This window comes from Nicotiana tomentosiformis, chromosome 9 (genome assembly GCF_000390325.3).
Source record: "Nicotiana tomentosiformis chromosome 9, ASM39032v3, whole genome shotgun sequence".
Taxonomy (NCBI): Eukaryota; Viridiplantae; Streptophyta; class Magnoliopsida; order Solanales; family Solanaceae; genus Nicotiana; species Nicotiana tomentosiformis.
The window spans coordinates 93,156,717-93,228,805 of NC_090820.1; the positions used below are offsets into that span (position 1 = coordinate 93,156,717).

The 72,089-nt window shown below is 36.7% G+C and overlaps 2 protein-coding genes, 1 long non-coding RNA gene and 1 other non-coding gene across 10 annotated transcripts; 3 read left to right on the forward strand and 1 right to left on the reverse strand.

Annotated features, from left to right (window-relative positions):
* The first annotated feature begins 4,928 nt into the window (after window positions 1-4,928).
* On the forward strand, window positions 4,929-10,899 carry LOC104087696 (calcium-dependent protein kinase 18-like). Its single transcript, XM_009592273.4, has 12 exons — window positions 4,929-5,635; window positions 6,618-6,748; window positions 6,862-6,903; window positions 6,997-7,108; window positions 7,194-7,272; window positions 7,421-7,590; window positions 8,076-8,202; window positions 8,527-8,642; window positions 8,747-8,854; window positions 9,026-9,088; window positions 9,904-10,077; window positions 10,312-10,899. The coding sequence occupies exons 1-12, from the start codon at window positions 5,210-5,212 to the stop codon at window positions 10,465-10,467; spliced, it is 1,704 nt and encodes a 567-aa protein (XP_009590568.1). The 5' UTR covers window positions 4,929-5,209; the 3' UTR covers window positions 10,468-10,899.
* Window positions 9,462-9,736, forward strand: LOC138899421 (uncharacterized). The gene is made up of 2 exons (XR_011411014.1): window positions 9,462-9,604; window positions 9,695-9,736. It is a non-coding gene; the product is annotated as an uncharacterized lncRNA (long non-coding RNA).
* Window positions 10,900-11,651: 752 nt separating the features above from the next.
* LOC104087768 (DNA-(apurinic or apyrimidinic site) endonuclease 2) lies at window positions 11,652-43,218 on the forward strand. Of its 7 annotated transcripts, XR_011411016.1 has the most exons (13): window positions 11,652-12,061; window positions 13,666-13,893; window positions 14,126-14,211; window positions 15,587-15,702; window positions 15,815-15,895; window positions 16,224-16,424; window positions 26,105-26,256; window positions 27,024-27,619; window positions 29,450-29,594; window positions 30,830-30,941; window positions 34,923-34,984; window positions 35,516-37,126; window positions 42,973-43,218. XR_011411016.1 is itself a non-coding variant. In XM_009592385.4 (9 exons), exons 1-9 carry the CDS (start codon window positions 11,839-11,841, stop codon window positions 29,528-29,530), a joined length of 1,764 nt encoding a protein of 587 aa, XP_009590680.1. In that variant the 5' UTR covers window positions 11,652-11,838; the 3' UTR covers window positions 29,531-29,905. The 7 variants fall into 7 exon arrangements, 1 of the variants encoding a protein (XP_009590680.1); XR_011411019.1 differs by lacking the exon at window positions 30,830-30,941; XR_011411017.1 differs by lacking the exons at window positions 34,923-34,984; window positions 35,516-37,126.
* A 2,679-nt stretch (window positions 43,219-45,897) lies between these two features.
* On the reverse strand, window positions 45,898-45,970 carry TRNAR-ACG (transfer RNA arginine (anticodon ACG)). The gene has a single exon. It is a non-coding gene; the product is annotated as a tRNA-Arg (tRNA).
* Window positions 45,971-72,089: the final 26,119 nt, after the last annotated feature.

The window sequence follows — 72,089 nt, forward strand, 5'->3', positions numbered from 1 at the left end:
CGTTACTCTCTGCACCTTGTGTGCAGATCCAGGTGTGGCTGGATACGGTAGCGATTAATGAGTGTTCTGGTTGCAGATTTTCTTGGAGATAGCAAGGTAGCTGTTTGGCGATCGCAGCCCCTGCTCTTCTCCCTCTTATCTTCCTCTAGTAGTATTTAGCTATTTTTCAGGCTGAGTTAGCCTTGATATTGTTAGACAGATTATAGTAGATGCTCATGACTAGTGACATCCCGATGTCGGGCTTTTCTTTTCCACACTTCTATTTTTCTTTGATTTGAACTCTTTAAATGGAGGTTTTATGTTAAATAGCCTTGAAATTTTCTTTGAAATAAAAATATCGTTTTGTTTTGGAAATGAGTCGGCTTGCCTAGTTCCACGATAGGCGCCATCACAACAGGGGTTAGTTTTGGGTCGTGACACTCTGATACCATATTGTCACGTCATTAGTCTTTAACTAAGCGCATGTGTGTCACTTGACAACTCTCTCACGTTCTTGCACAACTTGCTCATAATCTTGCTATGCCAAATCAACCTAAGATACTATGAATCGCTAAGGTAATGATAAAAAGAACACAAGAGAATTTTCAAGGAAAATTTGTATTAGAGAGAATTTGAATAATTTGTTAGGTGAGTTACAAAGAAATAGACCCTTTTGTATACTAGTCTCCTAGGGGCTAGTGAGTACGTAGTAATTATTATACAAGTCCCTTGTTATTTACAAGTAAGTCCCCTCTTGAGAATTATCTATATAACTAGAACTTTCAAGGACTTTCCAAGCAAATCTGTAGGGTTCTAGGGTCTTCTAAGGAAAATCTTCATCTTTCTCTAGAACCTTCCCACACGTGCTAGCCTCTTTCCTCTATAAGCTTTTCACATGGAAAAAATATATGCCAAATGGAACCTATGTGATATGATGATATGTCGGGTCATGACATGATAGGCTAAATGTATGTCGGGTTACATGTTATAGCCATTGTCATATATTATTTAGGCCAAATACATAGACAACCCTTTAACTTGGCACCAATTTTTATTTTGGCACTCCATCTTAGTCCTGTTCCATTTTGGCACTCGAACCCCCATTCCTTATATGTCATTTTAACATAAAAGGTTGACTTGTCACATTAGTTGAGTTTTATTGCTTGGTAGGCGCGCGAAACTTTATTTTAACAGTAATAAAAGGCCATAAAGTTACAGTTAACAACATTTAAATGCCCAACCTCCTCTCCCATTAATTCTTCCATCTCCTTTCCAAAATAATCCTTATTTTCTAGTCTGTTTCGATCTTTATCTCCATAAATGCTTCAAAGTCTGGGTTTTTCTAGTTTATTAATTTATTCTTTATTTAGTAATATCCCTAAGCCAAATTCATATCTTCATCCGAAGCTTGAATTTTTTAAGTGAACACATGTCTCTAATTCCCAAAACACTAGAAAAATAAAAAGAAAAAACTTTAATGTATGGCTAAATGAACACTTATCAGTACAAGAACCACGACAATAAACAATGGTCACTCTCAAAAACATCCTTAACTATCAAATGCACATCGAAATATGAATAATTAGTTTATGAGAATATTATTCTCGTTCTTAAATGAAGAAGAATCTACCAATAATTAATAGTTTTATCTCCTAACGCTAGGGATTTGGGGAATAAGATTAGGGCAGATGACTGTGAGAGTCAGAAAAAATAATTGAAACTTTTGTTTTAGGGTAACCCATCTGGATAAATAATGGAACCGAGTATTTGGATTAAATCCGGTTAACAAGGATAAAAACAAGTGTTGGGATCTAATTGGATGGTTGTTTTATACTAGAAGCGATTATAACACGCGCTGTATTTTTTTATCGGATAAAATATTTTGTGTTAAAATGACACATAAGGAATAGGGTTGGAGTGCCAAAATAGAACAGGTCTAGATGGGGTACCATAATGTAAACTAGTGCCAAGTTAGAGAGGTTATCTATGTATTTGGCCTATTATATATATATATATATATATATATATATATATATATATATATATATATATATATATATAGAGTATTTTTTATACATATGAATACACCATGCATAATTATCCCTCTTGTATATATATACATTGCATCACGCATGTCAATATTTTCATGTACATATGTGCGGATTCATGATTGATTGTGAAGCTATTATGCTCGGATAAGGCGCATGAATTGGGTCCATCCATTTAGAGTCACGTGATTATCCATATTATCTTAGGCCTTGTGTGTGCAGGTTGTGAGAAATTAACGGGTTTCTAGTTTAACACGAGATACGTGTGCTCATGTATTTTAACATATAACATTCACATGCATATCATCCTCATATGCTAATCGGTGTATTTTACATATACGTGAGACTTATTAACAGGTTGTTGGATACTTGGAGTGTATCGGTTGATGTAAAGTTTGAGTCTTTATCATGCATAGACAGTCTATACCCATGTAGAATCATTCGAAGACTTGATACATATCTCCTTTATATATACATTCGGTGCATTGATATATGCTTTTGATCATGATAACTAAGAAAACATGCTTCCTATCTTGTACTTCAATTGGGTACCTTATTTTTCAGACTTGTTGCTCCTTGTTATTTTTCTATTTCTGTATATGTTTAAGAATTGCACAACTTATATAAAATGAGTAGTTGTTGACTAAACTTTGCTACCATTTTGTTGAGGTTAGTCTTGATACTTACTGAGTACATGAGGTCAGTTGTACTCATACTATACTTTTGCATATTCCGTTCAGACTTTGGAGCTAAGCTGTTGTAGAGTTAGAGGGTGACATTGAAGATATTAGTATTCGAGTTATTAGCTGCCATTTTGTTCATGGTAGTTTAGAACTTATGTATATTCAAATAGATAATGTATTTTTTTTTTACCAGCACTGTATTTCATTTCTTAGTTTCTCATGACTTGTGACACCAGTTCGTAGGGGAGTTTGTATAAAGTTTCGTATTCTTATTTCATTATTTATTTGATGAACTTCAGTTTAGGTTTTCTTTCATGTTGATTGGTTCACCTAGCGAGTTAGGTTATTGATAAGTGTGGATTTCGACCAATTATTAGCACCTTTTTGCTTCTGTTTTAGTCCGAAAGTATTAATTTTTATTCCCAACACTAATGAAAGTGTACAATTTGCAGGAATGATGGAAATTTTAGCTCTCATGAAGAAATCCGACTCAAAAAGGAGTGTTCCGACTCAAAAGGCAAGAAGGGACGCAACACACAAGAAGTGCGGTCCACAGAGGTATTTCTGCTGCCGCAGAAGAAAGTGCGGATCACAGAATTCCCTCTGCGTCCGTATAATTGGTGAAGAAGCCCATCATACTTTGAGTAGAAGTGCAGACCGCATATGAATTGTGCGGCCGCAGAATAGGGTCCGCACTGGCAGGAATTCTAAAGTTCAGAGAGTGTGCAAATGACCGAGCCTTGAAGCCTTGCTTGAAGTGCGGACCGCACAAGAATTGTGTGGCCGTAGAAGCTGCATTACAGTCGCATACCAAATTGTGCGGCTGTAGATTCCAAGTCCCTCCAAGCTAAAGTAATGTGCGGACCGCACATGGAACTGTGCGGCCGCAGAACCTCCTGAGAGGTATTTTTGTTAGCGAATTTTGAGCCACTATAAATAAACGGGAATCACATTTTTATGTCAAGTTTTGACGTTCAAGCAACTGTAGCCGTTGTAATTTTCCATTTTAGGAAATTTGTGGTCATTTTGGGATTTAAACATTATAGTTTATCATTTTAATCTTAGATTATGAGTTTAATTAGTATTTCTTCTTGTTTTCTTCATTTTCCACTGTGAGTAGCTAGATTCTTACTAGGGTTGTAACCCAACCCTAGTGTGTAAACCTTATGAGTATTTAATTTAATGCGAGTTTATGATTGAATGTTGATTATTTAGCCTTGTTTATGCTTTAATTTTAGAATTAATGGTTGCAAACATTGATTCATGCCTTTTTGACTTGATCTTTATTTGAGAAAGAGGGACCTAGTCTAGGATAACTTGGCTAACAAGAAATTGGGTTAATTAAAGCTTTGATTAGCCTAATTAAAGGGTTTGAACTAGAGATAGGAAAAATTCGACTTGAGCTCTTATCAACTGTTTTGCTTGATACCCATTTGGGCTTGAGAAAATCAAATTGGGCAAAATTACTCTATGATCGAGAGGTATTGAGTGAGTAACTTAGAGTTGAGAGCTATAATACATCTCGATCAATAAAACAAGTGTTAACATACTTAACCCATTAGGCCAACACCTAGATGGAGGTTACATCCCTAAGCTTTTTAACCATCTGGTAAAAACAACAAAAACAATCATTCACTTTCTAGTTTCTTCTCATTAAGTTATAATTGTTAGTGATAATTTAGAATTAGAAAACAACATCCTTTGTTTGGAAGCACAATTTAGTTATTTCATTTGCTCTCATCAAGTGTATACTCTAACACCCATATTAAATTTTATGTGGAAATTAACCCCGACTCCCAACGACCGTTTTCACTCACTATTGAGTGCGGATCGGACGTGGATCAGTTATGTGCCACCATAACTTGGTGGGATTTGGATCGTGATAAAGTATAAAACTAGATGGAATTTTAACTTAAATTATTTTAATAATGATCAAATATCGGTTTAACAGTGGAATATACACCATATTTTTTGAGTTTTTCAAACATGAAAATAATTAATCCCTAATTTTTTTAATTAAAAATGGTCCATAGAAGAGGTTTTCCTAGGACGTGTGAAAGACGCTTCTAAGGAGTGGACTCGTTTCTACTCCCCTCGGCAAAAACACAAAAAATCTTTTCATCTGCAAAATGCCAAAACAACCATAGATAAGTAAATAAATATCTTAATTGTAAAATAATGCAGTTTTCACCATCCAAACTGGAAAATTAGGGGGAGTTCCTTCCCCCCTTCTCTCTCTCTCTCTCTCTCTCTTCCAAAAAGTCTCTTTGACCACCACCATCACCACCCTTTCTTTCTTCCCTTCTTCCTCCTATCTACTTCAACCTTTCCTCTCTTAAATCTCCATTATTGTTTTCACATTCCCCAACCCCCCATAATATATAAACATATTTTCTTGACCTTCTCTTTTCTTGAAATTATATGTATATTGATCTATGTTCAATTGTGTTATGATCTGAAAAGGCAAAAGTTTGCATTTTTTTCATCATTTTCACCAATATGGGCAGCTGTTTTTCTAGCTCCAAAGTTAGTGGCTCAAATAGCAATACCCCTTCTACGACTACTACAAATGTAAATGTTCATCACAACCGTCCTTCAACAACAACAACAACAACTGTTACATCAAGAAAACAAGAGGGGTCAAATTATAATAGAGATAAAGGTAATATTAATACAAAAAACAGCCACCAAAAACAACAACCTAGGAGTTCTCAGCAGAATGTTGTTGTTAAGCCAAGTTCAAGAAGACAAAGTGGAGGGGTTATTCCTTGTGGGAAAAGAACAGATTTTGGGTATGATAAAGATTTTGATAAGAGGTATACTATTGGTAAATTGTTGGGTCATGGCCAATTTGGGTATACATATGTTGCTACAGATAAATCTTCTGGAGATCGTGTTGCTGTTAAGAAAATTGAGAAAAACAAGGTATTACCATATTAAAAACCAGATTTTTAACTTCATTTGTTGATTTTTTTGGTTCTAACATTCATTTTACATGTATGTCTTGATTGTGGAATGTTTGTTTAATTAATTCCTAGGGATTGTTTGTATTCTTTTTTTTTTTTAAATCTTGGATTGACTGGTAAATAGAGTTTCAATGGCTAATTATTGCCAATTATCATCATCTGTAGGCAGATGTAAAGTATGTCTTATGATAGCTTTGGCTCCGATGCTGTATATGTGTTAAAAAATCCACTAAAGAAGTACAAATAGTAATAGATTTCGAACCTAGTAAATCAAATGAGCTGTGGTAGAATTCCGAGCTTGAACCCATAACTGGATCTGCCTCTGTCAGGGGTGGCTAGAGGGTCAACTGCCAAGCAATTAAAGCAATAGCTTTAGGCCCCAAAATTTTGGGGGCCCTAATTTTTATTTTTGTTTTTTACTCGTGTCCGATATTCTCATTGAGGCCTCGACTAATTTGAATTCGCACCATGTAAGGCCTAGCAAAAGGGAACTCGCACTCTAACAGGATATCATCCATAGGGCTCAAACCCCATCTTGGCTTTAGGCCTCCAATGTTGTTGAGCCGCCCCTGGATCTGGTTGTACTTGAAATAAATGCTCTGTAGGCATATATTGTTGATTGGGGTCTTTACGTTCCTAGAAAAGAATATCCATCAGCCAATGTAATGCTGGCTTTGTTAGTAGAAGTCTATGTTTATCTAGTGCAATCACTGTCCATTTTGCTTGATTTGTCTTTTGGTGTTTGTAGACTTGTCGTCAGTTGTGGAGTTGTCATCCCTATAGGATGACGGGCTTATGAATGTTTGCAAATAAGAGTACTTTCATTGTGTTTTTCTTTTTCCTTTCTTCTATCGTCCAAGCTTGTTAACTTTTACTTTAATTGTATGATTATCCAGTCTGTTACAGTAGCAATATACCGTACTAATTCTTTTTTGCTGTAGATGGTTCTTCCAATTGCGGTTGAGGATGTGAAACGAGAAGTCAAGATATTGAAGGCCTTAGCTGGTCACGAGAATGTGGTTCAATTCTATAATTCATTTGAGGATGATAATTATGTCTACATCGTAATGGAGTAAGTTTGGTTTTTTGTTTTTTGATCTCTAACGTCCTAGTTTATTTCCCTACAACTGCTCCTTCCACTTGAATCACAAGTTAACGTTTTTCAATTTTTTTGTTTTTCTTTAGGTTATGTGAGGGTGGAGAACTATTGGACCGAATCTTGTCCAAGTAAGTATTCTGAAATTACCAGTTTCAGTTGATTATTCAAATTTCTGATTATGAAGTTTACTTATATGGGTTAAACATAATTTCTATAACCAGAAAAGATAGTCGATATACTGAGAAAGATGCGGCGATAGTTGTACGCCAGATGCTAAAAGTGGCTGCTGAGTGTCATTTACATGGTCTGGTGCATCGAGATATGAAACCTGAGGTGTGCAAACAGTTCAATATTACTTTTGGCTTGGTAATGCTGCTTGATATTGTTTTCTTTAAACAAACTTCTGTTTCTTTTGTAGAATTTTCTCTTTAAGTCTTCAAAGGTGGATTCGCCATTAAAAGCCACAGATTTTGGTCTTTCAGACTTCATAAGACCAGGTAATTGGATTCTCCAGAAATCTAATGAGTTGTAAATTTTTATATAAATACATCTTTTTGAAGTATTGATTGTCAACGATCTAGGGGCTATTGTTATGGTTTTCTATCTTAAAGTTAAAAACTAATCGGAGGAAAATCATAAATGCAGGGAAAAAGTTCCAAGACATTGTTGGCAGTGCATATTATGTAGCCCCAGAGGTGTTAAAGCGTAGATCAGGACCTGAATCAGATGTATGGAGTATAGGTGTAATTACATACATTTTGCTATGCGGCCGTCGGCCCTTCTGGGACAAAACTGAGGATGGTATATTCAAGGAGGTGAGAATATTTTGCGTGTAGTTTAGAAACGTTTCAAATTGTGTTTTAAATTGGGAAACCTAGGGAAAGGAAATCATAGTTTTAGGGCTCTAATAGGGAATTAACATTCTGTATAAAAATTACATGCTTACCTTTTTTCCTTGCAATAGGATGTTTCAAGTTTCTTTTTAACTTTAAGAGGTAGTTTGAAGTTCCCACTTCCTCCTTAATAAATCTCCCATTCGTTTGGAATTTCCGAATTACCATTCACCTTTTTGATATCATCTTATAAACATCCTCAGTGTTGGACCATCGATGTTTTTTCCTTTGTAGAGAAGCTGCTGCTATTTATTTGGTTAATTTTTTGCTTTTGACGTATGCTTTCTTGGAGAGGCCCTTATCTAGAGCGTTTTTCTTCCTTTAAGATGTTTAATATTTTGTTAATGCTCTGCACTTTGCCTCTTTTTTTTTTTTTTCTTTTCTAATTTTGTTCCCGATATGATAAGGTCCTACGAAACAAGCCTGATTTTCGTCGCAAGCCATGGCCAAACATAAGCAACAGTGCTAAAGATTTTGTAAAGAAATTACTGGTGAAGGATCCGCGCGCTAGACTTACTGCCGCTCAGGCCCTATGTAAGTAATATATGATCCTGAATTATTACTATTAAGTTATATTAAGTCTCATATCAGAAGGGGAGCCTTGGAGCAACGGATAGGTCACGTGTTCGAGCCGTGGAAGCAGCCACTAATGCTTGCATTAGGTTAGGCTGTCTACATCACACCCCTTGGAGTACGGCCCTTCCCCGGACCTTGCGTAAACGCGGGATGTCTTGTGCACTGGCCTGCTCTTTTTAAAGTCTCATATCAACTTGCAAAAAGATGTTACTGATGTCGTTCCTTTAATTTTTTTGATATGATGAACAATTGTTTTGAATCTATCTGGTTGAACATTTTCAGCGCATCCATGGGTCCGAGAAGGAGGTGATGCATCTGAGATCCCACTCGACATTTCTGTTTTATCCAACATGCGGCAATTTGTCAGATATAGTCGCCTAAAACAGTTCGCTTTACGGGTAAATAATTCACTGCTTTCTGCTTTCGTAGACCTTTCTGTTTGATAAGGTTACTTCAGATATACGAAACCTAAATTTCTGGATGCTGTTTCACCATCGGGCAGGCGTTAGCTAGCACGCTTGATGAGGAGGAGCTCTCTGATCTGAAGGATCAATTTTCTGCAATTGATGTGGATAAGAATGGTGTCATCAGTCTCGAAGAAATGAGACAGGTATTGCTCATCTTTCATGTTGGAGCTTGTTTTTGTCCTTACAACTCTCATTGGCTATCGGCAAACATCTGAGGCACCGACATTTTGTGTCATTTTGATGCAAAACAATGTATAATGCATATATATCTCATCATCTGTTTTAGTGGCTTATCATATTCATTTCTAATGCAGGCCCTTGCCAAGGATCTCCCATGGAAAATGAAAGAGTCACGAGTTCTTGAGATTCTTCAAGCGGTAAACTTGTTTATCTAAGTATGAAGTATCAGGAGCAAAACATGACATTTGATAAATAATTAGAGAATTATCACAAAAAGGACCTTTTGTCGCCTTAAGCTGTTGCATGTTTGGAACTGCTTTAATATTCACATTCTCCCCTAAGGGGAAAAGAAGAAAACAAGAATCATGTGCCTACAACTCTCTGTTCCCCCCTCCCCCCAAAAACAAAAGAAAAAAGAAAGAAAGAAAGAGAAAAAGAAAGTAAGAAGATAATAGCAAGAAATAGGTGCAAATTCTTGAAACCAAGGGCGTGACCTAGAGGACAATTAAGTGAGATGAAAACCACTGAGAACCAGGGTTCAAATCCACCAGAGGTAAAACACGCTAGGTGTTTTCTTCCAATCTCCCTGAGCTTTGGTGGGGCGGAGACTTATCCGTTACCTGCACTGGTGGGAGGTGGCATGTACTCAATAAAATAGTCGAGGTTGCTCTAAAAAAGAAATAAGTGACCAAATACCTGGGGGTTGCTTTAAGGCTTTGATGAATCAAGGTTCATATTAGGGAAAGGAGAGCGAGGGGACCAAGCACTCCCGCCCCCAAAAGCAGAGACCGAAGAACCGCCAGGTTGTCGAGGACACATCTGAATGTCGGATTACATATTCCAAATAGTTTCTGCACTATAACCCTGTTATGATATGAAAATTACTCAACTGTCAATGCTAATATTGCTGTTAAATCTCAGTAGCTTTCATCATACACAATTTCATCACTTTCTACTATATGGTCTCTTGTGCAGTTCAGAGACCTAAAGTATTTTATTCATTGGTTGGCAGATTGATAGTAACACAGACGGGCTTGTTGATTTCCCGGAGTTTGTGGCCGCCACTCTACATGTCCATCAGTTGGAGGAGCATAATTCTACAAAATGGCAGCAAAGATCGCAAGCTGCTTTTGAGAAATTTGATGTTGATAGAGATGGATTCATAACCCCGGAAGAACTTAAAATGGTTAGTATTGGATTTTTTCTGCTCAAGTGAAGTGAGTGCTATTTACAGAATTCTTCCAAGAGCAAGGGAACCATGTCGTTGACCAACCCTACTAAAACTACATGCTTCATCACTCTTAAGAATGTGTAGCATTCATGTAGGGTCAGTTCTCCATTCTGCATGATAGATGTGATCCCAGATAATATAATGACGTTCTTATTTGGCTCTTACTTACGTGATACTATTGTTTTGCAGCACACGGGTTTGAAAGGATCGATAGACCCACTTTTAGAGGAAGCGGACATTGACAAAGACGGGAAGATAAGCCTGTCAGAATTCCGTAGGCTTTTAAGAACTGCTAGTATGAGTTCACCAACGGTGAGAGATTCACGGAGAAATGTAGCTTTGTAAAGATGTATAAACGGAGAGGTGGACTTCATCAGAAAATCTTGTGGGAAGACGACAATGCTCGTAGACATGTTCTCTTGTGCTTGCGCGCGCTGCATGTCTCAGAAGGGAAGGCTCCCGAGATGATGGTATTTAGAGGCACGTAGCCACGTGGCACTTTGTAGCTAGTGGTCCTTGCGCCAAGTGTGTTTTGTTGAGTTTCCTTTTGCCCTTCACAAAAGAATTTTGGCATGAAGTTTCTTTTTTCCCTAAACAACCAGTTGCAAATGTCTGTAATCTGGTAGTTGTAGTGTATATTCTGTGTCTCTGTTTGTGAGTCTCCAGGTTCTTCCTCCCTTTGAAATTCTAATGTTATGTCATTATAAATATGCCATCAATGTAAATTGTCTGTATCAAAAGGTTTGTTCTGTATGATTTATGGCACTTGTTCAGAAACTTGGTTGATAAAGGTTAGGTTTTAGCACTCAAGGGTGTGGCCTGGTGGTTCACGAGGAAGAAGAACTTATGAGGTTTCTGGTTCAAATTTCAGCGGAGGTAAAAATTAGATATTAGATAATTTCTTCCCTTTCGATACCACCTAATGGAATAGTCGAGGTGGTTGTGGTGCCCACGAATGAAGTAGATAATGTCATAGTAGGCTTAAAATTTTGGAACTTCATCATCTAAGCCATCCGAAAGCTAAACTTAACAAGGCAAGGAGAATTGGAAGAAACAATAAACTTCAAATATTGCATGTATAAAATTCTAAAGAGATAAAGGGAGACATGAAATAGTTTAACTATAATGAATTAGTACTCTGCCCATTTGCAGCTTGTTTGGATGGTTGTTACGTGTCATATTATATTGTTTTGATAAATACAATATTATATCACGCACCGACAACATGAATAAACTTGTAATATAGCAAAAAAAAAAAATGGGCACATGGAAGAATTATTATATTAAAAGATAGGGGAAGGGAAAAAATATAGTAATTATTTAATAATAAAGAAGATAAGATGAGGAAAAAGTATAAGGTATCGACACGATGAATTTAAGATACAATACAATAAAATTTAAGTAACAATTAATATAAATAATATATTAATGTGACTATAAAAAATTCTCATATATAAAATATAAAACTATATCATTCTTTAGTTAAAAGGACCACTAAGAAACAATGCCAATGTGGCAATTGGCATATCTCAAAACGACCTCGTTTGTCCCCTCCTCCCCAATGTAGTCCTGTACGAAGAACAGCAATGAGGCTTAAAACTGTGGGGAATGCACTACTCGGCACTTGCTTTCGTTGTCGGAGCAGTGAATTTTTGAGGCTCAAATGCTGACGGAAAAAAATCAAACAGTGATGATTATCGGTTCTGCAATTTCTGAATGAAGATAGTGACGTACAATGTGAACGGCTTAAGGCCACGCATACAACAATACGGTTCACTCCCGAAACTTTTAGATTCACTCAACGCTGATATCATCTGTTTTCAGGAGACTAAATTGTCCAAACATGATTTACGAGCCGATTTGGTTCGTGCTGAGGGTTACGAGTCTTTCTTCTCTTGCACCCGTACTTCTGATCGTGGCCGCTCCGCTGGCTATTCCGGTAATTTTTAATGTTTTAGCTCTACTTTTTACATTTTTATTTATGTTAGGTTACGTAGTGGTATGGGCTCACAGTGTAAAAATCAGGTAATTTAAAACGCAATTGCAAGTAACTTTTGGAATGCTACCTCAGTTCCAATTTTGAAACTTGTGTTCTTAAATCATCAGTACATCCTTACTTATCCACGTTTACGTTTGACTTGGCACCCCCTTATGAAGTAATTAATAAAATAATAATTTTACTATATGAACCCTTGTTATAATATGTTGGGAACTGAATTGGAAACATTAGTAATACTTAATAATAAGGGTAAAATGGTAAATTATATCTTGGTTTTTCAAACTGGACAAGTAAAAGTGGACGTCTTTTTTTGTATAGTAGACAACTAAAAGTGGATGGAGGGAGTATATTATAATATCTGTGTAGTAATATAAGCTCCTCATTAAGGATAAAATAGAAAGTTTAAAGGAGGTCATTTTTTTGAAAACAGACTAAAAAGAAATAGGCTTACATAAATTGAAACAAAGGGAGTAACATCGATGGGTAATTTTAAATAAATGTTAAGTAACTTGATACAAAAGGGTAAGTTACACTGATGGTGTAAACATTTGTTAATGTATATAATTTCTGGTTAGGTATTGCGTGTCAGTGTAAGAGTAATTGTGAGTTTTGGATAGGCTTTAAAATTCCTAATTTACTGTTTATTTAGTATTTTGGAATGAAATATGCCCGAATAGAGGGAATTTATTGAGTATTGGAATGAAATATGCTCGAATAGATAGATGATTAGTTGGCTGATTGATATGTAGGTGTAAATTTTCATTAGCTCATTTTGTGTCAATCTCAGCAGCTGAGTACTTTTTTCAATGAAATATTAGCTGAATTGATCGGGAAAGTTTGGCTAGCTCAATTGCAGGGTGTGTATGGTGTGGAAAGAGCAATTCGTCGAAATTCCTTGACTTTGGATATCATGGTTAGATCATTTTTGAGTGTTTGGCTTGTAAAAAAATAGGCCGAGTATACTAATAGTACAAGGTGGTGAATAGGGTATGCCTATAGTGTTTTTGTCATATTCATGAGTATTAAAGGTTGACAACAATGTCTAACTTTTGGTTGAAGCAAGCGACACAAAGTAAAAGCTAGAAATTTTGTAAAGGAAAAATGACTTTTTGCCTCTAAGGGACAGAAATGGTTTCCTCATTTTTGATATTTCTTCCAGCAATTGGAAGTAACCTAACACTGTAAAGTGATACCATCTAAGATAACATTTTCATCATAGCAACAACAACCTACATCTCTCTTTATCTTCATAATCTTGAAGTTGATGAACATAGAGAGTAGTCTTGTGGATTGCTAATAATAAAGTCTTGCAGGCTAAGCTATTCTTGGTGGAGCTTGTTTAGGAATTTGTTTTTGTATATAAGTTTGAACGTTTCTTTTAAGACTTGGTATATCTGAAGTAGGACAGTGCTAACTAATGCAAAAAGTTTCTGTAGGAGTGGAATGGCCTTAGTAAATTCTTATTTTATTTTTTCATGTATGCATATAGGCATGCATTACGGAGACAAATAGAAAAGTAATTGAATTTATGTCTACTTGTCCAGGTGTTGCAACGTTTTGCCGCGTAAAATCTGCATTCTTGAGCAATGAGGTAGCTCTGCCAATTGCTGCAGAAGAGGGCTTCACTGGTCTCCTTGGGACATCTAACGGATATGAATCTAGAAAGGATGAGTGTCCTTCAATAGCAGAAGGCCTTGAGTGCTTTTCTAGAGATGAGCTCCTTAAAGTTGATAGTGAGGGACGTTGTCTGATTACTGATCATGGTCATTTTGGTGAGTACATGCTATCCCCGGAAACAATAGCGATGGATAATTTCTAATCGGAAGAACAAATCATAGTCTAAACATTTGTTGAAAGCCATGTCCTTTTCTTTTTCTGGCTCACTATGTGATATAACTCTTCAATATATTTTGTTTTTATTTTTTATTTTTTGATATTTTATTGCACATTCGAGTCTCTTACTCCCACCATAGCTTGGTGATTGACCAGTGTTTCTTCTTGCAGTTCTATTCAATATATATGGGCCCAGAGCTGTTCAGGATGACTCTGACAGAATCCAATTTAAGCTGACATTTTTCAAGATGTTAGAGGTAATCAATTCCCAATTTGGTTGTCAGATTATGAGAACCTGAGAAATGACTTTTTCTTTTTTCCTATTTTCAATTACTAAATTAGCTTTTGCTTTATTGATGAGGAAATCTTGCACCAAATATGTCAATAACCCCTGTAATCTTAGCATTAAGTTTGCCTTTTTTTTTTCTTGGTGATATGTCCACTACAGAGGTTCATTTTGACATTTTAATCGCACCAAATCTTAGCACAAATTATTGAAATGAAAGGGATCTAAGTAGAGCAGAATGGATATAGAGGATTCATATAGCCACCCCCAACTAATTTGGGATCAAGGAGTAGGTGATCTAAATGTTAACATAAATTTCTATCAGTGTGTAGTGGGTGGAAAGGTTTAGAAAATGGATCTGAGAAATTTCTGATTTCTATTTGGAAAATGTTGTGAGAATTCCATGTTACTTTCCTCATTGTTGTCATTTATCTAAGGCTCCAAGTCTCGATCAGGTCCTGACTGCGACTTTATAAAACAACTCTGATATGTGGGATGCGAATTTACAATTCTTTAGCTGGGAGAAGGTTGTTCTTAAACCCTTGGAATTAAGTTTTTGTGGGTTGTAATGGCAAGGATGTTAGGAATCTGAGGAGCTGGTATCATGCTTCAATTTCTTGCTTGCCACAAGGTGCATTAGTTTTGTGTACTGGTCCAATAAATTACGGAACAGGAGGTGATTATAGCAGAAATTAGGAAGATTGCCACTAGGATTGTGGTATGGCTAACTCTTCAAGGACGAGTTGGTCATTCTTCTAGAGATTTTATCATTTTTGTAGCATATTGAGCCTTGTTTGGTGATAGAAAGGTGACTATGATTGGTGTCGTCCCTTGGTGTGTTTATTTACTTAAAGTTTCTCCTTTTCTTATTAAAGATAAGGAAATAAAAAAATCAAAGTTACCTATTTAAAAAGAAAAGGGACAAGGAAGTGAAAGCATCAATTTTATTGATGTTTTAACTAATCGTATTACATACTTTACGTCCAATTATTTATGGTTGTTTAATGCTATCTTGGTATCCTGCAATTCTCTATCTATTAGGTTAGCTAATTATTTTTGTCTCCATGTGACCTATAGGTCACGGGTTCGATCCGTGAATATGCCGTGACGCTTGCGTCAGAGTAGGCTGCCTACAGTACACCCCCTTAGGGTGCAGCCCTTCCCCGGTCCCAACGTGAGATGCTTCGCGCACCGGGCTGCCCTTTATATATCTCTGCTATCTTTTCCAGGATATTATGTCTATTAGCATATTTCTTCATTGACTGCAGAAATAGCCTGTACTTATAGTGTAAACATGCATTTCTGAACTTCACACTCTTTGCTTCATACTAGTCATTTTTATGTAGAGAAGATGGGAGTGTCTCCTGCATCAAGGAAGGAGGATTATCATCGTAGGGGATCTCAATATTGCTCCTGCTGCCATAGATCGTTGTGACGCAGAACCTGATTTTGAGAAGAACGAGTAAGTTGCTTCCTGAAATATTGTATATGCAGGATATAGATTAATTCTTTGGTCTCGTTTTATTAAGATAGCAATTCTACTTGGTAACTGGTGAATTTCCACTGCGTTGCAGGTTCAGGAAATGGTTTAGATCGTTATTATTGCAGAATGGAGGGCGTCTCCTTGATGTTTTCAGAGCAAAACATCCTGATAGGTTTCTCTCTTTCTACTTATGTTTACTTTTGTAATTTTCTAATTCTCTCTACACAGCTAAGGGGAAAAGGGAGGAAATCATGTTCATTGTTAGTTTCTCATGACATGCAAACATTTAGTGCTTCTAAAGGTCATTTTTTTTAGTCCTTCTCCGTACGTTTTTCCACAAAAGCACATACTGGATGAAACTTTCATTGTTTTTCAAAGTCAAATAAGAAATGAGATAGAGTAGTCATCCTCATCTCCCTTAACTCTTGTATTTCTTGTCATCTTGTTATATGAACCTTTTGTCATCTCACTTCATCTTGTATTTTGCATTTTTGCTACAGAAAAGGAGCCTATACTTGCTGGTCACAGAGTACAGGAGCCGAGGAATTTAATTTTGGTTCTAGGATTGACCATATACTTAGTGCAGGATCATGCTTGCATGGTGAGGAAAATCAAGAAGGGCACGACTTTGGTACTTGCCATGTTGCAGAGTGTGACATATTGATGCAATTTCAAAGGTGGAAACCTGGAAATACGCCAAGGTAAACTTTAGCTATTTGTAGTAAGGAAAATTACATGATCGCATTATGGATGAATGACCTTCGAAGCATGAACTCTCATAAACAAGTGAGGATAGTTCCGAAAGTGATAATAATGTAACTTAGCTGCTCGATATCAGTAGACATTAGTTTGGTCTGATTACCTGTATGCTTTGCGGCGATGGAAAGATTTGTTTTACTATTTCATAAATCTGTCATGTTACAGTTTCTGTTAATCTGTTACAAGGATATACAACAACAAAAAACCTAGAAGTAAAAATTTATAAGGATATAGCAAGTAAAAATTCCAACTTGTATTCTTAGTTGTGAGAAAGCACGGGAGAAAAATATATTATTGATATTCTATTCAATTATAATACAATGGGCCATATTTATACAATGCATATCCTACTCTACTATATGGACTAGGACTAAGTCACGTTATTTACATAACTATCTAACACTCCCCCTCAAGCCTGTGCCTACAAATCATATTTACCGAGCTTGTACATATGTAACTAATATGAGGACCTGTGAGGGACTTGGTGAAAATATCTGCAAGCTGATCGTTCGACTTCACAAACTTTGTAGTAATATCTCCCGAGAGTATCTTTTCTCTAAAGAAGTGACAGTCAATCTCAATGTGTTTAGTTCTCTCACGGAACACCGGATTTGATGCAATATGAAGGGCATCTTGCTTATCACACACAAGTTCCATCTTGTTGATCTCACCAAATTTCAACTCCTTGAGCAACCGTTTGATCCAGACTAGCTCACATGTTGCCATAGCCATTGCTCGATACTCTGCTTCTACACTAGACTGAACAACCACATTCTGTTTTTTGCTCTTCCAAGATACCAAATTACCTCCTACTAAAACACAATATCCAGACATAAAACATCTATCAGAAGGTGATCCTGCCCAATCAGTATCTGAGTATCCAACGATCTGCTCATGGCCTCGATCCTCAAACAATATCCTTTGCCCGGAGCTGATTTTGTATAACGAAGAATGCGGACAACTGCATCCCAATGACTAGCACATGGAGAATCCATAAACTGACTCACAACACTCACAGGAAAGGAAATGTCAGGTCTGGTGACTGTGAGGTAATTTAGTTTACCAACTAGCCGCCTATATCTTGCAGGATTACTAAGCGGATCCCCCTGTCCTGGCAGAAGTTTAGAATTCGGATCCATAGGAGTGTTAACAGGTCTACAACTTGTTATTCCTGTTTTCTCAAGAATGTCCAAGACATACTTCCGTTGTGAGATCACAGTACCTAAGCTAGACTGAGCGACCTCAATACCTAGAAAACTTTAATCTGCCCAGATCTTTAGTTTGAAAGTGCTAAAAGAGATGGTTTCTCAACCTAGTAATACCATCCTGATCATTGCCAGTAATAACAATATCGTCAACATAAATCACCTGATAAATACAGAGATTTGAAGCAGAATGCCGATAAAATACAGAGTGATCAACTTTACTACGAGTCATGCTCAACTCCTGAATTACTGTGCTGAACTTACCAGACCAGGCTCGAGAAGACTGCTTTAGACCATAGAGGGACCGACCCAATCGATATACACGGCCACTAGACTCCCCCTAACAACAAAACCAGGTGTTTGCTCCATATAAACCTCATCCTCAAGATCATCGTGAAGAAAAACATTCTTAATGTCCAACTAATAGAGAGGCCAATGGCGAACGACAATCATGGATAGAAAAAGGCGGACTGATGCTATTTTAGCCACGGGAGAGAAAGTGTCACTATAATCGAGCCCAAATAAATGAGTATACCCTTTGGCAACAAGACGAGCCTTAAGTCGATCAACCTGGTCATCTGGACCAACTTTGACTTCATACACCCAACGACAACCAACAGTTGATTTGCGTGAAGGAAGAGGAACAAGCTCTCAAGTACCACTCGTATGTAAAGCATTCATCTCGTCAATCATAAGCTTGCTGCCATCCTAGATGAGACAATGCTTCAACTGTAGACTTAAGGGTGGAAACTTAGGACAAAGATGATACAAGCGCATAGTGGGGTGATGACAGACTAAGTTACTCGGACTCGGGTGCGGGTGTCCGACACGGGTGCGGATCCAAAGGTCGGATCCTTCATGGTCTAAATTTTAGGATTCGAGGATACGGATCTAGGTACATGTACGGGTGCGGAGATTCAACAAAAATAAATTAAAAATCTAGAAATATAGCTATAGAGATATGCATAATTATGAGAGATTATATGGAAAACTTACGTGTAACTTGTGCCTTGTAGAGTGTAGTAACTGAGTCATTTAGTTTTCAAGTTGTAGGCAGGCATGTAGACACTCTCCAAAATGGCATGATTCATTAATTTTCCTACAACTCGCACAACAAAGTATTAAAATAAGTTATTATAAGCTTGTTGAAATATAACAAATAAAAGTTATAAAGAGATTTAGAGATACAAAAGAAATGAAACATACCTTTGGAAGTTAGAACTTAGAACTAAATAGACTAACATATATTCAAGAGTCACTAGTCAAAAGTTTTAAATAATTAGTTATTCAAATTAAGTTACTCAAATGACCACTAAAAAGTCTTACAGAAATTGTAAGTTCACAAGTTCATAGACAAAAAATAAGTACATAGCATACACATTTAAACTACGCTAGACTTGTCACTTGAAACATTGTGCATGAGTACATTCTATTCAAAGGCCATCTTCCTCAATCTCTTCAATGTCAACTTCTTGCAAATCTTGAACTTCCTTTTCAAAGAAGACTCCTTCTAGTTGAGGTTCGTCTCTTGACAATTCAACTAGATCATTGATACTTTCATCAATATTAAAATAATCTCCACCTAAAACAACACCAAAATAAATTTAGAAGATTGTGAAAGGAACTTATCATGCTAAAAAGATTACTCAAGAAATATCAAATCATGGATATGTATGTATTACGGATATACCTAAATCCCAATATTTGCTTGGACTACTTGTATACTTTTCCTTTCTTCGAGAGAGCAAGCGAAGGTTATAATGGATAAAAACTAAATCTTCGGCTTTAGGAGTAGCTAGCTTGTTTCTCTTGATGCTATGAATCAATGAAAAAGTACTCCAATTTCTCTCGCAACAAGATGAAGAAGCTGGCTGGGAAAGCAATTTGTAAGCCAAACTTTGTAAAAGTGGAGCATTTACATCATGGTTAGCCCACCAAGATAAAGGCTCCTCATACCCCATAGCATCAATCACATGAGGCTCACCAAAGTAACCATTCCCACAACAAAATGCCCCATACTCCAAAGAAGCTTTCTTTAAATCATTCGGATCCTTGAAATATCTTTGAAAGCATTTGAGCCTATTTTGTGAAATCTCTATATCTTCATTAGGAGCAAGTCTTCTTAACCCGTTGCTTTCACCTTTAAGCCACGACTCATGATAATATTTCAGAACCAATGAATGTGCCATGCAATGCAATGGAGTTTTACTCTTATTCCACCTTGCCACAAGAATTCCTTGAATTGTAGCAAAAAAATTCGATTGGTCGGTAATAAGATCTTTCCCCTCATGCTCAAATACAGTCACCTTCACCTTTTCAATCATTGTATCCCGCATGTCGTAAATAAGGTGCAATTTTGGACAATCAAGGTCGGCACTTCTAAGCATGGATACAATTGGCTCTGTACACCTCAACAAGTATTCAATAGTATCCCACCATTCATCATCCATCACAAGAGATTTTATTTCGTGCGCTTTAGCTTCAATTACTTTATCTCCTTTATAATTCTTCCATTCGTCATCCATCACCATTTTTTCCAATGACGATTTAACTCTATGAATACGAGAAGTCATAATAATATGGGAAGCAAATCTTGTTTCCGCAACTTTCAACAAAGATAACTCCGAATACTTTTAGAAAATGGCAAGCCCCATGTCGTGATTCACCACAAATTCTTTAAGCTACTCACTTGACCAATCAACTTTAATATCCATTCGCAATTTTTAAAGTGAGTTGATTTTTCTGAAGGTTGACACATACTTTTTAAAGCAAGATTCAAACAATGAACAACACATGGTGTCCAAAATATGTGCGGAAAAGTTTGCTCAACAATAGAACCGGCAAGCTTAAATAAACAAGATGGGGAGTTTACGATGACAATTGACTTATTGGACAAATAATTCATTAAATAAACAAAAAGGTATTATGATGGGTGGAGTTTATGATGATAATTCACTTTTTGGACAAGATAATTCACGTCACTTTTCATGGGATAGTAAAATATTGCATTAAATGATATTTGTACCATTTATTTTTATCATTTTAATTTGGAAATATATTTTAATTTTAATAGAAATATAATTATTAATCAAACTCCAAACCCTAAACCCCAAAACTAAAACCTCAAACCCCCAAATCATATAACCTTAAACATTATTTAATTACATATGATATTGTGTATATTTTATTATTGATTAAATTAGTCGATTAATGTGATTTGTCTGAAAGCTATATAACCTTAATCATGAATAATTAATTATATTTCAAGTATTTCAATAGATCAATATTAATTAGCTCGATATTCTAGAACTTGTATTGATAGAAAGAATCAAACAATCTAACAAGACGGGATCCCTAATATGATAGTGGATATATTTTGTTATCGGTCAAATTAGTCAAACAAAGTCAATCGTTATTTTCAATCAAACATATATTTAGATTTCAAGTATTTCGATAGTTCATAACTTGTATTGATAGGAAGACTCAAATGATCTAACAAGAAGAGTTTCCTACTCTAGTCGATTAATGTGATTTGTCTGAAAGCTATATAACCTTAATCATGAATAATTAATTATATTTCAAGTATTTCAATAGCTCAATATTAATTAGCTCGATATTCTAGAACTTGTATTGATAGAAAGAATCAAACAATCTAACAAGACGGGATCCCTAATATGATAGTGGATATATCTTGTTATCGGTCAAATTAGTCAGACAAAGTCAATCGTTATTTCCAATCAAACATATATTTAGATTTCAAGTATTTCGATAGTTCATAACTTGTATTGATAGGAAGATTCAAATGATCTAACAAGAAAAGTTTCCTACTCTAGTCGATTAATGTGATTTGTCTGAAAGCTATATAACCTTAATCATGAATAATTAATTATATTTCAAGCATTTCAATAGCTCAATATTAATTGTATAAATTAAGTGTTATTAAGTTCTCTCATTCTTTGTTTATTTTCTAAAATTCGCTAATATTCTTCTTTGTCATATTTCTAAAGTATTTCGATATTCTAGAACTTGTATTGATAGAAAGAATCAAACAATCTAACAAGACGGGATCCCTAATACGATAGTGGATATATCTTATTATCGGTCAAATTAGTGAGATAAAGTCAATCGTTATTTCCAATCAAACATCTATTTAGATTTCAAGTATTTCGATAGTTCATAACTTGTATTTGATAAGAAGAATCAAATGATCTAACAAGAAGAGTTCCCTAGTCAATTAATGTGATTTGTTTGAAAGCTATATAACATTAACCATGAATAATTAATTATATTTCAAGTATTTCGATAAATCAATTAATTGGTAGTCCTAATCAAATATAATATAAGAATATTCTTCTTTGTCATTTTTAAAAATTATTTTAGCTCATTCTCAAATCATGTAATTTATAATTAGTCTTAAAATATGTGTCACAACATAGCATATAGTGGAGAACTAAAGGGTCAATTCTATTATGTACAATTTATAAATTTTCATGATCTTCGCGAGAACGTAATTTGTCAAAAAATTTACATGCTAATAATTAATTTAGAAATTATCCCCCGTTTCTTTGAGAAAGAAAATATTTATAAATAGTATAATTAGGTAAATTAATAAAATATGTTTATTTAGAGCATATACTTATTTAATATATATGAAGTTTACTCAAATAAAAATATGTGTCTTTAAAGCATATACAATTATATTTAGTTTACAATTAAATAATTATTTATTATTTTGATTAAAACTATAACTATTTTTGGTATAATTAAAACTGTAATTTTTATAAACAAAAAACTATTGAAGACATAGTATATGTAATGTTTATCTCGGTAGAATATTAGCAAACATATCAACTAATAAAGTAGTCAATTCTTAATTAGTCTAAAGTCTTTTTCCTTATTCTCTGCATTCCTGTCTTCTTCTTTGTCTGGTCTAAGTCTTCTTCTTCCTTATTCTCTGCATCGCTGTCTTCTTCTTCTTCCCTAACAAAAGTTTTTCCATGTCTCTGCTTTTTTTCCAGTAGAACAAGACCCGAGCCCTTCCAAATAAGCCTCAGTCCAGTAATCCACCACCCATCTTCAACTTCTCTGCCCTAAAAAAACACTATAGCTCTTGATTTCAGAAACCTGCAGCATGAACAAGAAGATTGATCAAGACAAAAAGTTTCAAAAGGACTAGTATAAATTGCTACATAACAGTGTAATTGAAGGTATTTCGTTTCCCATCTATTCAAATCTTTATTTAGGGAAATCAATTCTCAAAATTTTCCCCAAAATTTTGGTTAACTCACCCAATCTCGTTTGACCGGATCCGACCCAGATCCCACACCCTTACCCATGTCAGTGTCGTGTCGACACGGGTATGGCTCCCAAATTGCCGAGTCCGAGTAACTTAGATGACAGATGATGATGACTTAAACCGACATAATTGAAATTAGGATTAAGTGTGGACCGTATACCTTTTCGAAGTGCAATCGGTTGACTAAGAGGCGACAAGTCCGCAGTAGGAGCAGGGTCCGGTGCAGGACGTGAATAAGCCGGACCTGATGCTGGGTGTGGACGACGATGACAAGTTAGGAGTAGTGGAGTTGTAGGTGGTGGAGCTGAAACTGGAGTTGTAGGTGGTGGAGCTGGAATTGGAGCTGTAGGTGGTGGAGCTGGAGTTGTGGAGGAAGATGAATGGATAATAGTGATTGAATCTCCCAAAAGATGGAACTGGTAGCACCTTAGAAATATCACCTTAGCGGACATAAGATACCGTTGGAGGTTAGCATCGATATCCTTTTTGCGTTCTCGAGTAACCTAGAAATACACACTTAAGAGCACGAGGAGCTAACTTATCTTTTCCTAGAGTAAGGTTATGGACAAAGCACATGGTTTCAAAGGCACGGGGTGGAAGAGAGAACAAAGGTGAGTGGGGAAACAAGACAAAGAATGGAACTTGATTCTTGACAGCTGAGGATGTCATACGATTAATAAAATAACAGGATGTGAGAACTGCACCCCCCAAAAAACGCAACGGAAGATTAGATTGTATGAGTAGGGTACGAGCAATTTTAATGAGATGTATTCTTTCTTTCAGCTACCCCATCTTGTTGAGATGTGTACGAACAAGATATTTGATGAATGATTCCAATGAGAGTTCATAAACTGCTGAAATGAAGAAGATAAATACTCTAGGGCATTATCACTACGAAATGTTTGGATAGAAACCCCAAATTGATTTTGAATTTCAGCGTAGAAGGTCTGGAAAATAGAAAATAACTCAGATCGATTTTTCATCAAAAATATCCAAGTGCACCTGGAATAATCATCAATGAAACTGACAAAGTTAAGCGGAATCCTAAGGTAGAACTGACCCGACTAGGACCTCAAACATCTGAATAGACTAAAGTGAAAGGTGACTCTGCTTGATTATCAGGACGCTGAGGGAAATGAGAGCAAGTATGCTTACCGAGCTGACATGACTCACACTCTAGAGTGGACAAGTGAGGTAATCCAGGTACCATTTTCTAAAGTTTTGACAAACTCCCAATCGTTTATGTTATAAATCTGGTGAATCGGTAACAAGACAAGTTATTGAAGAAAGACAAGATGTGAGTTCACGTGATTTAGCAAGGATAAGGTAATAAAGTCCATTTGATTCACGCTCGGTACCAATGATTCGTCCCGTACTGCATTCTTGTATAAAAATAAGGTCTTCAAGAAATAAAACAGAGCATTTAAGTGATTTGGCTAAGCGTCTAACGACTATGAGATTAAAAGGACTGCCGGGAATATAAAGAACTGAATCTAAAGGTAAGGAAGGAAGTGGACTTGCTTGACCTATTCCAGTTGCCATGGTTTGAGACCCGTTGGCCATTGTGACTGTTGGAAGAGATTGAGAATATGAAATAGTAGTGAAAAGAGATTTGTTACCAAAAATATGATCAGATGCACCTGAATCAATGACCCAAGAATCGGAGGATGAAGGGGAGACACAAGTCACGCTATTACCTGTTTGAACAATGGAAGCTATCTCTGAAGATGTCTATTTATATGCTTTGTACTGAAGGAACTCAATATAATATGGTAGAGAAACCATCCAATTATTCACAGTATTGGATCCCATTTCGCTACAACCAATTTCTCAAATTCTTGACTAAAACTTGTATGGTTAACCTTAGAATGCCAAATCAGAACAAGTTAAGCTGGAGACTTCCTTTTTTTCTTAGTTAGACGGAGTTGGAAAAGGAAAGACGACCTCTAGAAACCAAGTTCTTCCCTTGAAATAGCGAAAAACTGAAGAAATATCTGAGGAAATACTGTTCACAACATAAAATCACTGTTCACGCCGGAAAAAGTGCACTGTTTATGCCCAAAAAAAATAAAGTTGTCGGAACTTGGTTTCAATTGGATGGGTAGGCTCGGAATTACTGTGCGAGTCAGTTGTCCTGAAGGACCTTTGTCAGAATCTGATTGTAAGAGGGCTCACGCGCCCGACACATGCACAAATCTCGCCGAAGAAATTTCTGTCTGTCCGGCGCGTGAGGGTGCGTGGGGCATATTTTTCCGGTGAGGTTTGATGGGGTTTAGTTGCGGGACTACGCCGGACCTTATGGTGGTGTTGTTGTGCAAGCCGCAGCAATGGAAGGTTGCCTAATCGCTTTCTTTTTAGGTCTTAGGGGACAAGGATCGGCAAATATGTTTTGGTCCCTTCTTCGAGACCCAGTATGCTGGAAATTTGCCTGCGTAGGATGTTTTTTCCTGATATCAACAATTTGCTCTTCTTCTTGAGACCAGAATCGTTGGTGAAGTCGTCAAGTAGATCGAAGAGGCCCTGAGTGGAATGCGAGCTTGCTCCCGTGATTAGCATGAGATCGTCAAGGTGAGTAACCGCGTTGGTTTTCTTCCCGAGGCTGCATTGGTTTTATGGCTCCTGGTGTTGGTTTGTGCACAACACTGATAAATAGTGACTTTGACGCAAACAACCACCGGAAAAGTTGCACGACAAACTGTTTCTTCCCCGAAGCGCTGGTAGATTGCACATCGAGTATTTTCTCACTATTGGTCTGATACCATGTGAGAAAGCACGGGTGACAAATATATTATTGATATTCTATTCAATTATAATACTATGAGCCCTATTTATACAATACATGTCCTACTCCTATTCCATGTCTAGGACTAATTCACGTTATTTACATAACTATCTAACATTAGTTATATTCTGCGGCTCTTGTTTCCAGTGAAAAATATATAGTGCAAAAGATTGTCTCCAGAAGTAGCTGAGTAGTTAAGCACATACATGATTGGCCAACTTTTCTGATTGGATATTCAATTGTTCATTATCGTTTGAGTTAACAATTTTTATCACTCATCGACCCATAACATGGTGATGGAGGATCTCGCAATTATACTTGAGAATCCACATTCTACAGGTGGAAAGGAGGGAGGAGCATCAAATTAGAAGGTTCTGATCATGTTCCAGTTTACACGAGTTTAGTGGAAATCCCTGAAGTATTGGAGCATAGCACCCCATCATTGTCTACGAGATACCATCCCCAGGTCTACGGGAGTCAGCAAACTCTTGGTGAGAGTCTCTAGTCAAGTTGCATGAATATTAATTTTATTGGACGCTGTTGCGATTGTTTTACTCGAACTTTTTTGATATAGATGTCTGCTCACACATTTCACAGGCACTACTTTAAATCAAGTTTATTGCTGTTTTTGCCAAAATTTATTCCAGAATGTGATAGAAATCAGCATGTGTAATATGCAAATAAGACGTATGGGTTTATTATTGATAGGTAGTATTAGAGCAGCAAACAATCTAGGGCGTTCATATTCATGCTAGTTACCTAGTGCGTCAAATCAATCTCTTATTTCTTTTTCTCCAAGTTCAGATCAACTCAAAACAAAGTGGAAAAGAAATTAATCTAGCATAGCTGCTAGTCTCAATTCTGTTTGTCTCTAGGAAGGGAGGTCATCATAATGTCTAAAAGTAGAGGAATGTCGCAGAAATTTTACTTCAAGAAAAAATCAATCTAACCTATATCTTTCTTACATTTTCCGAAAGGCTTTTAAACAGTGAGTAGTCAGTTACTGCAACCAAAAGGATCATGCTTGATTGCCAATAAAGTGATATGAGGAGTTTGTAATGTTTCCATTTCTGTGTTCCATATTCATGATTTGTCAAGTATAACTACTTGTGTTTATCCATCAGTCAAGGTGTCCTTTTAATCATCATGTATGTTTTGAGTTACTGTGTTAAGTTTGGTTTTTGTAAATATAGTGCGACATTGCGTTCAGTTTATCATATTATAGTTTGTTGCTGAAATTTCCTGCTCAAAACTGCAGTGTCTATGTTCGCAAGAAGGCAATCAACTGAGCAAGTTATTTCAGAGGAAAGGATAAGCCCTCTGTTCCCAAGTCAGGAAAAGTTTACCTCAACTCCAGAGAACTACGATAGTAAAGCTTCGCAAATTAAGGTGCTTGGTTCTCGAAATAATGCTAATATTCTGCCGAGCATTGTAGCCAAGAAGAAATCAAGGCATGGTCAGGGGTCTCAGCTCACACTCAACTCATTCTTCCAGAAATGCACTAGAAGTGAGACTTCTGACAGTAGCTCTGCTGATTTTAAAATTTGTCAGACAGACATTTCTTACTCTCAGATTGACCTCAATGGAGTTCCTTCTGCTGATGATGAAAGTGGTCCTTCAAAGGACTGCAGATTAAATGTTATTGACAATATTCAAAATGAAGGCCAGCTAGATGCATGCGATTCAGATAAAGAGAAGAGGAAAGTGGCATTACAGGAGTGGCAAAGGATTCAGCAATTAATGCAGAATAGCGTACTTCTTTGTAAGGGCCATCGAGAACCTTGTGTTCCACGGATTGTTAAAAAAGCAGGCCCCAATTTGGGCCGCAGATTTTATGTCTGTGCTCGAGCTGAGGTATGTCTCATTGTTAGTGGATAGAGTTAAATACTTTGTAAGCAATGGATTAAGATTTTTGTAGATATCAATATGAGTTTAAAAGAATGAAGAAAACTCGTGTCAATTGTGGAAAATGGGTGCCCCCCTCTATCTATACCTTATACACTTTAATATTAATTTTATAACAGAATATAGATGTAAGGGCTGGGGCCAAGTTTTCCTTTGGGGGTGGGGAAAGGGAGGGAGCAAGTTGGAGTTGTGTGAGCATGTGAAAGCATGTTGATTTTTTCTGATTCAAGCTTAAGTGACATAGTGATCCAGTTCATAGATAAATTCCATTTGATTTCGAGAAATTTGATGCCTGGTACCATGCAACATAATATTTCACCTTACGGTCAAATTTCTACTTGGCTTTTTGGTTTTTCCGGTGCCATAGCATAACCTATGCTAGCTAATATATAAGTTTATCTAGAACTTTCTCATCGTTCCTTTTTTTGTATTGGGGAGGAGGGGTGGAGGCTGAGAAGTTTTTTGGTGACCTCGAAAAAGTAGTGTTACATAGACCTATAATATATTTTTCATAGCACTAGTTACCTGCTAACATATCAAATTGAGTTGTACTTCTTTGGAGAGATATTAAAGCTTTTAGGATGAATTCTATTATCTTGTCAAATATGGCTGATGAGAAGAAAACAAGATTTTGGCAGGTTAAATGGCTAGAAGCCTAGAACAAATCCCTGATATGCATACACGAGTAGTCAATAAGAGGCTACTGTGGCAGATTGCGAGAAATGGAGATAGCTAGAATATTAATTTCAGCTGGAACTCTTATGAATCCGGAAGTAGAAAAAAATAGCTTGATATTTCCCCAAAAGAAGAAGAAAAAAACTGGAAATTCTCTGAATTAGGTTCTGAATTAGATTCTCTATTCTGGAAAGCAACTAAAGATGGGAAGTTCACAGTCAAGTCCTGCAATGATTGACTGCATAACACAACATTAGGAGTGATACAATGGCCATGAAAAATAATTTAGAGAATTAAATCTCCTCCAAAAGTGGTTTGTTTAACATGAATTGCAGCTTATGAGGCACTTATACTGTAGGATAAGTTACAAAGATAAGAGATCTGTATCTGCAACAGATGTTATATGTGCATAAGTTTCTGTGAAGCTGCTTCTCATCTTCATTTGCATTTTAATTGTAACTGGCTGCTGTGTTTATTCCAAAATCTTCTTGGGTATAATCTGTACTGCCTTTAAAAGGTTTTGGGAATACAATCCCTTTATGCATTCTTTGGAATGTATGAGAAGAACGAAATCTTTGATGTTTTGATGAAAAGTGTAAACTGTACGTAGCATGAAATATGCACATTTGCAATCTTTGGTTTATGGGCTATGCTGTAAATATATTGTACATAATCTGGATACTCTTATGAACTTTTAGGACTCTTTATCCAGCTAAAGGAGTTTCAGTAATACACACACACACACACACATTGCACTCTCTGGGTAATGTTGAATAAATTTACTTCTTTACTTGGTAAAAAGAAATGGATGAGGGTTTTTCTCGGTATGGTAATCTTAGTGTTTTCTGTCTGTATCGTGGAGCTAATTGTTAGACTTGCACTCTTTTCTAATCTGTTTAGCTTGATATTATCTTTTGATTTAGTAACTGCATTTTTATGGCCTGGACTCATTATTCTGTTTGGCAATAGGAAAGAGTGGTAGTCTCACCAAATCTTTTCATGCAGCAGCCCTAGGAATGGTGGAATTTTTGTCTAATAAGAGATTTGTACATTAAACCATCTGTCTTCCAGAATTTTCTTACAAAACCGATATTCTCTATTCAGGGACCTGCATCAAATCCTGAAGCAAATTGTGGTTATTTCAAATGGGCTGCTGCTTCAAAGTGTAAGGAGAAAGGAAAGTGAAGTCTCCGCTGCATATATTCGTACGTGATAAACAACTAAAGTTCTGCATAATGAGAGAGTTCAGGTTAGTTAAAATTTCGAAACTTGCTCAGTGGGAGCATGTGGTATCTCCACGTTCTTGTGCTTTTCTCTGCAGTCAACCTTCTATTTCCCCACAGTACTGACGTGGGAATTTGTAGCAGTTTATTTACGTGATAAACCGCAAAATCAATAGATTCAGTGTTCTGTGTCATTAGCTGAAATTATTTGTATTCTTTGGCATAATTACTTGGAAATTAGTCATCTTCCTTCAAAACCTTGCATCGTTCCACATGCGGTGGTATGAATTTCATGGATAAAGTTTGTTTCTATTGAAACCTTCTACCATTATTTTAAGTCCCTGGTATTATTAGCTTTCAATTTAAAGAAGGTGCATGTTGTCTATACATATTATCATAGGAAAAGGACCATATATGCGAGTGAACTATGTGAATTAGGACAGATATGCCCGTCGTTATTAGTTTGGCACAAATATGTCCAAACCGTCCAATACTTGCTCATTTATGCCCTTAGTTAGACGGAACCCACTATTTTGTCTTTCTTAAATAATTAATAACTGGACCCAACCAAAATATACTGACCCGGTCCGTTATGATCTGACCCACCCTTATTTCTTGATGACCCCACTAGTTATTCCCTTATTTCTAGCCTTTAGTACTGAAGATGATTGGTTGGACTTTGAATCTGAAATTGAAACACAGACATAACAATCAGATTACTCTTCTCAAGTCACAACAAAACAATCAGATTACTCTTCTCAAGCCAGCTCCAAGCTGAAGCAAGAAAAAAGAGAAAGAAGATGGCGCCAAATGGGAAAGGAATCCCTGAACCAAATTCTAAAACATAGTTTTATGTCTCGGAAAATATCACTATATTTCTCCAACAAAATGCTACTTCAAAGTTGATCCTTCAATCTAGAAATAAGGGAATAACTAGTGGGTCATCTAGAAATAAGGGTAGGTCGGGTCATAACGGATCGGGTCAGTAGATTTTGGTTGGGTCCGGTTATTAATTATTTAAGAAAGACAAAATAGTGGGCTTCGTCTAACTAAGGGCATAAATGAGCAAGTATTGGACGATTTGGACATATCTGTGCCAAACTAATAACGACGGGCATATCTGTCCTAATTCGCATAGTTCAGTGGCATATCTTGCCCTTTTATGTATTATCATGCCCATATTTTTGAAGGAAATATTAGTAAACTAGGGATTTTTTATTTTAAAATTAATCAAAACATGTGCCTTTGAATTTTCTTAAAGCCTTTGTGATCAGTGCGCCTGAGATAATATGTGGTGGGAGATGGAGAAAAGTGTTGGTTTGTGATAGTGACGAAGGAGGTGGCAGAGGCGAAGCTCAAGGGAGGAAATATTAGTAAGTTGTTTTCTTCTTCTACGTTTTTTTCTTTATTTCTTTCTAATAAAAAAAGAACTAAGTTTTTATGGTGAGAAGAGCATTTCCTTGAGATCTGTAAATTGGTATAGTATTTGCCGTAGTGGCTACTGCCATTCTTTCTTGTTCTACTGATTTATTGCTCACTTTGGTTGTTCCTGGAGTTGGAACGGACACCAAATTAGCACTAGCTAGGGCTGTTAGAACTTAGAAGCAAACAAAAAGGAATTAACACAAATTGCCAAGAGATGGGAATAGAGGACTTCGGTTGATCTTTATTACACTTGTTACAAGGGGTGTACATATGTCGGATTGGTTCGGATTTTCTAATTATCAAATCAAACCAATTATATCGGGTTATTAAATTTAAAGACCAAACCAAATCAATAAAAGTCGAGTTTTTAAATCTCGGTTTTTCTCGGGTTGTTTTAGGTTTTTTATCATAAAGTCTTCATAGCACAAAACATAGAATTTGTGCTCCAAATATTTCTGTAATCCTAGTAAGATAGAACTATATAAGGTGTTTTTTAATAAAAAAACATAAATATGAGATGATTCATGGCATTGTACTAAAATATTCAACAATAAAGATGAGAAAATCGTATAAAATAAATATTATTAATTAGCCATAATGAAAACAAACATAATTTAAAATTACTAATAAGTTGCTAAAATAAGTACGGCAAATAATTAGTACTATTATTTACATGACTAAACACTAAAAGAAAAATAAGTTATGCATTTTATCTAAACCATGGAAAAACTAAAAAATAGATATCCAACACTATTTTCATTCATAGTACAATTGAATTGAATGTCTTTTATTATCATTAGTATTGATTTGATTTTTGTTTAGGATTTATTTGAGTTACTAACATTTATGGACTATAAAACTTATTGGAGCATCCAAAAATTATAAGTCCAAACTTAAAATAATACGTTAAAAGATAAAATCATGAAAAAGTTTAAGAAATATTTATAAACTACACTACAATAAATATTTTCATGTATTAAATATTTTAAAACTTCTATACATATAATATCGGGTTGGTTTGGTTTCGGTTTGACTATTTTTAGTTAAAACCAAATCAAACCAAATATCGTCGGATTTTCTTTTTCCAACACCAAACCAATCAAACCAAACCATAGTCGGATTTTTTTTTTCGGTTTGACTCGGATTATCGGGTTGGTGCGGTTTGTCGGTTTCATTTGTACATCCCTATTCGTTACAATCATTATTTCCCTACTGATTTTGAATTGATGAAAACAAAAGATTTCCCTTTACTTGGCACAATTGAAGATTTAAATGCAAATTGTATTTCTTTTGTTGGCCACCTGAGGAAGGCACTTACTTTTTCACTCTGAAGTTTCCATAATTCATGACGATACAATAATGTGTTGCCAATGTGCAATTTCTCTAGGAATTTGATGTAGATAACATTGAATTTGATACTTGCTGGCCATGATATTGATGGATTTCAAGATCTGCTTTTGGGTATGAGACTCCAAGTCATATTTGAATACAGCCTCTCTACCTTCACAAGGTAGGGGTAAGGTCTGCGTACACACTTGTGATGATTCAAAATGTCATCTTATGTTTTAGACTCGAATCAGCGCTCTTAAGCCCTAAAAATCTCAATTTTACCTTTCTCAATTTGCGTGCGCAGTCCGGGCAAGTGTTCGGAAAGCTTTTATGTTGAAAACTAATGAAAATAAGAATTTTTGCCTTAAAAGTTAATTTTAGTTGACTTTGATAAACATTTTGGGTAAACGGGCCCGGATTCGTACTTTGACGGTGCCGGTGGGTCCGTATCGAATTATGGGACCTGGGCGTATGCCCGGAATCGAATTTGGAGGTCCCTAGCTTGAGTTATGAATTTTTGATGAAAATTAAAAGTTTAGAAATTATTTATTTTTAAGAATTGATTGATATTTGGCATTACTAGTATCGGGTCCGTATTTTGGTCACGGAGCCCGGTACAGGTTCATTATGATATTTAAGACTTGTCTGTGAAATTTGGTGAGAAACGGAGTTGATTTGACGTGATTCAGACGTCCAGTTGAGAAAATAGAAATTTTAAAGTATTCTTGAGAATTTTATTTGATTTAGTACTAAATTCGTAGTTCTAGATGTTATTTTGGCGATTTGATCACGCGAGCAAGTTCGTATGATGTTTTTAGACTTGCGTGCATGTTTGGTTTGGAACCCCGAGGGCTCAGGTGAGTTTTGGATAGGCTACGAAGTGATTTGGACTTAAAAAAAAATAGCTAGTGTGCTTCAGATGTGTTGCAGGCCTCAGACCTCGCAAATGCGAGGTCATGGTTGGCATTTGCGATCACTGTTGAAGTCGCATTTGCAAACTTCTCATCGCAAATGCGAAGAGAAGCTGGGCCAGCCTGTGTTCGCAATTGCGAACTTTTCTTCGCATTTGCGAAGGGAGTCTGGAAGAGGTATAGATCGCAAATGTGATATTTTCTCCGCATTTGCGAGATCAGTGATCGCAATTGCGATACTTTTCTCGCATTTGCGAAGGGCAGCGGGATTGTGAAGGCTTCGCAATTGTGATAGCCCCATTCGCAATTGCGAGCTTCGCATTTGCGAAGCTCAGGTCGCAAATGCGACGTCTGAAGCTGAACAAAATGACTTTTGGACGGGAATTTTCATTCACTTCCCAAATTTTCAAGACCTAAAACACAAGAGGCGATTTTCCAAAGACCATCTCTTCCCCAAATCTTAGGTAAGTGATTCTAAACTGGTTTCTTTCAATCTTTCACTACATTTTACAAGATTTCAACCAAAAATCTAAGGTTTTCATAGTAGAATTAGGGGTTTTGGGTAGAAAGTAGGGATTTTGAAAATTTGGGGATTTAGACCTCAATTTGAGATCGGATTCCAAAACCAATTATGTATTCGGGCTCGGGGGTGAATGGGTAAATGGAATTTGGTTCGAACCTCAGGTTTTGACCAAGCAGGCCTGGGGTCGATTTTCGACTTTTTGGAGGAAAATTTAGGAAATCTAAATTTATGCAATGTAATTGATTCCTTTAGCAAAATTTGATATTATTGAGTCATTTTTGAATAGATATGAGTGGTTTGGAGGTGAATTCCAAGGGAAAAGTTGTGATTGAGAATTAAGTGGCATTCGGAGCAAGGTAAGTATTGTGTCTAACCCGAACTTGAGGGAATTAGGAACCTTAGATTACTTGCTAAGTGAAATTCTTGTGAGCGACGTATATGTGAGGTGACGAGTACCTATGCGCCGCCAATTTACCTGTTTTTCCATGTTTCTCTGTTTTTCTGACATTGTCTCATTCCTATGCCAAATTGCTACGTGTTATACTAGTGTTATCCAAATTATCGTTCTTATTATGTTTACGGATTTTCTGGTGATAATTGAGTTCTTATTTCAAGTTGAGATTGATATTATGGAACCAAATGTTGAAGTACAGTTTGTACTTGTTATTCTATCTCCCTGTTGTTATTTATGCATTGCATTATGGTAAGGGAGAGTGTTAATGCACGAAGGGTGATGCTGTGCCATATTGTGAGTGTTAATGCACGAAGGGTGATGCCGTGCCATATTGTGAGTATTAATGCACGAAGGGTGATGCCGTGCCGTTTCTATTGATTTTATGGTGAGATTGAGAGTAAAAGCACGAAGGGTGATCCCGTGCATTTTTCTTTCTGTATTCACTATTCGTGTTGATTCATGGTATATTGACTGCTCCGGTGATCATTCTATTGTAGTTCTTTATCTTGTATTCCTCTCAGTATGTTTTCCCCTCCCGACATTTCCTGTTTAGTTCTTCATTCCTGTTATTTGCGTATACATTGTTAAATTGTACAGGTTGATTGTAGGTGCCTTGCCTTAGCCTCGTTACTACTTCGTCGAGGTTAGGCTCGATACTTACCAGTACATGGGGTCGGTTGTACTGATGCTGCACTCTGCACTTTCTGTGCAGATTTTGATACTGACTCTAGTTGATCGAGATTTTGCTATTGGTCCGCTGTCCGGAGACTCAAGGTAGATCTGTCGGCGTCCACAGACCTTGAAGTCCCCGTCTATCATTTTTGTTCTACTGTTTCTTTTATTCAGACAGTTGTATTTCTTTCAAACTATTACTTGTAGTAAATTCTAGAATGCTCGTGAATTGTGACTCCAGATCCGGGTGGTCGTAATTAATACAGTTTTTATGATATTCCACACTTATTATATTTTATTTTAGTTAATTATTGTTACTTAGTAAATGAAAATAGGAATTGGTTTAATGATTCTCTAACGTTGGCTTGCCTGGCAAGTGAAATGTTAGGCGCTATTACGGTCCCGTCGGTGGGAAGTTTTGGGTTGTGATAGTTGGTATCAGAGCACTAGGTTGCCTAGGTCTCACGATTCACGAGCAAGCTTAGTAGAGTCTGGAGGATCGGTTCAGAGACGTCTGTACTTATCTTCCAGAGGTTATGAAGTTTAGGAATAAGTTTGACTTCTATTCTTCCTTGTCGTGCGATTTTGCTTTCTCAATACTGATTGAACTCTTCTACTCTTATTCTATCGCAGATGGCGAGAACACGTACCGCTTCCTCAGCTGAGCAGCAGCCTGAGCCTCCAGTGATAGCTCCTACGCGGGGCAGAGGTCGAGGCCGAGGCCGTGCCAGAGGTCGAGGCAGGGGCAGGGCTCAGCCTAGGGCCCGAGCAGCAGCCCCATCAGTGGAGACTCAGATAGATATTGACGAGGAGGTTCCATCCCAGACTGTTCCTGTCGGACCAGCTCAGGTTCCGGAGGGGTTCATTGCTACCCCAGTACTTCAGGACGCTTTGGTCCGTTTGGTGTGCCTTATGGAGAGTATGGCCCAGACTGACGCATTTCCCATGGCACCAACAGTCTCTCAGGCTGGAGGAGGAGCCCAGACTCCTCCCACTCCTGCTCCGGAGCAGATAGCTCCCCAGTATCAGGCTCCAGCAGCTCAGCCAATCAGGTTAGTTCAGCCGGTTATTGCGGCACAGGTCGGAGATGGGCCAGCTATGTCTTCTGAGGTTTTATGGAGATTGGACAGGTTTACCAAACTCTTTCCTATTCACTTCAGTGGTGCTCCTTCAGAGGACCCCAGGAGTATCTTGACAGTTGTCACGGGGTTCTATGGAACATGGGTATAGTGAAGACCAATAGGGTCGATTTTGCTGCATTTCAGGTGACTGGTTCCGCCAAGAAATGGTGGAGAGATTACTTGTTGACCAGACCAGCCGGGTCGCCTGCTCTTACTTGGGACCAGTTCTCTCAGCTCTTCATAGAGAAGTTTCTGCCTATCACATTGAGAGAGGAGCGTCGCCGTCAGTTTGAGCGTCTCCAGCAGGGCGGTATGACGGTTACTCAGTATGAGACCCGTTTTGTGGATTTGGCCCGTCATGCTATTCTTATGCTTCCCACCGAGAGAGAGAGAGTGGGGAGGTTTATTGATGGACTTTCTCAGCCTATCAGATTGCAGATGGCTAAGGAGACTGGGAGTGAGATTTCTTTTCAGGCGGCTGCTAATGTCGCCAGACGAGTCGAGATGGTTCTTACTCAGGGAGGTCAGGGGTCTGACAAGAGGCCTCGTCATTCCGGTGAGTTCAGCGGTGCCTCATCTAGAGGCAAGAGTACTTTTGGTAGAGGCCATCCTCCCATGCCGTTTTATTCAGCGCTCCAGGCATCCCACGGTGCCTCAGGTGGTCGTAGCCCTCAGATGCATTATTCCGACCAGCAAGCCTACAGTGCACCACCAGCTCCTATTAGTTCACCTCTACTCCAAAGTTATCAGGGTAGTTATTCAGGTCGACAGGATCAATTTTAGGGTCAGTAGTCACAGCAGCCGAGGTTATGTTATATTTGTGGTGATCCGAGGCACATTGCTAGATTTTGCCCTCGGGCAACGGGTAGCTCATAACATCAGAGTTCTCGTGCCATGGTTCCGGCCCCAGTTGCTGCACCACCTGCTCAGCCAGCTAGAGGCAGGGGTCAGGCAGCCAGAGGTAGGGGCCAGACAGTTAGAGGTGGAGGTCAGGCCGTTAGAGGTGTAGACCAGCCAGCTAGAGGCGGTCCCAGGGACGTAGTTCAGGGTGGTGGGCCCCAGCCCCAGTGTTATGCTTTCCCAGCCAGGCCCGAGGCTGAGTCATCTGACGCTGTTATCACAGGTACTGTTTCAGTTTGCAGTAGAGATGCTTCAGTTCTATTTGATCCGGGATCTACTTACTCCTATGTGTCATCCTATTTTGCTTCATATTTAGTTGTGCCCCGTGATTCTTTGGGTGCTCCTGTGTATGTGTCCACACCAGTAGGAGATGCTATTATTGTAGATCGTGTTTATCGTTTGTGTGTGGTCACCATTGGGAGTCTTGATACTCGTGTAGATCTCCTACTTCTCGACATGGTTGATTTTGATATCATACTGGGTATAGATTGGCTGTCACCTTATCATGCTATATTAGATTGTCACGCCAAGACAGTGACCTTAGCCTTGCAGGGGTTGCCTCGATTAGAGTGGAAAGGGAGTCTTGGTCATTCTGCCAGCAGGGTTATTTCTTATATGAAAGTTCAACGTATGGTAGAGAAAGGGTGTCTAGCCTATTTGGCTTATATTCGCGATCCCAGTGCGGATGCCCCTTCTATGGACTCAGTAACAGTTGTTCGTGAATTTCCAGAAGTATTTCCTGCAAATTTGCCGGGGATGCCACCCGACAGAGATATTGACTTCTATATTGATTTGGCTCCGGGCACTCAGCCCATTTCTATTCCACCATACCGTATGGTCCCGCCAGAGTTGAAAGAATTGAAGGAGCAGTTACAAGACTTGCTTGATCAGGGATTCATTAGACCCAGTGTCTCGCCCTGGGGTGCACCAGTATTATTTGTAAGGAAGAAAGATGGCTCTATGCGGATGTGTATAGATTGTCGGCAGTTGAACAAGGCCATTATCAAAAATAAATAACTGTTGCCAAGAATTGATGACTTATTTGATCAGTTTCAGTGTGCCAAGGTATTTTCGAAGATTGATTTGAGGTCTGGTTACCATCAGTTGAAGATTAGGGCATCTGATATCCCTAAAACAACTTTTCTGACTCGGTATGTGCATTATGAGTTCCTAGTGATGTCATTTGGGCTGACAAATGCCCCAACAACATTCATGGATTTGATGAACCGGGTGTTCAAACCCTACTTGGATTCCTTTGTGGTTGTGTTTATTGATGATATTTTGATCTACTCCCACAGTCGAGAGGAGCATGAGCAGCACCTTCAGATCGTTCTTCAGACTCTGAAAGACAGCCAGTTATATGCTAAGTTCTCAAAATGCGAGTTTTGGTTGAGTTCAGTTGCTTTCTTGGGTCACGTTGTATCAACAGAGGGTATTCAGGTAGATCCCAAGAAGATTGAGGCAGTCCAGAACTGGCCTAGACCCACATCAGCTACAGAGATCCTTAGTTTCCTGGGTTTGGCAGGCTATTACCGTCGATTTGTGGAGGGGTTTTCATCTATAGCAGCCCCATTGACCAGATTGACCCAGAAGGGTGCCCCGTTCGGGTGGTCAGACGAGTGTGAATCGAGCTTTCAGAAGCTCAAGACATCTTTGACTACGGCATCAGTATTGGTGTTACCCACAAGTTCAGGATCTTATACAGTATATTGTGACGTATCTCGTATTGGTCTGGGTGCGGTATTGATGCAAGGTGGTAAGGTTATTGCATATGCGTCAAGGCAGCTGAAGGTTCACGAGAAGAATTACCCTGTTCATGATCTAGAGCTGGCAGCCATTGTTCACGCGCTGAAGATTTGGAGGCACTATCTTTACGGCGTGCCATGTGAGGTATTCACTGATCATCGGAGCTTGCAGTATTTGTTCAAGCAGAAGGAACTCTATTTGAGGCAGAGGAGGTGGCTGGAGCTATTGAAAGACTATGATATCACTATATTGTATCATCCCGGGAAGGCCAATGTGGTGGCCGATGCTTTAAGTAGAAAGTCAGTCAGTATGGGTAGCCTTGCATATATTCCAGTTGGTGAGAGACCGCTTGCATTGGATGTTCAGGCCTTGGTCAACCAGTTCGTGAGGTTAGATGTTTCTGAGCCCAACCGTGTTCTAGCTTGTACAGTCGCTCAGTCTTCCTTGTTTGAGCGCATCAGAGATCGACAAGATGATGATCCGCATTTACTTGTCCTTAGAGACACAGTGCGGCACGGTGGTGCCAAGCAGGTTACTGTTGGAGATGACGGAGTTTTGAGGATGCATGGTCGTATTTGTGTGCCTAATGTAGATGGACTTCGTGAGTTGATCCTTGAGGAGTCGCACAGTTCCTGGTATTCTATTCATCCGGGCGCCGCCAAGATGTATCAGGACTTGAGGCAGCATTATTGGTGGAGGCAAATGAAGAAGGACATAGTTGCCTATGTAGCTCGGTGCCTAAATTGCCAGCAGGTAAAGTGTGAGCATCAGAGACCTGGTGGTTTACTTCAGAGGTTAGATATTCCTGAGTGGAAGTGGGAGCGTATCACTATGGACTTTGTTGTTGGAGACTCCCACGGACTCAGAGGAAGTTCGATGCAGTTTGGGTCATTGTGGACAGGCTGACTAAGTCAGCGTATTTCATTCCTGTGGCAGTTACCTATTCCTCGGAGCGGTTGGCAGAGATTTATATTCGTGAGATCGTCCGTCTTCACGGTGTGCCCGTGTCTATCATTTCTGATCGAGGTACGCAATTTACCTCGCACTTTTGAAGGGCAGTTCAGCGCGAGTTGCGTACGCGGATTGAGTTGAGCACATCATTTCATCCTCAGACGGACGGGCAGTCCGAGCGTACTATTCAGATCTTGGAGGATATGCTCCGCGCCTGTGTTATTGACTTTGGAGGTTCTTGGGATCAATTTTTGCCGTTAGCGGAGTTTGCCTACAATAATAGCTACCAGTCGAGCATTCAGATGGCTCCTTATGAGGCATTATATGGTAGACGGTGTAGGTCGCCAGTTGGGTGGTTCGAGCCGGGGGAGGCTCGGTTCTTGGGTACAAATTAGTTCAGGAGGCCTTGGACAGGGTCAAGATTATACAAGATCGACTTCGTACAGCTCAGTCTAGGCAAATGAGTTATGCTGACCGTAAAGTTCGTGATATTGCATTCATGGTTGGAGAAAGAATATTGCTTCGGGTATCGCCCATGAAGGGTGTTATGAGATTTGGGAAGAAAGTCAAGTTGAGCCCTAGGTATATCGGGCCATTTGAGATCCTCGAGAGAGTGGGGGAGGTAGCTTATCGACTTGCACTGCCTCCAGGGTTATGCTCAGTTCATCTGGTATTCCATGTGTCTATGCTCCGGAAATATCATGGTGACCCGTCCCACGTGTTAGATTTCAGCTCTGTCCAGTTGGACAGGAATTTGACTTACGAGGAGGAACCAGTGGCCATTCTAGACCAGCAGGTTCGTTAGTTGAGGTCAAAGAGTTACCCTTCAGTTCGAGTGTAGTGGAGAGGTCAGCCTATTGAGGCAGCTACTTGGGAGTCCGAGTCCGATATGCGGAGTAGATATTCCCACCTTTTCACCAGCCCAAGTATTTTTTTATGTCCGTTCGAGGACGAACGGTTGTTTTAGAGGTAGAGAATGTGATGACCCAAAATGTCATCTTATGTTTTAAAACTCGAATCGGCGCTCTTAAGCCTTAAAAATCTCATTTTTACCCTCCTCGATTTGTGTGCGCAGTCTGGGCAGGTTTCCAGAAAGCTTTTATGTTGAAAACTAATAAAAATAAGAATTTTTACCTTAAAAGTTAATTTTAGTTGATTTCGGTCAACATTTTTGGTAAACGGGCCCGAATCCGTGCTTTGATGGTCTCGGTGGGTCCGTATCAAATTATGGGACCTGGCCGTATGCCCGGAATCGAATTTGGAGGTCCCTAGCTTGAGTTATGAATTTTTGATGAAAATTAAAAGTTTGAAAATTATTTGTTTTTAAGAATTGATTGATATTTGACATTGTTAGTATTGGGTCCGTATTTTGGTCCCGGAGCCCGATACAGGTTCATTATGATATTTAAGACTTGTCTATGAAATTTGGTGAGAAATGGAGTTGATTTGACGTGATTCGGACGCCCAATTGAGAAAATAAAAATTTTAAAGTGTTGTTGAGAATTTTATTTGATTTGGTACTAAATTCGTAGTTTTAGGTGTTATTTTGGCGATTTGATCGCGCGAGCAAGTTCGTATGATATTTTTAGACTTGCATGCATGTTTGGTTTGGAGCCCCGAGGGCTCGGGTGAGTTTTGGATAGGCTACAGAGTCATTTGGACTTAGAAAGAAATAACTGATGTGCTTCAGCTGTGTTGTAGGCCTCAGACCTCGCAAATGCGAGCTCATGGTTGGCATTTGCGATCACTGTTGAGGTCGCATTTGCGAACTTCTCATCGCAAATGCGAAGAGAAGCCGGGCCAGCCTGTGTTCGCAATTGCGAACTTTTCTTCGCATTTGCGAAGGGAGTCTGGGAGGGGTATAGATCGCAAATGCGATATTTTATCCGCATTTGCGAGATCAGTGATCGCAATTGCGACACTTTCCTCACATTTGCGAAGGGCAGCGGGATTGTGAAGGCTTCGCAATTGCGATAGCCCCATTCGCAATTGCGAGCTTCGCATTTGCGAAGCTCAGGTCGCAAATGTGACGTCTGAAGCTGAACAAAATAACTTTTGGACGGGAATTTTCATTCACTTCCCAAATTTTCAAGACCTAAAACACAAGAGGCGATTTTTCAAAGACCATCTCTTCCCCACATCTTAGGTAAGTGATTCTAAACTGGTTTCTTTCAATCTTTCACTACATTTTACAAGATTTCAACCAAAAATCTAAGGTTTTCATAGTAGAATTAGGGGTTTTTGGTAGAAAGTAGGGATTTTGGAAATTTGGGGATTTAGACCTCAATTTGAGATCGGATTCCAAAACCAATTATATATTCGGGCTCGGGGGTGAATGGGTAAATGGAATTTGGTTCGAACCTCAGGTTTTGACTAAGTAGGCCCGGGGTCGATTTTCGACTTTTTGGAGGAAAATTTAGGAAATCTAAATTTATGCAATGTAATTGATTCCTTTAGCAAAATTTGATATTATTGAGTCATTTTTGAATAGATATGAGTGGTTTGGAGGTGAATTCCAAGGGAAAAGTTGTGATTGAGAATTAAGTGGCATTCGGAGCAAGGTAAGTGTTGTGTCTAACCCTGACTTGAGGGAATTAGGAACCTTAGATTACTTGCTAAGTGAAATTCTTGTGAGCGACGTATATGTGAGGTGACGAGTACCTATGCGCCGCCAATTTACCTGTTTTTTCATGTTTCTCTGTTTTTCTGACATTGTCTCATTCTTATGCCAAATTGCTACGTGTTATACTAGTGTTATCCAAATTATCGTTCTTATTATGTTTACGGATTTTCTGGTGATAATTGAGTTCTTATTTCAAGTTGAGATTGATATTATGGAACCAAATGTTGAAGTACGGTTTGTACTTGTTATTCTATCTCCATGTTGTTATTTATGTATTGCATTATGGTAAGGGAGAGTGTTAATGCACGAAGGGTGATGTCGTGCCATATTGTGAGTGTTAATGCACGAAGGGTGATGCCGTGCCATATTGTGAGTATTAATGCACGAAGGGTGATGCCGTGCCGTTTCTATTGATTTTATGGTGAGATTGAGAGTAAAAGCACGAAGGGTGATCCCGTGCATTTTTCCTTATTGTATTCACTATTCGTGTTGATTCATGGTATATTGACTGCTCCGGTGATCATTCTGTTGTAGTTCTTTATCTTGTATTTCCCTCAATATGTTTTTCCCTCCCGACATTTCCTGTTTAGTTCTTCATTCCTGTTATTTGCGTATACACTTTTAAATTGTACATGTTGATTGTAGGTGCCTTGCCTTAGCCTCGTCACTACTTCGTCGAGGTTAGGCTCGACACTTATCAGTACATGGGGTCGGTTGTACTGATGCTGCACTCTGCACTTTCTGTGTAGATTTTGATACCGACTCTGGTTGATCGAGATTTTGCTATTGGTCCGCTGTCCGGAGACTCAAGGTAGATCTGTCGGCGTCCACAGACCTTGAAGTCCCCGTCTATCATTTTTGTTCTACTGTTTCTTTTATTCAGACAGTTGTATTTCTTTCAGACTATTACTTGTAGTACATTCTAGAATGCTCGTGAATTGTGACTGCAGATCCGGGTGGTAGTAATTAATACAGTTTTTATGATATTCCGCACTTATTATATTTTATTTTAGTTAATTATTGTTACTTAATGAATGAAAATAAGGAATTGGTTTAATGATTCTCTAATGTTGGCTTGCCTGACAAGTGAAATGTTAGGCGCTATCACGGTCCCGTCGGTGGGAAGTTTCGGGTCGTAACAACACTACCCTCTCCGGACTCCAGTTGTGGGATTATACTGAGTTTTTTGTTGTTGTTGTTATTGTTGTACTTCAAGTCATATTTATTTTTTTGGTTCAAAGTATTCATTCTGGAAACACAAATGGCTGCCACATTGGGGGGGGGGGGGGGGGGGGCACCTTGGTGTCGGGTGTTGGAAATGTTTTAGTCAAACACCTCTGTGATTGCTTCGCATTATATATATATATATGTAAGTTTTGTTTTAATGCTGGATGAATAAAGAAAAGAACCAAAGAAAGGATATATAGAGAGGGTCATATTTACCAATAGATGGATTAAGCTAAGAGTTTGCTTGGTATTGTAATTGCCTTGTATCTGAAGCTGTTTTATGGGCAGATTTCAGAATCCAGAAGGGTTGAATATTTTGAAAATTGTGAATTGTGAAAGCAACATGGGGATATATTTTTTTTTAATGTACTAGTATGCCACTGCTTTTTGCCAGTCAATTGAAAAGTTTCATTTGTCATGTACAATATTTCTGGTGATTTTGAGAGTCTATTCAAAATTAAAACCCATACATTCAAAATAAAAGGATAAGCAGTTAGATTACAGCAGTAAGTTGTACATTTAGCTCATACTAAACGATCTAATGAATCAACATAAGTTATCTATTTTAGTGGCCAAAGTCTAACTTGGACCAGAGATCACTAATTCTCGACATCGTGTCCGGTTCATATGTAAATTACTTGAATTTCACTCAATTGCAACTGAACCTGAGATAACAGATGTATTGCCGAAGAGGAGGAGAATCGAAGAGAGAAAAATATGTGTATTAGGAGGTATCTGAGTCATGAACTGTACGTGTATTTATTTATAGCATCTAACACTAAGCCTATCTGTTAATCGGGTCTTTTAATCGGTTTGGTTTGACTTTTCGGTTTGGTGTGATTTTTTGGTTCGGTTTGTACACCCCTATCTGTTAGGCAGATGGAACTAGCATAACTTAGAATAGTCATCTCTAAATATTAAATTAAAAATTTAAATACAATTAAGGTTTCAGCCAAATCTATTGGTATGTCGAACCCAACGTCATCTCTACATCTGTTCCTAGTGGTCATTTCTTTCAATTGTAAGTAAAAAAATATCACATCCTAGATTATTTGACCTTATTTTCTTTTTAGTATATTTGGGGAAGAGTGATCTTCGGTTCTTAAATTTGAAAATAATTTAGATAGAAATTTTTTATCTTATCACTAACGAGAAGATTTTATATTCAACCAATAGTGTGGTATAATATACAGGGACGGCTCAACATAGTTGGTGGCCTAAAACAAAGTTTGGAGGGGAGACCTTAATTGTTTTAAAATCTTTTTTATATATTATTTGAAGTTTATTTTCCTAACGTTTTTAGATATAAAATTATTAATAATTTTCTTATAATCAAGTTATTCTAATAATTATTTTTCAATTGATAATAATGCTAATCCGATCCGTTTAGCTTCTCGTGAGTTGATCCTATACAAGATTTTATCAATTTTAATTTGAAAAAACTTTTCTCCCAGAAAGTAATTGTTATAGTAATAGTATTCTATAAGCAATATAGACATTTGGTAGAAAATCAAGTCTTGTTATCTTATTAAGTATATCGATTAGAATCTTATCTTATACTTGTAATATTTCCTTTAACGCTATATAATTTGAAAAATAAGTCTAAACTATCATGTCAGAGTGGCTATTATGCTTTAATTGAGATTAAGTCAATATTTTTTTCAATTTTTTATCATCTCGTGGCCTCAATTTTTACCTACTAAATAAAAAAGAAAAAATATATTTATATGCTTCGGATTATTCAAATCTCAACTATCAACATCAATAACAAATTAAATTTTCTTTTCCTTTTATGTATTAAAACATTGTACTTTTTAACTTTAAGATAATCAATTTTTAATATAAAAAATTAATTCATAAAATTATTATCAATGAAAAATGCGGCCCCAAAATTGGGGGGCCTAAAGCGACTGCTTGGGCTGCCTTACCCTTCAGCCGTCATTGATAATATAGATAATAAGTTTTAAAAGTTATATAGTCACATAAATATTATGGCACACTTAATGCCATAAGTTACAAAATTCCTTATTTCTTTCTTATTACCCTGATCAGTCAAATAGAATCACATAAAAAGAATGATAATGAGTAAATAATATTGTACTTATTATCAAAAAGTTTATTTATCTGTAATATTCGATTTTAAAGAATAAATAATTGTTGCTAAATTTGATTTACATGTCAAATATCTTTAGTTTTTTACATTCTATATCAAGTCAAGCATCTTGACATGAAATAGGAGGAAAGGAACAGCATTTATGAATTGCTTCTTCGATCAAGGAAATAAGGAGAGCCGTCAAAGCAACACTGGAAATTAACTGAGGAGAAATTGTCGGGAAGCATATTTTAACTAAAGATAAAAAAGCACTATAACCAAAACAAGAGATATGCAACACAAAATAAATGCAATAAAAAAGTCTTAACTAAAAAAATTAGAAGACACAAACATACGACTCTGCTGGGGATCGAACCCAGAATCTCTGGTTTCGTAGACCAGCGCCTTATCCATTGGGCCACAGAGTCACTTTGACAGTGAAATGCAAAGTACTATTAATAGTCACTTCGGTAAATATCCAACAGTGGGCTACTGGCGGAAATATTTTCTTCAATTATAATTTATTATTCTGTACTGTTATGATTGTTAAAGTTTGTTACTACTTTATTTAGTAATTATTTGGTCAACTTCATTACTTGAAAAGTTTATTATATAATCTAGACCATGTCCAGAAAATATTACAATGGTTCCAAATTAGTGTTTTTCACATTAGCTTGCCAAAAGATTACTTCGGCGTACTAAGGTCTCATCTGCATCTAAATTATTTAGATCTCAATGCATTAAGTATATTTATTTTTAAATATCTGAATATGTCTGATTGGATATGAATCGATCAGATCTTTAATTTCGTTTGGACGTTAAAAGTACGAAAAATACACGCCTCTTTTTTCGCTTGCTCTTTTTGCAACTATCTTCCGATTTTCATGTTGTTATTTTTTTTTATGATCTCTGTGGTAATACTGATATTGTCTCCTTTTGTCTTCTTGAGCCGAACGTCTCTCGGAAACAACCTTTCTCTCCTTCGGGGTAGAGGTAAGGTCTGCGTACAAACTATCATTCCCAAACCCCACTAGTGAGATTTTACTAGGTCATTGTTGTTTAGCCTGTTTGGCCAAGCTAGAGAAATCAACTTATTTTGAGAAGTTTTTTTTTCAAAAGTGCTTTTGAAAAAAGTACTTTTGTAGAGAAGCAGTTTGTGTTTAGCTTATGGGTGTTTAACGGGCTGGCTGGGACAGGCTGGACACAAAAAAAATAGCTCGTCCGTTTAACGTTGTGGGCTGTTAGCGGGCTGAGTTAGCGGGCTGTACTTTTTCGGATTTTTTTTGTCCGTCCGGGTTCAGGCTTAGCAGGCTGGATCGAGCCATGCAATTTATTTTTTAAAGTAAATTTTATTTTTCTTATTCAATGTTATTGATACTTAAGTGTTTGCAAACTTTTAAGGCTTAGAATTAAACTTTGAAGTTTAAAGTTTTAAATTTGAAATTTAAAATTTATAATTTTAAAATTAAAATTTGAAAGTAAGTGGCTACAAAAAATTATTTAATAAGACCAATAGGCAATATGTAAGGATCAAGCTCTCCGAATACTTTCATTTGATATTTTTATTGAATAATATATAATACTTCAAATTAGGTTGCAAGTTCTTTTTTATTTTTATTATTTTTGAGCTTGCAAATTAAAAGTTTACAACAATTATAAAAAAAAAAAGAAATAGTACATCACATGCTTTGCATCATTTTTGTAAGTTCATCCATGTCAACATGAGGTTCTTGTTTTTTGGCATTAGTTGAATCAGAACCATAAACCATTATATCTCTAATTTCTTGGTCCTCCGCTTCGTCTACCTCGTCACGCCCTTGATTTCGCCGTTCTGATCTTATCCAATCTCTGAAACACACTAGAATTTTTAAAGTGTTGCTACCCAATGAATGACGGATATCTCCTAGTTGGTGCCTTACTTGGCTAAATGCACTCTCTGATGCGACTGTTGAAATTGGCACATTTAGCACGTCTCGAGCCATGGCCGAAAGAACAGGAAATTGATTTGAGTTGCTCCTCCACCAACCCAGTGGTAGAAATTTCTTTGTGCGGGGCTCTGCTGACTTTTGCAAGTAGAATTGAAGTTCATCAATATTCCTGCTACTGATTTGTTGATGCTCCCCTAGTGTAGACCAAATCAAATAATCTTCAACACCATCATTATCATCCAAAGCACTGGTCCCAGATGTTGAAACTGAACTTGAAGGAATATTTGCATCTACAACAGAAGAAGCATCAACAATGTTAGCATAATAATTATATAATGTTTCTAAATGTTTGTGTAGATCAGAAATACAAGTGTCAATATCAGGAGTTTCAGTTGGTCCAATATCCATATAAGAATATAAAGCAGTGATTAATTGGCGACAAATGGTCATTTTGATAGAAGGGTTTAAAATATCACCAATTAGGTAAATAGGGGGAATTGGGTAGAAATATTTTTTAAACTTATCTAGCATGGATTCAACAACAGAAGTATATCCTTCTTTCTTCTTCAAATTATGTAGTAAAAGAGAAATTTCAGCAATATGAACTAAACCATTTGCAATAGTGGGATAATTTGCAATATTTGAATTTGACCGTTGGCAACGGTCCAAAAAAAAATTAAAAAAAAAAATCCGTTACAAAACGGGCTGAACCGGGCTGTAGCCCGTTAAAAACCCGTTAACGGGTTAACAGGCTTAGCGGGTTCCGGTGCACCGGTATCAAAAAACTGTTCGTTTGAAACCCGCTCCCCGCCCAACCCATTCCAGCCCGCCCCCACGCTACAGTACTGGGCTGAACCGGGTTGCAAACAGGTCAGCCCGACCCGATTAACAGGTATAGTTTGGCTAATCACTCTGAAAAGCACTTTTGAGCAATATTTTGTGTTTGGCCAAGCTTTTTAGAAAGTGCTTTTAAGTATCAAATTACGAATAAGGACATGAATGGATTTGCTTAATAATTAATATTATAAATAAATAAATAATCTTAAAAATTTGTTATTACAGACAATAATTAAATCTTTTCATTTTATTTAAGTAAAATATGAAAATAAATTTTAAAAGTACTTAATTCTTTTAATATAAGTTAAATATATTAAAAATTATTTAACAAATATAAAAGCATTCACCCCTAAAGTCACTATATATTAGAAAGTTATCCTAAAAATAATAAGAAATATTTATACATTAATATCCTAAGTATTAGATTTAACTTTTGTTAAGGGTATTTTTGGTAAGAAGAAAAGTTAAAACTGCTTCTGCTTCTGCTTTTGGGAAGAAGCTACTTTTCTCTGCTTATCAAAAACTACTTTTTTTCTTTTAGCACTTTTTTTTCCTAAAAATATTTGGCCAAACACCTCAAGTTAGAGAAAAAAAGTATTTTTGAGGAAAAAAAAAAAACTTTTTCCTTCTTGAGAAGCTTGACCAAACAGACTAGTTGTTGTCTTTTTTCTCTCTCTTCAATGATCAAGCAGCCAACCAATTTTTTATTTTATTTTTTCATTTGAAAATCTCTACTTGGAAATTTCCATCTTGTTTCTACTTTACCAATGGTAACTTTTAGTTTTGAGATTAGGGTTTAAAAAGCCCCCTTGTAATATATGACTTGAGAAGACGTGGCTAAAATAGAAGGATGCATAAAAATTGTGGATGTGGATGAATGGATAAATCCCAGTACAATGAAGAGAGTTATTCGATAGTTTAAAAGTGTTGCTTTGAGTATTCTTTGTGGCCTTGGCTTTGTTCTCTTTTTAAGTATGGTTTTTCATCAATTAAGTTTGTTAAAATTTTATTTGATTAGGAGTGGTAGAATCTTTGCATATTTATGTTTTGCATTGAATTTTTATACTTAAAATCTTTTCACTAAAGCAAAACTTTGTATATCTATATATAAATTTTTACCTTATTTACACGAAATAATTTTCTTATTAAATAAATTAAAAAAAATATGTTTTAAGTAGGAACTTCTGAAAATACTTTAGACAATAATGAATGCAAGGTAATTCTTAAAATGGAAGAAACAAGCCCTTGTTGGTACGGTAACTCTGGCCTCTATTATTGCCGGGGCAGATTTATGTATGCAATTTGGGATGGTACGCCATCCGATCTCTCGAATAAAATTTTATATGTATATTAGTATTTTTCTAAAAATACTTACATAATCGACGAGTGGCATCCCAAGTTACAAAGTGACTGAAAGTGGCATGGCTGAAGTGTGGAAGTCCCACACGCAGCACCCACCCAGGATGGAGACTCTCTGGATGTCTTAGTTGTTCACCTGTTATGTCCTTTTGTTAATTTTTCTTAATTTTCTTCATCTTTGTTATTCGCTTTATTTTTTGAACAATCTCATTTTTATATTATATAGTTTCTTCCTTTGTCTTTTTCTGAATCTTCAAATTTTATTTGGATGTTCACCTATTACTGTTTTCCTTTTTCATCCTTTTTTATACTCCTTTTGTTAATTTTTCTTATTTTCTTCATCTTTGTTATTCGCTTTTTTTTTTGAACAATCTTATTTTTATATTATATAGTTTCTTCCTTTGTCTTTTTCTGGATCTTCAAATTTTATTTGGATGTAATTTAATTATTTTTTCTTTTTATCCATCTATGTTATTTTATTAATTATAGAAACTTTTTACCGTGATTCATCAAAGACATAATATAATATTAATTAGTTTGCATGTCGATTGAAGGGGTGTATCACATATTCATTTATGCATAAAAATCTTTAACATTAGATTGAATAAATTCAAAATAGATCGAATCGAATCGGACTGAATTGAATTAATCCAAAACGGATCGAATCGATTGAATGTACACCCTAATTCAGTCTTCTTTACTAGTGGTCGACTTGCATTAAAATAGTGGCATCTACAGCCATCAAATCCTGGATCCGCCTCTGATTATTGCCATCAAAGTTGATATGTTGGATGTATTGAACGTACTGGTAGGTGGTCTTAATAAAATTGCTTGTGTAATTTGAGGCTTCATAGTAAGATTATATTTTTGATAATCATGGTGTCCAAGTTAGTTTGTGCGCACTTCGATTAGTATTACGAGATATTTTTTATCTCCGACCAGTAACATGTACAGGATAACTCTAGCTACGCCAATTTTTGGGCATAGAAATAAATCAATTAGCATTTTTTGTCTCTGCTGGAAATGAAACTTGAGTCTTCATAGTAAGATTATTTAATTACCAAACATGTTTACCTAACTATTATACCACCATTTCATGTGTATGGGCTATCTTTCTTGGTTATGGGATTATTGTTGTTGGTTCCGATATTGTTATAAGAAAATTTAGTATTGATAAGATGGTAAGAGCTATAACTAATGTTTCTTGTGAATAACTTTAACGCATGTTATGCTATTTTAGTTCACATATTCCGCAATCCTGGATGGCTCAAGGGGAATGCTAGTAAATTCTTTGCTTTAACCCCCAAATTTACGGGGCTTCAAAATTTTTTAATAAATTTTCTAATATTATTTTAACTTAGACAATATTAAAACTCGTAGTTCACATATTCCGCAATCCTGGATGGCTCAAGGGGAATGCTAGTAAATCCTTTGCTTTAGCCCCCAAATTTATGGGGCTTCAAAATTTTTTAATAAATTTTCTAATATTATTTTAACTTAGACAATATTAAAACTCGTACAAAAAAGTACAAAATCTTTATTAAGAAAGACAGAAAGACTATCCACTTTTTAACTATAGAAATATTTTAGAATCTGAATTAGTAATATTATTTACAACAAGATCCAAGGTAACGTATTGCAAACACATGGCTAACATCTTATTAACTTGAATTAATTCGTCACAATATAAATTTAATAGTGAGTGAATATGTATATCTATCTATAAAGGCTTTATCTATCTATATCTATATTATTATAAAAGTATGAATAATTTATGCTAGATGTTGAGCGATAAAAATATTCTTAAAATATTAACGGACTTTTATGACCCTCAATATTAATATTTTTCCAAAGAAATTATTCCATATTGGATAATGAGGGTGTTTCCAAAAAAAAAAGTGGTGAATTATAGGCTAACACTGTTTACCCCTCCCTCACCTTTAAAAATAGTTTTGACTCGGACAAAATTATCGTCTAATTATTTTTCTAATATTAAGACTTTGAAATTAATAACTGAGATATAACTCTTAATATTTAATAAATTAAAATCGAATTATACAAATTTCATCTAATATTTAAAATTTTGAATTTAGCTAACCTTATATATATAATTGTCATTACCCAGAATTCCCACCCTCGGGATCGTAATAGCACATAACATTTTACTTGCTAGGCAAGCCAACGTTAGAATAGTTTTAAGCCACTTTTAACAAATCAAATAAACTGATGCCAATTAAACTGAAATAACTGTAATAGAACTGAAATAAAGTGCGAAAAAGTCATAACAACCGAAATATCTAAATATAACCGAGAACTGGTGTCACAAGTGCACGAGCGACTAGAATAATACAGATAATGGTCTGAATGAAAGTAAAACTGTCTGGAAAAAAATAAACAGCTAGGATAGAGGAGAAGGGGACTTCAGGGCTGCGAATGTCGAGCAGCTGTACCTTAAGTCTCCGTTAGATATCCGATCCGAGCAATCTACTTACCCCCGCTGGGACCAACTCCAAAATCTGCACAAGAAGTGCAAAGTGTAGTATGAGTACAACTGACCCCATATACTCTGTAAGTGTCAAGCTTAACTTCGACGAAGTAGTGATGACGGTAAAAATGATCACTTACAATAACTTGTACACAGTATAATAATAATGACAGGAAAGGAAATACATGAAGATAAAGCAGTTAACTCATGACAGTAAACTCAATCCTCGAAAATCAGTAAAACCATAAATACCAATCATCAGAATCTCGTATGAACACACCGAAGCCAACACAACACAACAAGGAATACAAAACACTCAAACCGTTGCGGCGTGCAACCCGATCCCACCATACAAATACGATCCTCCCTTATTCCACCATATCAATAACAATAATAGTGAGTAAAGATATATTGCGGCGCGCAACCCGATCCTACCATATAATCAGAGTCAATTTCATAATCCTCCCTTATTTCACCATATCAATCCTCTCTTATTTCACCTGTTGCGGCGTATAACCCGATCCGACCATATCAATATCAATCCTCCCTTATTACACATGTCGCGGCATGCAACCCGATCCATAAGCGCAGATCAATAAATAAAATTAATTTAACAACTCAAATCACAGAAATCTCTATGATCAACTAATATGAAAGCATATGCATAAAGGAAATCTCGTACCAAATCAAGAATTTGCTATAATTAATACTAAGCATCACGACAAGTCAAATAAATGACAACTAAAGGGTACAAGTAAGTCAATTAAGAAAAGTAGCAGTTAATCATGAAAACATGGGAGAAACTAATATTTTATTACTAGAATAATAAATGACAAGTAACAAATTAAGGCATAGGAAACAATTAAAGCATGTAACAATTAAGACATGGAATAAAATAATTAATGAAATATGGAAAAGTACAGAAATAAATATTTTGATGGCGTATATACACTCGTCACCTCGCATATACGTCGCTACACATGAATTTCACATATCACATAGCTCAAGGGTTCCTAATTCCCTCAAATCAAGGTTAGACCCAACACTTACCTCACTCGGCAATCAACTCAAAGTTCAACCACAACCTTGCCTTTCGAACAAGCCTCCAAACCAACCAAATCTAGCAAATTATTAACCAAACGATTCAAAATAAACTTTAGAAACTATTCACGAATGAAAGAGGTTCAATTTAGGTCATTATTGAAAAAGTCAACAAAAGTCAACCCTGAGCTCGCTTGGCCAAAATTCAAGATTCGGACCAAAATCCGATTACCCATTCACCCCCAAGCCATGTTATGTAATTAGTTTCGAAAACCGACCTCAATTTGAGGTCTAAATCCCAAATTTATAAAAATCCATAATTCTACCCAAATCCCTAATTTCTATCATGAAAATTCTAGATTTGATGTTGAAAACACTTGAAAAGAAGTAGGTAATTGAAAAGAAGTAGATTAAAGTTACTTACCAATGAATTTAGAAAGAAAATCTCTTGGGAAAATCGTCTCTAGGGTGTTTAGGGTCGACAATTTGAAAGAAATGAGCTAAATCCCGTTTTCCCCCTCTTTTGTCCAGGCGCAGATTTCGTATTTGTGACCACGCAAATGCGAGAAAACTATCGTAATTGCGAAGGAATCCCATTTCTGCTTTCATCGCATTTGCAATGTATTGTTCGCAAATACGAACTTGGACATGTCGCAAATGCGACCCAGAGATCGCAATTGCGACCAACTCCCAGGCCAGGCCAGGCCATCATCGCAAATGCGATGGGGAATTTGCAATTGCGAACTCTTCAGGCCACTGTGCTCTTCGCAAATGCGAGCATAAAGCTCACAAATGCGACCAATGTCTCGCAAATGCGAGACCTGAGCACCAACAAAAATCTGATCTCGCCTAAACTCTCCGAAGCGCGTCCGAAACTCACCCGAGCCCTCGGGGCTCCAAACCAAATATGCACACAAGTGTAACAACATCATACGAACTCGCCCGCGCGATAAAAATACCAAAATAATACCTAGAACTATGAATCAGATACCAAAATGAATGAAATTTTCAATGAAACTTAAGAACATGAAAACTTTCAACCGAACGTCCGATTCACATCAACTCAACTCCGTTTTATACCAAATTTTGCAGACAAGTCATAATTACTGAAACGAACCTATACCAAGTTCCAGAACCGAAATCCGAAATTCAAATTTTACAGACAAGTCATATTTTGCGTTAATTCAAGTTAGGACTTCCGAATTCGATTTCGGGCATATGCCCAAGTCCCAAATCATGATACGGATCCACCAGGACCGTCAAAACATTGATTCGGGTCCGTTTACACAAAACGTTGACCGTAGTCAACTCAAATGAGTTTTAAGACATGATTTTATATTTTCGTCAATTTTCTCATAAAAATCTTCCGAGAAAAGGACACAGACTGATCACGCAAATCGAAAAAGGCTAAAACAGAGCTATTCCAGGTCTCAACAAATGAATGAAGGGTAAAACTATAAATGACCTATCGGTATTACAATAATTTTATAATAGAATGTTAATTGAAGCATCATGTCCGAAAAGGAGTATCTTACGCGTTGACTATTCCGACTCATGAAGAATTTACAACACATATTTTATGAGGAGATAACCATCTATATATATAAAGTTGGAATAGAAAAGATGATATGACACTCTTATAAGGCAAGAAACTCCTTTATCTCTTTTCTCATTTTTTGGCTTTTTTTTTATTTGATATTTAAAAAATCTGCAGAAAATTAAAGACATCCTATGTATGCCATCCTTAACTATTTGTCATTTATCTCTTTTAAACCCGTGTTCCCTTCTTTATGGCCTTTCTCCACTCTTGATGAGTATCACTCAATATTTCTTTCTTTTCATATACCCACGTTCCATTTTTCATTAAATCTCATTACAATGATCATCGGTTACATAAATATAATTGCAAGGTTCCAGCTTGCAACAAATCTATAAATATTACTCAAGCACATATCCTTTCCACTTCAACACTAGCTTCTTTTTCTGCCTTTATGAGACTTCTATCTAATTGTTTTTCCTTTCCCTCCAAAAATTAGCGACGTAGATAGGATAAAGAGTCTTGTACAAGGGTTTTCCACTGTTTTCAGAAGCCCGCCTTAGTTGCCTGCTGCGCTAACGTTAATTAATGAATATCATGAAGAAAATGAGACACTGATAAAAGATTTGGCTAGAATGTTTGAGATGAGTTTGATAGAGTGGTGGAGAAGAGTGTATTTACGATTGAAGGGATATTTTTTTTTTTCCTGTTCTTGTTCTGACAAAAACCCAAAAGGTTAACTTTGAGAGTTTATGGGAATTCGATTCTCCTCTTTTTTATAACTCCTTTCCAATACTATTTGTGATGAATTTATAGGAGGGTTATGTAAGTATTGGGATGGTAAAAAAAAGCATAAGATATAGATAGAGTTATGGGGATTTTGCAGATAATTTGGAGTAAAAAGTGGATGTTGCTGATTTTAGGCGAGAATCAAGAGAAGAAATGAAAAAAGATATTAATAAAGATGAAGTAAAAAATAATAGAGGTGGCAATTTGCAGAGGTTATGAGGAGAAAGAAGGAAACAAATATTACTTTCCTTATTTTTTGCTTTCCTTTTTTGCCTTTTTCTACGTTTATTCTTAGATTAAGAGATCTTTCAAAGACAATTATATTGCAACTTATGGTCATACCAAATATATATTAAATAATAAATGGTATATATATATATATATATATATATATATATATATATATATATATATATATATATATAAGAAAATATAATAACGGAAAAAATTAATTTCACCTAAAATTAATTGCTTAGTGAAGTTTAATATTCCTAATGATGAAAACTACAGGATTTTTTTTTATTTTAAAAAAATACTTCTGATATAAAAGAAGAAATTTACTGTGATATAACGTTACTATGACTACTTTTTCACAAGATCACATTAGATTTGAATTTTTGGCTTTTAAAAAAAAGTTCATGAAATACCTCTGAATTGAATTATAAATTTGTATCTCAAAATTATCCGTTGTAAGAAAAGCTGAAGTTATTTTTAGTAGTCGCAAAAGTGTACTTTCTATTTACTTTTGATGTTCAACAATAAAGAAAAGAATATGTAACTTATTATCAAGTTCAACCGCGCAAAGCGAGGGCCAATTTACTAGTGTTAAATAAATGTGTCATAAGGACAAGAAATATTAATGCTCCTATCTAACGTTATCAAGTTAGTCATCTTTTTTTTTTAATACCAATTTTACTATAATAAATTTTAAAATATATCTACTCGAAATAAATTTTATCCTTTTATTGTGCTAAAACTTTATTAATGACTTGGTTTGAGTTATATATTTATATTCTTTTTTTTTTTTTTGTTTTTTGTTTTCAGGAACTAATATTATTGAACTTCATATATATAATTAACAAACAGTTCAGACAATTGGAAGTGTATTACTTTCGGTCGTGCTTAATATTTGGCACAAGATATTTCGTCCATCGCACGAATATATAGACTAGTTATTATAAAGGCATGAATACAACGTCAAGTGACAGAAATAACTTTAAAAATAGATCTCACACTGGACAACATAGTACATTTAGTTATTTCTCTAATATTTAGGACTTTGAAATAATTTAGGATTTGAAGTCAATTAAAATTTTACTTACTAGATATTTCCTTATTTCACTACGTAGGAGACTTTATTTGATAAGTAGCAATTATGAAAAGATACAAATAAAGTTGGATTAGAGCTAAATATTATTTGTTCGTGAATTTAGAATTGAAAATAGTTTGAGCAGGAAGGGGTTAGTCTACAAAAACTTACTGATTCTTGGGATGTTTATCGATACTTTTAAAAGAGACTGTTTAAAAGTTTATATCTGCTTAGTTAAAGTTTTCGCTGCAGGAACTAGTAGAAGGTTTGGAAAAGAAAGATGAAGAGACATTACACATGGGCTACCAACGGCTCTTTATGTTATAGTAACATATTTTTACCTATAAAATAAATGCAATGTAATTACAAACAATATTACCTAACATTTCTTTGCGAGGATTAAGATTGACAAGAAATATCATGCAACACACATTTATAGAGACTAGTATTGATGTTCGGCCAAAATGCTATACTTTTAGTACATTACTCGTCCTATATTTTATTGGTTTAGTGATAAATTGTGCGACATTTGAGCTAAGTTGTGTTAATTTATGTGTAGGACCATCGGAAGAAAGAGTAGAATGAAAGTTGCACAAAAGAGGACAAAAGCATCAAGTACCCAAACCGTGCTACAGACCAAGTAACGCCAGCTCTATAGCTGCCTTACCGTGCTACAGACCAAGTAAAGCCAACTCTATAGCCAGCTTGACCGCGCTACAAGCCAGGCGTAGCGAGGCTGACCGCGCTATAAGCCTGGCCTCGCAAGGTTTATAGCTCGGTAATTAAAAGTCGCGAGTTAAAAGACTCCAACCCAGATTTGGACTGAGGGATTTCAGACCTAACATATAAATACTCCCCAAACTAGTTGAGGGAGGGTTGGACATTATTGGTGTCACGCCCCAAACTCGTGGAGCGCGACCGGCGCTCAACCGAGAGAACCCGGCCGAGCAAGCCTGTTAGATTTCCTTCTACCCAAACTCATCCATGAATAAAGAGGAAATGTACTCTATTAATCAAACACTGAAAAGATTTTATTAACAACTTCCTTTTCATTCTCATTAGCAGCTTCATTCATAATTTCCAAAATATTACGAGTTTATACAATTAATGAAAAAATATAATTTCCAAATACCAACATTTCTAGTTCAATTTCCAACATCAACCACAACCCACAACCTGTCTACGGAGCCTCTAAGTACAATAGAAGAGTAATATAGAAATGCCGATAACAAGGCCCCGGCTATAACTCAAAATACAGTACATGAGAAACAAAAGATACATGACCCCGAAATGAAGTGGGGCTCACATAAACAACTGAAAAGAGTGTACTTCTATCACTGATCAATGCCGCCTGCTGTAGAACCACCTGCATCCATTTAAAGATGCAGCACATTAGTACTGTCGAATAACACTAGTATGTATAGCTAAAAGTCATCTTTCAAAATAGAACGACCATATAAAAAAAGGCAACACATAGAAATAGTAAGTCACAATCAACAATATCCAAATGTCCAGTTAAAACATAATAATTTTCAAAATACGAACTTCATATACAATTTTGGTTGGGAGATCATTAACACCGATATACCACCGTCTTTGTTAGCACGGAGTTCGATCACGCCCGATCGGCTAGGCCATCTCCCCACAAATAATGTGATTTGACATGTGATACGAAAGAAAGTTATTACCAAGAGTAGTACCATCATGTGCGCAAAATGGCGTCCGATCTCTACCCGATCAGCTAGGGCGCCTTCCCACATATGCCGTGTGGGTTGACTTTTTCAATCCATAATTATTACCAGTTTCATCCCAATTAAGGGGAATAATAGCATAATTTTACCAATATTTTAATTTCATCCCAAAAAGGGGAATAATCACAATCCACCCCTACACCGACACGTGTAGTTTCAGGTTTGGGCCTTATGACCTACCCTTCCTCGGTTTTGCTAATGATGCTCCCAAAACATTTTCGACTTGATTTGCACACAAAGGTAACATAAATACAATTGTACTCACCTCAACTTTTTTTACATTGTATAAATTCTCATTAGTGTTTCCAATCATTCACAACGATAATATTTCCTTGGCTCATTTGGCCATTCACACGATTCTTTATTCCTGGCACGATGGCCGTATTTCATATCCCACACTTTCACCTCTTTCAAATTCAAAGATTACCATCAAATATCAATACATAGAATATTCCAGAAACCACATCTTTAAGTTCATTAGAAATGAACAATTTAAGCACAATAGATTTCTTTCCGAGAAATGGAGTAAAATAATTGGCAATTGATGCGCAAGTTAAAATTATCAACAAGTAACACACCATTTATTCTTGAAATACTTTTTTCCAAAAAAGGACACTACACAATTTTTATTCACGAATATGTAAGAATGCAAAACACATTGAAAATACTCACAAAGCATAACATTAGTTGAAACAACCACATATGGGTATGACTTGAGTACATAAGCTTTTAGGTAGATTCTATTTTCGAAGTCAATTTTGGAATAGTTGAATCAAAGCTCATTTCATAATCTTTTTCACATCATCTTATTTCATTGGCACCATTAGCCACAAGTATAACCTTCATTCTTGGCACGTTAGCTACACTCTATATCCCCAATTCACTTATTTCATTTTCAAGCATTATTATAGATTATCAACAACAAGGCATTTCCAAATCAAGACTTTAGGTACACATTTGAGCAATTAAGAGTCTTAAGCATATTGAGTTTTTCTCACATAATTTAGCATACTAGCTTTCATTTGAAACACGACTCAAAGCCATAACATTTTAATACACATATCATTCTTGAACACATTCCTGAAGGATGACGTAATGTGATATGAAAATTCGGAATAAGTTTTGATTACACAATTCTTAACACTTTGCTTATTTGGGACAATTGAATTTATTGGAAACAACTCGAAACATAGAATAAGGGACTTGAGACAACTAAACTTGGAACTTATAGAAATATCATGGAATTCAATTCTAAGAGAGAAAGTTTAGCCAACATACCTCAATTGAACTTTTCTTAAATTACTACAGCGTTCCGGAAATTCTAGCAATCCCAATCTATTTTGAGACATAACAAAATTGAACCATAATTAGGAAGATATTCATGGCCTCAGCTCATTTGAGCATTTTATCAAACACTAGGTGTACAAATTTAACCACAGGTTTTTTCTACAAGATTTCCTTCACTACACAACCCAATCCTTACAAATTTAAGCTCAACAATCTTCCCACAAATCTTATTGGTACATATATGTATACATAATACTCTCACACCCAAGAATCATACTTCTCATGACCTACTTTTAATCAAAATCCTGAAATTTAGGGCTAGGGAGTAGAATCTTACCTATTAGATGAAGATCTTGTGAAATCTTCAAGCCTTGAGCAAGAATTGATGAACAAAATAGCTAGGTCTTCTCTTTCTCTCTCTAAGATAGCTCTCTCCTCTCTGTACAAAATCATATTTTACCTTCTAAAATGACCTCCTAAGGTCTTATATCAAAATTGGATCGGATATGAAAACTTCCAAAAATGACCCCCGAAGTCAATTATATGGTGCAATTATGCTATAACATAATCGTTTTGTGGGCAGCAGAATTGCAGCATAATTAATTATGCTATAGCATAATCAATTATGCGACAACATAATTAATTATGCGACAACATAATAGTTTTTCCATTTCTGCTCCACTTTGCGATACTTATGCGGTCCGCGGAACCGTTTTGCAGTCGCGAAATTGATCACAGATCCAGCCTTTGGTAATTTAGTCATCACTTCTTGTAGGAGTGTCCAAATGACGAACGGTTTGAAGCGTCGGAAACTAGACACATAGACATTTCTTGTGATAGGTAATACACCATATAACTCTTCATATCAAGAGAGGTAAGTTTGTTTGAAGTTAGGTATTGTGCGAACTCACTTGAAACTTGATCCCATCATAAAATTTTCAACTTGCCTTAGCCTTGGGGCTCTTCTTAGACCATAAACCATTCTTAATGCACCTCATACATATATTATCATGATAAATTGATATCATTCCTATAATATCCCTTGTCTGCACATAAAATAATATAATTAGCACACATCAACTTTCTTACTAGCGCTCAAGTACTTCAAAATTTTTCGGGGTGTTACATTCTCCCCTACTTAAGAACATTCGTCCTCGAATGTTTTACAAGTCACTTCTAAGAATAGAGTTACCATCCTTTTACCTCCAACCATTATATATTGGCGCTTATGACTACATGGGTCTTATACTTCCCTTCCAAAATCTCAACTTACTTATGGCCCTTTAAATTCGGCTATCTTTACAAATTCTTAAAATTTTTGATAGAGTTTCCCCTATAACTGGGTCTATCCACCTGCCAGAGAATCACCAAAATCATCTTATCAACACATCCACAACTCCACAAAGCATCACAATGTATATCAACAACACTAATCTCAATATTACATGCATTATATTATCAAGAGTGATATCTGGACATGAACTGTACATTTTTAAATCATAACACCTAGAAAGTACCTTTTAACTCAAAACCAATTGCTATACAATCAAGCGAAAATATTTTCTTTCCACAACACTTTCGGCCTTCATGGTGACTTTCTCGACTTACAAACTTTGCCATACCATATCAACGTAGGCAATCCCTACTTCCGGACTTATCTAACAAGGATAAAAATTAGGTACCTCGCATAAGCTAACTATCCATTAACTTCACCTTCAATAACCTCCACCGGAGCGATATACAAAGGATTTCCTGTTACCTTCTTAGATATAGTCACATGAAACATCGGTACACGGAGGACAATAATAGGGAAATATCATACTCATAGTTTTACCTATTTCCTTCAAGATTTCATAAGGCCTAATGTGACTATACATACTTTACCTTCCTTAAAAATTTACCCAATATATTCGTAGACAAATTCGTGAGAATAACCCGTTCACTTTCTTCAACTCTAAATCACTACGCCGAACACCCAAACTAAACCTTTGGCGACCTCCAACAATTAGTCTAAGATGTGCTAGCTTGAGTATGAACATAAAATTTCCTATCCAATATATTTGATCACGGGATGATGCTTCTTATTTGACATATTTGAACCCCATAAGTTACTATAAAGATGAACAACGAGATTTGAGATTGGCTAGAATTATTTAAGAATCCATCAATGTGCTGAGCACGACATTTCAGGAGGTTATATCCTAAGAGACATGAAGGTCACTACCAATAGCGCTGACATGGTGATTCGTTATGGTGACATCATTGGTTCAACAAACAAGTCATAAAGTTGCCTAGTATATTGGCAATAGAAATCCTTAAAGAGGAATAGTCAAGTACGTGACACCAGTTACCTACTTGAGTGTAGGGAAACATTCATTAATTCAAAATGAGAATATTCTGGCACCCTGAATGTGATATGGGTTTCAAAATACATGAAGTTGCATTATGCTCTTAACAGTAACTACCACATGGAATCTATGACACAAGCTTACGAGGATGAAAAAGAAGTTGAACACTTGTGATGTATTCTGACAGCTTAACCCCCTTCCGATAGTTGATCCTATTTGAGAGAACTAGATATGCGACAAAATTGTCTTTCAAATCAATATACTCATGATATGTGCTAAAATATGAAACATCCACATGAAGTGGGGAGGAAAAGTCATTGTAAGGTTGTTTAACTTTCAACCACACACGAGTGAAATCATGTAGATCAGACATCTTAATGTTTGGATGAAATCATGTATTGGTTAGAGAGAATGCAAACTTTGCTATGAGCTAGACATATTTTTACCATAACAACTCTCAAGCCGCTATATCAGGCCACTTCACGGGCAACCACAATATTTGGAACAAAGTGAGTTACTCTCTGAGGAATGATCTAGGTGGACATGAAAGTTATACTGAGATGGGTAAACAACAAGATCTCCCTGTGATGGATTTGTGATAAATCTCAAATTGCTCAGAAACTTTATGTGGATAAGTGGCCCATTTCAATTGACATGTACGCACATGATAGGTGCTGAGATATGCTCTCATGTTACTAGACAATGAAATGGATTCATGATAATGCTCACAAAGGAGTAAAATGACTGTTCTAATCATATGAGCCACATACACCGGAGAGAAAAAGAGTGGCTTAAGAAGGATATCAACACTAGGCTGCCTTACATTGGATATGGTACCACATAGGTAAATATTATGATGGTGCGTGCATAGGCACAAATAAGTAAATGTTATTCACCCGAATCAAAAGGTTCCGCAAGAAATTCATCAGATATAGTCCCTTGTTGGGAAGTTAGGAAAGCAAGTGGGAAGTATTAATCCTAAAGTTATAATTCAATTCAAGGACATAATTATAGAGCTCAATTCCTCAAAAGGTTGTAAATGAGCGAATTTGTAATAGAGTGGCTTCATAAATAATGCGTCTCGTTCAAGGAGTAGATACAGAAACGACTCATAAAGTTGTTCCGGTTCTATCCTAACTTCCACAGTAGCATAAGGAGTGACATATGACAAAGTGGAACCGGGATCAATAAGAGCATACACATCATGAGATTGGACAGTCAATATACCTGTAACCACATCCGGATAAGCCTCAAACTTTTGACATCTCCTCATAGCATAAAACTTGTTGGGCCCTCCCGAGATCTGAATACCACCCCTAGCTATTCCACACCCTGCGGGCGGTATAGTGCCTCTAGCTGGGGGAGGCGATGCGGATGTAGTAGCTACAGAACTGGCTGGTTGGGCCATAACCCTACCCAAGCTTTGGCGAGACAAATAACAATCTCTTTGAAAGTGACCCGTCATACCACACTTGTAGCATACATTGGTACCATAGTGACATACTCCCGGATGACATCTCCCACACTTTACACATTGGGGATGAGGTCCGCTAAGCTGATTTGCCTCACTGACCTGATATTTACCCTTTCTGCATACATCATAAGCATACCCCTTATCCTTCCTCCAAGCTTCCAATGCGGGAGTAACAATTCCAGTACTGGTTTTTTGTGTGGTCCTTTTAAATTGCCCAGCTCTAAAACCCCAAACACGTTGCTGAGCATACTTACAACACAATGCCAAATGTTCCTTCCCACGTACCGTGCAGACCGGGACAGTTGTACCCAACCTAGGGCATTTGTTCTTCTTGTGCCCCCTCTTTCCACAACCATAACATATTTCAAGAGTCATCCAACATCTCCTCAAGTGATACTTCTTGCAAACCAAACAATTTGGCTCATTAGTACTAACAACCCTTTTTTGCTTCTCAGAACCTCTCACCACGCGATCCGGTGGTGTGGTGACATCGGTAGGAACAAGGACACTTCCCTTAGCAATAATTTCTTCCAACCACTCCACGGCTCGACACATTCTCCCAACAAACTCTTGTGTAATCTCCCCCAGATTCAATGGAGCGGTCATTCCCTCCTCACTGTTTCGAACTCATGGATTACTCATCTGGAAAAATGAGACATAATGAGGAAATTAGCTTCCTATATTGAGTTCTATCGCATGATCTAGAGTATCAAAGAAGTGCGAATTTCCTAAATGTCCATGTAGCCTCCTCATTATAGATGTGGTCGACAACACACCGATAAGAAGGACTCTACTACACACAGCTCAGAGACATCATAGGATACTTTAAAACCTTAGGCTCTGATACCAAGTTTGTCACGCCCCAAACACGACTCAAAACCATAACATTTTAATACACATATCATTCTTGAACACATTCCCGAAGGATAACATAATGTGATAGGAAAATTCAGAACAAGTTTTCATTACACAATTCTTAACACTTTGTTTATTTGGGACAATCGAATTTATTGGGAACAACTTGGAACATAGAATAAGGGACTTGAGACAACCATACTTGGAACTTATGGAATCATCATGAAATTCAATTCTAAGAGAGAAAGTTTAGCCAACATACCTCAATTGAGCTTTCCTTAAATTACTACAACGTTCCCGAAATTCTAGCAATCCCAATATATTTTGAGACATAACAAAATTGAACCATAATTAGGAAGATATTCATGGTCTCAGCTCATTTGAGCATTTTATCAAACACTAAGTGTGCAAATTTAACCACAACGTTCTTCTATAAGATTTCCTTCACTACACAACCCAATCCTTACTTATTTAAGCTCAACAATCTTCCCACAAACCTTATTGGTATATATATGTATACATAATACTCTCACACCCAAGAATCATACTTCTCATGACCTACATTTAATCAAAATCCCGACATTTAGGGATAGGGAGTAGAATCTTACCTATTAGATGAAGATCTTGTGAAATCTTCAAGCCTTGAGCAAGAATTGATGAACAAAATAGCTAGGTCTTCTCTTTCTCTCTCTAAGATAGCTCTCTCCTCTCTCTACAAAATCACATTTTACCTTCTAAAATGACCCCCTAAGGCCTTATATCAAAATTGGATCGGATATGAAAATTTTCAAAAATGACCCCCGAAGTCAATTATGTGGTGCAATTATGCTATAGCATAATCGTTTTGTGGGCAGCATAATTGCAGCATAATTAATTACGCGATAGCATAATAGTTTTTTCGTCTCTGCTCCACTTTGCGATGCTTATGCGGTCCGCGGAACCGTTTTGTGGTCGCGAAATTGATCGCAGATCCATCCTTTGGTAATTGGGTCATAACTTCTTGTAGGAGTGTCCAAATGATGTACAATTTGAAGCGTTGGAAACTAGACACATAGACCTTTCTTGTGATAGATAATACACCATATAAATCTTCATATAAAGAGAGTTATGCTCGTTTGAAGTTAGATCTTATGCGAACTTACTTGAAACTTTATCCCATCATAAATTTTTCAACTTGCCTTAGCCTTGGTGCTCTTCTTAGACCATAAACCATTCTTAATGTACCTCATACATATATTATCATGATAAATTGATATCATTCTTATAATAGCCCTTGTCTGCACTCAAAATAATATAATTAGCGCACATTAACTTTCTTACTAGCGCTCAAGTACTTTGAAATTTTTTGGGGTGTTATAATTGGAGAGGCAAGAAGGCTACGAGAACATTTGGAAGCAACAAATCGCAAGAGTTTTCTCTTCCGTTCTTCCTTAATCTGTATTTTAGTGCTTTTAATTATTATCATTGTAACGACCCGGCCGATCATTTTGAGTATTACAACCCCATTCCCCATTTACTGCTTAACTTATGATTTACAGTTGTTATGTGACTTGCCGGGGTTATTGGTTCGGGTCCGGTGAGGTTTTGGAATGAATTGGAATACTTAGTTCCAAGGTTTAAATATTAAGTTAAAATAATGATCGGATGTCGACTTACATGTAAATGACCTTGGAATAGAGTTTTGATGATTCCAATAGCTCTGTATGGTGATTTTAGACTTAAGAGCATGTCCAGAAAATTATTTGGAATCTCGTAGCTAAATTAGGCTTGAAATGACGAAAATAGAAATTAAAGTTTGGAAGTTTGACCGGGGAGTTAACTTTTTGATATCGGGGTCAGAATCTGATTCTGGAAATTTGAATAGGCCCGTTATGTCATTTATGACATATGTGCAAAATTTGAGATTAATCGGACTTGATTTGATAGGTTTCGGCATCGAATGTAGAAGTTGAAAATTCTTAGTTTCATTAAGCTTGAATTGGGGTATGATTTATGGTTTTAGTGTTGATGTGATTTAAGGTTTTGACTAAGTTCGTACAATGTTTTAGGACTAGTTGGTGTATTTGGTTAAGATTTCGAGGGTCTCGGGTGAGTTTCGGATGATTAACGAATCAAATTCGGACTTAGAAGAAAACTGGAAAATTTCTGTCTTCTGGTGTAATCGCACCTGCGAGGAATTGGCCACAGGTGCGATGCCGCAGATGCGGGTCATTTTATGCAGAAGCGGAGCTGGGCTGGCCTGGCCTGGGCAGGGCACATGTGAGAGGGGGTTAACCGCATCTGCGAGCCCAAATGTGCGAGCGAGGCTCCACAGATGTGGAGTTAAGGGAGAGGCACATTCCGCAGGTGTGGGGGGATGGAGCGCAGAAGCGGCTCTGCAGGTGTGGGAGATGGAGCATAGGTGTAGAGTTTTGGAAACCAAGTAGCTTCTGCTGAAGCGAAAATTGCACCGCTGAAGTGGTTCCGTAGGTGCGGATAGGGGGTCGCAGGTGCGAAAAGCCTGGACAGAATGTTAAAAACATGGTCCGCGATTTTGGCCTCATTTCTAACATTTCCAACACAGGTTTGGGCTATTTTTCAAAGAGAATTCATGGGAAATCTTGAGGTAAGTCACTTGTGATCATTGTTAGTCAATAATATTGGATTTGCATTGAGTATTTCGACTAGATTACATGTTTTTGAGGTAAAATTAGAGGATTTGAGCCTAGGAATTTCAAAATAAGAATTTGAGATTTGGAGGTCGAGTTGAGGTCGGAATTTGGTATGGTTGGACTCATGGTTGAATGGGCGTTCATATTTTATAACTTTTGTCGGGTTTCGAGATGTGGGCCCCACGGGCGAATTTTGGGTGCAATTTTGGATTTTGTTGGAAAATAAGTATTTTCATATGGAATTAATTCGTGTAATTTGTATTGACTAAATTGAATTAATTATGACTAGTTTCGAGGCATTTAAAGGCCGATTCACGAGGCAAAGGCATTGCAGAATATAGAATTACACGGTTTAAGGTAAGTAACAGTTCTAAATCTGGTTCTGAGGGTATAAAACCCTGGATTTTGTGTTATGTGATCGATTTTGAGGTGACGCACATGCTAGGTGACGGGTGTGTGGGCGTGCACCGTAGGGATTGTGACTTGGTCAGATTCCATGGAACTGTGTAGTTGAATAATTTGTGGTTATCTGTACATTCTCTATGTAGTAGAGAAATTGAACCACAAATCATGTTTAGATTATGTGTTGACACTGTAGGGACCTACAGAGGTCGTGTACATGTTGAATTATTTACTAAATTGTTGTTTTGTACTCGGTCACAGTTTACTTGTTTATTTTATCTCAGTCTCTATTGTTCATTATTGATGCATGATATCATTGTTGTTTGGGCTGATTATCATGATTATTGAGAGCCCGATAGACTGGAGAGATTTATGACTGAGTATGGCCGAGGGCCTGATTGTGAGATATTATACTATAGCACGTGAGTTGTCCGTTCAACACATGAGTTATTTGTGCGGATCTAGATATTATACTATAGCACGTGAGTTATCCATGCAACACATGAGTTGTCCGTGCGGATCCAGATATTGATACTATAGCACGTGAGTTGTCTGTACAACACGTGAGTTGTCCGTGCGGATCCATATATTATACTATAGCATGTGAGTTGTCCGTGTGGATTATAGCGCTTGGGCTGAAGGAGCCCCTCCGTAGTCTATACATACCCCTAGTGTGCGCAGATACCTACTGAGTGCGAGTGCTAAATGCTGAGTGAATGGAATGGCTGAGTGGCTGTGGTCTTGAGAGGATGCATTTGATTTCATTATTGTTGCATTTCAGCTGTCATATATCACTATTTTTGAAAATTTCTGAGAGATATTATCTTATGTTTCAGTTGAACTTGACATGAAATTACTGTTTTGGCCTTAAATGTTGAACTTGAAAGCATGTCTACCTTATTATGTTGGAAATTACTGTAATTGGACTTAATTGTGAAGCTCGTCACTACTTTCAGTTCTTTATTTAGTATTCTTACTTGCTGAGTTGGTTGTACTCATACTACACCCTGTACTTCGTGTGCAGATCCAGGTGTTCCGGGACATAGTGGGTGTTGATTTCTTCGCACAGTTGATTATCCAGAGATTCCTAGGTAACTGCCGGTGTTTCGAAGACCTTGTCTCTCCTTCCTTATCTTCTTGATTACTGTATTTTGTCTCAGACTATTATAGACCATGTTTTCCAGATTTGTGAGGGTATAGATGCTCATGTACTCTGTGACACCCCGATAGTTGGGAATTCCGCATTATGTTTTGGGTTTTCTATCCCGGTTATGAGAATTTTTACTATTAAAACTGCTTTAAATTCATTCTTGTTAAAAGTGTTGGAAATATTTGTGAGAAATTGGCTTGCCTAGTACCACGTTAGGCGCCATCACGACAAGTTCGAATTTTGGGTCGTGACAATCATGATTGTCAGTATGGGTATGAGTAGCTAAACTTTCCCATCTAGGATTTGATGGAAACTTTTGAAGGATGGTTTTTCTGTTGCGTTTAATATAATTTTACGGTTGGATTTTCTCTTCCTGTTCAACTACGTGATTATTTTAGTTGATTGAAGGGCCCTCAATTGACTGTGTCTATTTAGTGTATATTGCTTGGAAAATGGTACATATTTAGGTAATTGTTAAACAACATCACTGCTAACGTATGTGAGGAATCAATACAAAGGGTTTACAAGTGGGATTAGGAATAACGAAACCGTGGTGCGATCTTAGTGAGAGGTGAATTAGTGCCTGCTAGTGTAGTTCAGAAGAATATGTCTTTTAAATTGTGCTAGCTGCTTGGAAGAGAATTACGACACCCGAAGTACTCACGATCGGTAGAGAATACTTAGGCAAAATTATAGAAGACGTAGTGGGAATGATTCCGACAATTGGGGAAATCATAACTCTAGACCTCCTTAATCTTGTATCTAACCCTTAGTATCCCTAGTTGTTAATATACTAATATAATTTGTTAGTTAATTAGATACAAGAATCTTAATATTTATAACTTAGGAATTGTTTGAGCTTGTCTTCTTAGTGATAGTAAACAGTTGTAGCTAAACCTTAGTGTCACGACCCAATATTCCTACCTTCGGGACCGTGATGGCGCCTAACATTTCACTTGCTAGGAAAGCCAACGTTAGAATAATCTTAACTATTTTTAAACAAATTAAATTAAATGGAAGTCAATTACTGGAATAAAATGCGGAAGACCATAATTACCGAATCATCAAAATACATCCCCGAATCTGGTGTCACAAGTGCATGAGCTACTAGAATAGTACAAATAAAAGTCTGAATAAAATTCAAGCTATTTGAAAGATAATACACAGCTAAGATAAGATAGAAGGGGACTTTAGAATTGCAGACACTGTGCAGTTATACCTCAAGTCTCCTCTGGGTAGTTGAATCCGAGTAAGTATATGGTATGCCGCTGGGACCAACTCCAAAATCTGCACAAGAAGTGCAGAGTGTAGTATGAGTATAACCGACCCCATGTACTCCGTAAGTGTCGAGCCTAACCTCGACGAAGTAGTGACGAGGCTATTACAAGACACGTACGTAAATAACCTGTACAAGTATATACAAATACGAAGCAACAATAACACAATAAATAATAATTTATAAAATTGGAAGGGAACATGCGAAGGGGGATGATATAATAATTTGAGTAGGAGAAGTGTCACGTAGCAGCCAGTTAATTCATTAACAATAAACTGAGTAGCTGATTATATGAAAATGGCACGGGATCACCCTTCGTGCTTTAGCTCTCTTTCTTCCCATAAATTGATAAATAAATAATAAGATTTGCATGGCATCACCCTTCGTGCTTTAGCTCTCTTTTTTGCCATGAATTGATAAATAAATAATAATAATTGGCACGACATCACCTTTCGTGCTTTAACTCTCTTTGAAAATGGCACGACATCACCCTTCGTTCTTTTACACTCTTTCTCACCATGACAAGGATGATACAAATAATATAAATGGAACGACATCACCCTTCATGCTTTTACACTCTTCTTTACCATGAAAATAATAATATAAATTCGGAAGAGTATTTAAATGCGCCGATATATACTTATCAATCAATTCAATACCAGACTACCGACCACACCTTCCAAAATATTCAACAATAATTAAACTAGCAATAATCTTCTGAAAAATAATCAAATAAACAATAATAACTTAAGCAGGAATATCTTAATTAAAACGGCAATTATTCACAATAAACAAATTCCACCCGCATGCTTCGACTCAACCACAATGCATAAGTAATCGTCACCTCACATATCCATTTGTATTTATGGGTGTGCATTGGGGATAATGCAAAATTTTAAGTGTGGAGTGAGGAGATTGTCTGGGTGACTTTCTATGCTATTTTAGTTGTGTTAGTTTAATTGAATAATATTTCTTTAGAAAAATAGAAAAAGATTGGATTTATCCCGACGATGGATCTCCTAGACAGTTTTCTTGAGGGACTAAAGTCTCACAAAAATAAAATAAAATGAAAAAACAGAAAAATCTAAAAATATGTCTTTTTATTATTTTAGGTAGTAATAATCCCTCTTACTTTTTCTTTGTGCCTTGGTTCTTTTTCATGGGATGTTGAACCGGGTAGTAGTTATTTTTTAATCTTTAGAGTATCATAGGATTTAGGGAATAAAAGGATGGAGAAAATGAGATGTGCTAGGCGCCTTTGACTAGTTTGATAGTATCATAATTAGGCTCTAGCATGTGTAGTACCTTCCATATGGTTTGAAAATGCTTATGATACCTTGTTGAGGAGATAACATGTTTATTGACGCCTACATCTCATTTTCTTGGCTTGTGTCACTTTGTGCTTGATGCTTAATATTTTATGATTCCGTGAATACTTGTAATTGTTTGAGAATTGAAATGAAATCGTCCTTAGTGAGTCATGTGCCATGTGTGGTAAGAAATTGTATAGTCCGTGTCATTGCATTAGAGTCTAGAACTTGCCCGGCATGTAAGTTGAAGCGAAATTTTAGGTTTTTCTCGGTTTGAAAAATGATTTTAGGCTTTCTTTGATTTGTTTGAGCTTAATGCTTACCACAAATAAAAATTATCCCTAGTCAACCCTTTTGAGTCTATAAACTTTTATTTCAACCACATTACAAGTCTATGCCCCTTTTTTCTTTATTGTCATTATTTTAATCCTTTTACCTCTTAAAGTACTTTAATTGTAAAATGACCGCTACAAGAAGGAGGAAACTTGGGTGGCTTTCGAGCGGAACCAATAAAAAAAAGAAATGTGCACTTGTATTGTAAGGAATATACCACTAGCAGGAATGATAGAAAAAAAAAGTATTGTTGAAAAGAAAAAAATATGTAGCAAAAGAAAATAAGAATATCTTGTCCTTACTAGTGGGTATGAATTAAAGTAATGCTTAAAGAAAGAGAAAATACTTTGGGGGTGATATTGTTTGTGATATTGAAGTTGGGTTAAAGAAAAGTACGCTTAAAATTAATTTTGTGATGTGTTAAA

Excerpts from the sequence above, each read along its gene's own strand:
- LOC104087696 (XM_009592273.4), top strand. The coding sequence starts at position 5,210 with ATGGGCAGCTGTTTTTCTAGCTCCAAAGTTAGTGGCTCAAATAGCAAT. Across the intron at positions 5,636-6,617 it reads AGAAAATTGAGAAAAACAAG|ATGGTTCTTCCAATTGCGGT; the intron begins GTATTACCATAT and ends TTTTTGCTGTAG. Across the intron at positions 8,855-9,025 it reads GTCTCGAAGAAATGAGACAG|GCCCTTGCCAAGGATCTCCC; the intron begins GTATTGCTCATC and ends TTTCTAATGCAG.
- LOC104087768 (XM_009592385.4), top strand. The coding sequence starts at position 11,839 with ATGAAGATAGTGACGTACAATGTGAACGGCTTAAGGCCACGCATACAA. Across the intron at positions 15,703-15,814 it reads CCTGATTTTGAGAAGAACGA|GTTCAGGAAATGGTTTAGAT; the intron begins GTAAGTTGCTTC and ends ACTGCGTTGCAG. Across the intron at positions 16,425-26,104 it reads AAACCTGGAAATACGCCAAG|GTGGAAAGGAGGGAGGAGCA; the intron begins GTAAACTTTAGC and ends CACATTCTACAG.